Below are 71725 nucleotides of genomic sequence, written 5' to 3'. Positions count from 1 at the left end.
ATGTTCTCCTGTCAGCAGGAATAATTCACATTCTCATAAAAATTGCTGGACTGCTTACCACACAACAAAACAATGCTGTTACAGGTCCCAGCACCCCAGCAATGCCTGGAATGAGGCATTCTTCACCATCCCTTTCTGGGGGCTATAATGCCCATATTGCACTGAGTGGATCATCATTTATTTTAAATCTTTGTTCACCATCTTGCAATCTATGACTCCCAAGGAGTCTCACAACCCTACCTCTGCAAAACAATAATAGAATCATAGAAATGGAAGGGGCCATACAGGCCATCTAGTTCAACCCCATGCTCAATGCAGGATCAGCCAACAGCACTCCTGACAAATGCTTGTCCAGCCTCTTCTTCAAGACTGCCAGTGAAGGGGAGCTCACCACCTCCCTAGATTCCACTGTCAAACAACTCTTACTGTAAAAAACAATTTCCTAACATCCATCTGGTACCTTTCCACCCTCAATTTAAACCCATCAGTGCAAGTCCTATCCTCTGCTGCCAACAGGAACAGCTCCCTGCCCTCCTCTAAGTGACAGCCCTTCAAATAGTTAAAGAGAGCAATCATGTCCCCCGTCAACCTCCTCCAGACTAAACATTCCCAAATTCTGCAGTCTTTCCTCATAGGGCTTGGTCTCCAGGCCCCTGATCACCCTTGTCACTCTCCTCTGCACCCGCTCCATTCTGTCCACATCCTTTTTGAAGTGAGGCCTCCAGAACTGCACCCAATACTCCAGGTGTGGCCTGACTAATGGAGTGTACAGTGGAACTATGACATCTTGCAACTTGGATGTTATGCTTCTGTTGATGCACCCAAAGATCACATTAGCTTCCTTTTTTTTGTCGCTGTATCACATTTATTAAAATATTGAAAAGTACCCAGCCCAGAACTGAACTCTGTGACACCCCACTGGACACTTCTCTCCATTCAGATGAAATGCCATTGACAACTACTGTTTGAGTATGATTCTCCAACCAGTTCCCTATCTACCTAACTATCCTGGGGTCCAGTCCACAGTCCTCTAGTTTACCCATCAGAACATCATGGGGAACCCTGTCAAAAGCCTTACTGAAATCCAAGTAAACAACATCAACCGTATTCTCTCGATCCAGTAAGCTCATTGCTTGATGAAAGAAAGAAACAAGGTTGGTCTGGCAGGACCTGTTGGGGACAAATCATGGATCACCAAGTTGTCCTTCAGATGCTCGCAGATTGATCTCTTTAATATCTGCTCCAGTATCTTCCTTGGGACAGAGGGCAAACTGACTGGCCTGTAGTTTCCTGGGTCGTCCCTCCCCCCTTTTTTGAAAATTGGGATAACATTCACCCCCCAGTCTTGTGGTACATCTCCCGTCCTCCAAGGGGCCTGGAAGATGGTGGACAAAGGCTCTGCAAGTTCTCTAAAAAGATTTGAGCACTCTTGGGTGCATACTGTCTGGCCCAGGGATTTGTACACTTCCAATTCAGCCCTGCCAAACTTGACTTATATTTCACAGAACAAGAAACAAAATCCATTTAATATGTTTAAGTGGGGTCAACCAAAATGACACAAAATATAATAACAAGCTTCTGAGATAATTAGAACTCTTCATCAGGCCAGAAGTTACAAAAATTAAAAAATGAAGGACAAAACCCAGATTTTCCAGGTCCAGATTTTAAAACCTTGTCATGCCTGCCTTTAGCATTCTAGATGCTGACAGACTCACAGACAGTAATTTAATTGCTGTAGGTGTTAGATTAAAGACTTGAATTCTCCGAAGAAAAAACAAAAAATGAGGGTTATCTCATTTGAAAAAACAGAGTCCAGCAAGGCCCAAATGTCCAAATGTCATTCAAAATTCAAGCAAGGAGCAATACATCCTTTTTTTCTTTGCCGTCAAGTCACAGCGGACTTATGGCAACCCCTTAGGGTTTTCAAGGCAAGAGAGTGTTGGGAGGTGGTTTGCCATTGTCTACCTCCATGTCATGACCCTGGTATTCCTTAGAGGTCTCCCATCTAGGGCTGAGAGTGTGTGACTGGCCCAAACTAAAACAAGCCTTTACTTTTCTCTTCAACCATGAATCATAATGAGCCTTTACTTAAAAACCTCTGCTGAACCTGTATTAGAACAGAACCCTAAAAACAACTCCAGTTATACATACCCTACTCTTCTATTTAGTGGGGACCCAAAGTGGCCTGACATCATTCTCCTCTGCTCCGCTTTATCCTCAAAACAACTCTAAGGTTAGGTTGTGTGTGACTGGCCCAAGGTCACCTGGCAAGTTTTCATGGCACAGTAGGGATTCGAACCTGATTCTCCTAGATTGTAGTCTGACACTGTAACCACTTCACCATGCTGGCTTTGATTTTAAAATCAATACCTTATTTCTATTAGGTTGGATCCTATGAAGCATGAGTGGAAGAAACTCATCTTTCCCAACTCCCCCGTAATCTCCTGAGCCCTCCCAAAAAGCTGATCCTCAAAGTCATCATGAAATCCATATGGACAAAGAGCCCATGGTAAAGCGGGGTGGGGGGGAATCAGCAAATATGCTGATGGAAAGACCACTGGCAGAAGACAATGTTAGAGGTGATTTTGTCCAGATTCCCTCCTCAGTGCAACTTCCTCAGGCTATGCAACATTTTTTTGTTCAAGCAGGTCCCATGATGTCCAACATCAGGTTTTTTCAAGGGGTGGCTGGAGGAAAAGATCAGCTCATTTATGCTGTGCTTGCATTTCGTATAATCCAACTCATTGAATTTCTCACTTCTAGGCACAGAATGTCTGGCAAGAAAAATATGGCATTCTAATTATTCTCCCTCTTACCATCTACATTTCATGAACATATACCCTATGCTTTTGAATTATATACACTGTCAGTATTTAAAGCAGAAGTGTCTAACAAATGAAGAACGGTAAAATATCTTTTCACTAAAATAGTCCTTTCTATTTATTAAGATGTGTTACAAGCACAAGAGCTAAGAGGCTTTTGTAGCTTTCCTAGGCAGTAATCTCTAGGATAGAGCCTACTGCAATAAAAGAAAAATGACATCCTCTTAGCTTATCAAACAGCTCTCCAGTGACTGAATTAACTGATAATATTCAGATGCCATGTCAACACTTTGTGTGTGTGTGTGTGTGTGTGTGTGTGGGTAGATCACCTGATTAGCACAAGGTTATGTGCTTCAGTTCTCCTTCTCATAAAAATACAATAAAATTATTTTTGTTGGCATTTTTGCTTACATTATTTTGTCAAATAGATAATAGATTTAGGCCTGCAGTTATTTGTTCAGAGATTCACTTTTCATTTACAATCAGCTTTTTGTTTCATGTAAAGGTAACTGTATGAAGCATTCACCTGTTCTTTTTTTTTCTTTTTTCTTTTAAAGAGGGAAGCAAGAAAACATTTTGAATAACCTTACCCCTTAATTCTATAGCAGGGGTGGGGAACCTTTTTCTTGCCAAGGGCTATTTGCGTATTTATAACATCATTCGGGGGCCATACCAGGCATAGCTCTCCCGGCGAAGGGGGGGGTAGAAGTTAGGGTTGCCAGGTCTCCAGCCACCACCTGGAGGTTGGCAACCCTAGCAGAGGCTATGCAGAGTCGGGAGGGAAGGAAGGAAAAAAGGAAGGAAAGAAGGAAAGAAAGAGAAGGAAAGAGAAGGAAAGAGAAGGAAGGAAGGAAGGAAGGAAGGAAGGAAGGAAGGAAGGAAGGAAGGAAGGAAGGAAGGAAGGAAGGAAGGAAGGAAAGGGAGGCTTCCCCTCCCCAAGAGACACACACCCCTCATGGGGATCTCTCTCTCTCTCTCTCTCTCTCACTCACTCGCTCTCCAGGCCACCCAGCAGCCCAGGATCACGCACACGCACTCACCCACGTGATAGGGGGAAGCATCCCCTCCCCCACATGGGGATCTCACACACACACACACACACACACAAATGCAAGCATGCCGGCCGGGAAGAACAGAGCAAAGGGAGGGCTGGGTGGGGACCCTCCGGTGGTGGCACGACTAGCGCACAGGCCAGGGGGAATGGAGCACGGGGAGGGTTGGGCAGGGACCCTCTGGCAGCGGCGTGGCAAGCGTGGGGGGCAGGAAGAACAGAGCACAGGGAGGGCTAGGAGGGGACCCTCCAGCGGTGGCGCGACTAGCATGGGGCCAGGGGGAATGGAGCATGGGGAGGGTTGGGCGGGGACCCTCTGGTGGCGGCGCAGCAAGCACACGGGGCGGGGAAGAATGGAGACGGGAGCTTTGGCCGCGTAGCTTCGGCTGCCCCAGCAGCTTCAGGCCATGGTATGGGGTTGTGGCTGGGGGAGCACCCGGCTGCTCGGCTCACAAACAAGCTAGGAGGGGGAGGAAGGTTCAAAGACAGCATGTGGCTGGAGAGCTGTTGGCCTCGTGGGAGCGCAAGGTGAGGGCCACGTAGGGGCCCACCGGGCCAGCGGAAGGTGGGTGGCATACCACCCACTCACCTGGAAAAAGCTTGTAGGTTGCAGCGAAGGGGAGGGGTGCTGAGAGAGCCGGCCAGACGCACGTGTTCTCTCTCACGAGGAACAGAAAGCAAGGAACAGGAAGCCGGGAGACTTAGGGGAAATGCCCCCACAATCATCCAATCAGCCTTCAGTTTTTTGTGCATGTGCTCCCACTTCCCAGTGAAGCCTGAAATGCTGAGAGGAGGGCCTGGCTAGCAATAGCTAGCTCCGTGGAGCTCCTGGCCTCGGCAGGTGGGCTGTGGAGCTCTCAGCCTCGGCAGGCAGGCCGGGGGCCGGACAAAATTATCTCGGCCCGCGGGCCGGAGGTTCCCCACCCCTGTTCTATAGTAACAAAAGACTAGGAAGAAAAATTAGTATATCCTAAAAGGATTCCTCAATCTCTTCTGCTTAACTCACTCTGCCTTCTCTGGTATGGCACTACTTATTAGTGTGGTGGTTATGAGTGTGACCTCTGACCCAGGAAACCTCAGCTCAGATCTTGTTTTTATGATGAACATTCTAGGTGGCCACATGCAAACCACTCGCCACAGCCTCCTCACATATAAGAGGACAATAGTACTGATGTACTTTGCAGAGTTGATAAAAGGATTACTGACAAGGGCTTTGAAAATTTTAAACCTTTACAGAAAGGTATTAATTAAGACCACGTTTGATCCATTGTGCATTTCAGCTGCACAAAGAAACGTAAAAGTTCAATCGACTTCAAGTTACTGCTTTAGACAAAGGACAAAGGCTAGCATTAGTAATTTTCTTGATCTCATGATATGGGTGAGAGGAAATTTCAGGCCCTTTCCCTCAATATTCAGCTTTCACTGGCATACAAGCAGGTCTCCCTATACATATAAAGGGAAGGCTTGCGGGAGATTTTCTACATAGCTGCTAAGCAAGAACTTTTCCATGTTATCCTCACAACAACTCTGTAGTGTGTGACTGGCCCAAGGTCACCCAGCAAGCTTCCATGGCAGAGTCAGGATTCAACACTGGGTATCCCTGATACTAGTCTGACCCTCTAACCACAACACCACATTGACTCTCTAATTTGTTTTTAAAACAAATTAATGTATGAGAGCGGAGGTCATTATTTTACCTGATAGAGGAGCAATTTCAGACATAACCAAAGTAGTTAAGTTACTTATTGTTTGAAACACCTGGTTATGTATATCAAGCACATGACAGGTTGAAATGCCGGGGCCGGGTACTTTACACAGTGAAAAGGTTGAATTTGACAAGTAAAGCACATCCACAAAACTCCCATTCACTCCATGAAAAGGGTCTTCTAGTAGGACCCTGACTACCTCCCCTTTACAATGTGTACACCACAGCAGTCTGCTAGTCTACATAGACCAAAAGCCTGGCAACTCTAGAGTTGCCTCAGACCCGCACACAGCACTCAAGGTTACACATCACCTGCAGAGCAGCATCCCTCATCATAGACTGTTCTTTCCTCCATATAAGTTACCCTGGTAGCTTCTGTGTATGAATTCTCCTTGTCTTCTCCCTGCCATACCCAAGCTATGCAAACCTCCTCACCCCACAAAAGATCAAACATACCAGATATCACTGGTCTAAATAGCTATACTTTGTGCAACAGATTTCCATGGCAGGAAAACAAAACCCAGGACAAATCTACACAGCTATGCCACTGAATGTAAGAAGCCTCATGCCCATCCATTTCTTGGCCCTCTCAGACACAAAAGGGCTGAAAGATGCCTGCCTGGCACACGTTTGAGACTTCTTTGCCCCTCCCTGCGGAAGTTCTGATTCTCGACTGAGAACTCAGGGATCTTTTCAACCTCATGCCCCCGCTTATTGGTTGCAAGCGCAACTGACAGAACCAGTGCCTTTATGAGGTCGGGTTTTGGTTGCTAGGATATCTCGAGCTGCTGATACACAAGGGCCCAGGCCTGACATTAGTGCAAGGGCCCATCTTGGGTGTGAGCAGCGCAAAGACCCCGATACCGCCTGGTGTGACCGTCCCAAAACAACAGCTGGGCAATCTTCGAAAAGAGGCTGAGTCTCCTCAGCCTCCGGTAATTGAGGGAAAAAATGGGGTGGGGGAGGCAGAATTCTTCACCCGCTGCACTGATCCCTGGCAGCAAAAGAGGCTGTTGGATGGGAAATCGTGCGCAAGGATTAGGGATAAATTGTCATGAAGGGAGAAGATGTCAGATGACAACAGTTATCGTGTGGATTGAGCTGATAGAGAACAGTGGGAGTGGGGTGGACCAGTAGTCAGAATGTGCGTGCATGGGAGTTGAGTCAATGGTGTTTACTAAATGTGCCATGTAACTTCTGTAAGCAGCTCATTTCATGCAGATCCCCCAGCCTCACAAAGATCTTTTAATTTCCTTGTGTTCTTTTTTATTTCTCCAAGGCCCATTTTTCTGTACAGGTGGTGCCAGGTTTTTTTTTTTATCAACAGCAAATCTGTAGATAAAAGTTATAATATAATGTCCCTTACAGAAATCAAGGAACTACTGTCTTTTGCGCCTTGTGCTTAAGTAGAAGGACACGTGTTTTTTTAAAAACCCACCTACAAGCACTTTTCCTTGTTCCCAGTCCTGGAATCCAAGTAAGGCCATGACCTTTCCCTCCAGCAGCTGGGAAGCCCTAGACTCATTTAAGGTGAGCCTAGTTTTCCATCCTTAAGGAAACCTTGGGTTACAACTCGGGTTGTGCCTTGTGACACAAAAACTGAGATACTTCACACCACATCTAGTAATTATAGTAGAAACTACAGTAAGCAGTCATCTTCACAACGGATGCACTTTATTACTCTGAATGTTTTGTAAAAAAATTTGTAAATCTAAAAGTACCTCATATAGAAACCTAGCACCTCACATCACCCAAGACTAGCTAGTCTCAAAGATTCTTCTGCCCAATTCCTCTCATTGTCTTTTCACTCTAGAAGCTTACCTTGTAGTCTTTAGGGCAGCATTAGCTGTCTGGATGAACATCATCTCCTAACAATTTGTTCATACCAATTAATCTTTGTTTAATATAATTTAAATGGGTAAAAAGGGTGGTAAGGGGAGGCTCTACTGATCTTAAGTTTGAAAGGTAGAAGAAACATTCAAGTATTAATAAATGATTGTGAGGTTATTTACTCTGATGCTAAATCTACAGATAAAAATAAAAATCTCACGTGTATTAAAAGAAACATAAAAATCTTTCATTTCATCATATGCTAAAAGGTAGATAGAACTTGTTATAGTTACCTGTCAGTATTAAGTGAACATGAAAATAAATCCAAAACATGGGATTCAAATGTACATTAATTCTAGAGTGATAGCCATTGCTTTAGTGACTGTTCAGTAATGTAGCTCAAACTGCACATTACATACAGACATGTTCAAAATATAGAATGTCCTTTGAAAGCTGCAGGGGGTGTGATTTGGAGCAGAAAAGCAAACCAGTATGGAAAAGTTTAACATACACAAAAATATATCCAAGCATACTCTCTTAGCTTCTCAAGGTTAAAAAAAAGTTGCTGAGCTGTAGTTACATATATCTGTGCCTAATGTATACTTTATACCCTGAGCCAAGGGTTGATCTTTACTACTTCTGCATTCAACCAATTTAAGAATATAATCTTGCAAACATTCTTTGAGTCATTCATTCAGTGTCTAATTTTTACAGCAGCAACAAAAGTGGAAGGAAATCATTGACTAAACAAGCACTTTGAATCCTCCATATATAGAACAAACTCTTTTTTACAAATGAGTACCTTTTTAAGATTTATGTCTGAGCTTCTACTGTATGAACCATGCAATCCTAACATAGTTATACCCTTCTAAACCCATTGATTTCAAATGACTTAGAAAGGTATAACTGTGTAGGATTATACAATAAGCCTTTGAAAGTCAAGCAGTTGACCAGAGGAAAGTATTTTTTTTCCCTTTTCTTAATGTCTATAATTATCAAGATACAAGAACTGTATCAAAAATATTTTCAAAAATATTTCTTGAAAATATCATTTAATTCTTTATTCTGGTTATTTCTAGCACAAAAATAGATCAACTAACTGGGAAATAAAGAGCATAACAATTGCAGTTGCAGACTGAATTTGCACCTAACAACATTATAGGGTCCTGTGACTAAAACATATTGACCACACAAATAATAGTACAGATCCTTAAAACCTTCTCACAGCAAGCTTTCCCCAACCACTGGTATACAACAAAGCTTTTTAGACCAGATTCCTAGGGACTCTGGGGGATTACACAGAGCTCATTGTCCCCCTTCTCCAGTGAATGGCAGACAAACTGCTGGAAGATATTATCAGCCTCCCTCTGCAATGCCCATTTGCAGAGAATATGTTTTAGGACAGTGGTTCTCAGCCAGTGGTACACATGCCACATGCCAGTGGGAGGCAGACGTAGCCTAGGTAGGACACAGAGTTTTTGTAACAATTACTAACATTTCACTCTCCTTCAATCCCCATGTTCACCTGCACCTATGATGTGACCGACCTGTCATGGACTATTCACCTGTCGCCATTTGGCATACTGGTTGTAATAACAGGATGTCTGCAAACATATAAACGCCCTTCTCCCCCCCCCCTAAAAAAAGTGGGCTTTTTAAAGATTTAAACTGCAGGTGTTTATGCTGAACATGCAATGCTGTAATATCGAACTGACTACTAGAAGGTGCAAAACACATGTGGAAAAGAAAAAAGCCCCAAAGCAATAGGGACACTCAAGTGATGAAAATGAGAATGCAAAAGAGCCCATGGTGGGGTCCAGGTTCTTTGACAGAGTGATAGGTAGGTCATAAGATATGAAAGAGTAAGAACCACCATTTTAGGATCCATCCTGCATGCACGAGGTGACTGCTACCAGCAGGCCTGGCAAGCACACTGCATGATAATGTAGTCTAGAAACCTGTGCAATTTGTAGAAATTGTGTAGCAGTCAAACTGAGGTGAGAAGAATTCCATAACAGTAGAAGTTTGAAAAACATTAATGTACAAAGCGTTACCTCTGTTGATCCACAAAAAATTCCAAAAATAAAAGGTGAGTAACTATTTTGCATCAACCAAACTATCATAAAAGATTATGCAAGCCATTTTAAGAGGTAACAAAACACAAAGAAATATGGAAATAGTTACTAAAGTGTAACAGCTATTAGCAAAAGATCTGCGTGATTTTGTTCCACTGCACTGCCAGTCTTGATTTCTCAGCATTTTTAAGGCATCATCTTGGCAGCACTGTTAAGTTGCTACAGAAGTTTACTGGTTAACAGAAATTTCACCAACAGGCTAATTGTTTTGGTTCAGTAGGTAATTGTGATTTCCTTCCCCAGTCTTTCCAGATAAGGTTACAAAATTGCTTTTTTTCTGACAGGCACAGTAATTATGCCGCAAACAGACAAACAAATATGCATCCCTCCAGAGCTTCCAGATTTGCTGAAGCAGTTTACAAAAGCTGCTATTCGGACTCAGCCTCCAGATCTGATACAATGGTCTTCCGAGTAAGTTCAGTATTACCTCTAAAACATTTTTGCTTAAATCTGTTATACTTAAAAGGTTACTCAGGCACAGTTTTGCTTCAAGAATTCCAAGTGTGTAGCCTCTTGCAATGTGATTTTTGTCTCTGCAAGGCAGTTTTCAGACAACAGTGGCCCTTTTATTTTCCCTTATTCATTTGTATATTGTATTAATGCAGCTTTCATGAAGCAGTAGGGCCTAGTTCTAGCTCATGATATATGTTGGCACAAAGAGCCATGAGTGCAGTGAACTTAGGGTTGCCAGGTCCCTCTTCGCAACCAGCAGGAGGTTTTTAGGGCGGAGCCTGAGGAGGGCAGGGTTTGGGGAGGGACTTCAATGCCATAGAGTCCAATTGCCAAAGCGGTCATTTTCTCCAGGGGAACTGATCTCTATCGGCTGGAGATCAGTTGTAATAGCAGGAGATTTTCAGCCACCACCTGGAGGTTGGCAACTCTAAGTGAACTTCTGGAAGAAAAATCCCTCAAGAGACCCTAATAGTAAGATAAAGGTCAAACCCGGAAAATTTGCTTTCCCCTAAAAATGACACACTGAGTTTTCACTTCCCAGCATGAAGCATTTACAAATGCCTTATGCTAATAATAAATGAAATGGGGAGAGGGGGAGAGAGAATGCCAAAAAAGTAAAGAATATGAACTAATTCTTTATATCATTTATTCTTCACCACTACCAACAAGCCTGAATAAAGGCCCACATTTCAAATACAGTAATGAAACATGAACAACAGCAATTTGGTTCCTATTCCAGTTGAACAACTACCCACAACTGTCAATGGATAATAAAACCTGTCCAGCTCCTTTTTCTCTCAAAAGTCCATGAAAATCGTGAGCATGCATTACCTCAAGGTTCAGAGTTAACCATCCAACACTCAGATAGAGTTTGCTCTCTCTGCTGCCGGGGACTTGTTGACTATATACACAGTGACTGGACCAAGTTTGTGCCATCCTAAGCAGAGTTACACCCTTCTACATCCATTGTGGCTTAGAAGGATGTAACTCTGCTTAAGATGGTACTGTGAGACTTGAACAAACACATGAAGTGAGAGTGGGAAAATGTGTCTGGTTCTGTAATCCACTACAATACAACACAATACTATTTGAATGACCTGTGACAAGCATACATATGTTAGAATCATAGCAGCAAACTTGCATAGCCATGCCAGACGAACAAGTACCACTGGGTTTAAATCCAACAATACCATTCAACAAGAGAAATATATATGCATTTTTGTGCAAATTGCAGCATTGGAAATGATTCTCAGATCAAAGCTAGAATATACTGGACTGCTAATGTTAGATTAGTTATTTGAAAGGGGTTGGGGTTGTTTGCTTGTACCATGCAAACCAACGGAAAGCAAAATAACTTCAAGAAAGCAAGACTATTTGAGCAAAAAAAAAAGTAAGGCCTTTTCGTTTATAGATTTTAAAAATATCTTCTGTTATTCTTATCGTTGTTATTTGTTACTTTTATCTTTTATAGTTTGTTTTTCAAGATGCGGTTTTAATTAGGATTTTCCTGTCGTTCACATTTCTCCAAGGAGGTCAAGATTGTATGCATGGGATTGCCCCATTCTGCTATGCATTTTTATGAGTTTTATGATGATCCACTTCAGAACATTGATTTGCGGTCTATACATTTTGCAAATAAAATAAATTCTGTTTGAATTTTTAAGCAAAAATCCTTGTAATCTTTACAGTTAAGAGCTGTTGATAAAACACAAGAACCTGTTTTGTCTTTCTGTCCAGCTACTTTGGTGCCATGGCCCGTGGAGAGCTTCCTCCAGTAAGAGAGCGAACAGAAAGGGTCCCTTTATCAAACTGGGCAGAGCTTACTCCAGAGCTCTTGAAGGTCTTACACCAGAGAGTAAGAAACATCTCCTTTCCATTTTGGGGCAAGTACATGAGGCTGAGTGTTTGTATGCATATTTATCCATTATTTCATACCAGTAATGAAACTACAGTAGCTACATTCTTGACATGATTCATACTATTGCTTTATTCACTTAGTGAATGAATACAGAAAGGATACAATTATAGATGTGAAGACATGATGGGAGAAATGGAAAAATGTGGGGGGTTCCCCATTATTTCTGAGTATTCTAAAAAAAATGTCCAGCAGAAAAATTGGAAAATTTGGGGGAGCACTGGGGGGGGGGAGACTCCTAATAAATGTGGGTTTTAAAAAATGAGTACAGTGATTTTTAAAACAAGGTTTTACTCATACAAAATGTATAGCATTCAATTTTTTTCAACTGAATAATTAGGACATTTGGGGGAGCACTGAAAGAACTATCTTTTTTCTCTTAGAATGAGAGAAATATGCTAAAATAGCATTGGGCACAGCAGTTTGCAGCTCTTTATTTTTCATATAGGGTATCTTTGCAATTTTGCTTGTTGAAAACTAACAGAGCAATCCTAAGGACTGCCTGCGCTGCTGTGGCCGGCTATGGACTAACTATGGTGCCACTAAAGGATCTGGTTAGGCGGTGGCCAGCAAGAAAAAGAGGCCATAACCGGGTTTTTGAGGCCACAGTGTCCCCAGCAACTGTGAAGCAGCGTCCCAAGCAGATGTGTTGTGTTGCAATGGCTGGGCCGTGGTGGAGAGGGCAGGCACAATCAAGCAGGGGCCAGCTACCACAGGGGGCCCTGTCACTATGCTTGTCATTCCAGTTCCAGAGCAATCTATCTGTGCCCAGAGAAAGCCATTCTAAATCATCTAAGTTCCTTAGAGCTGCCCTGCAATTGCCAATTGCAGGCACCCTCCCCTGGCAGTTGTCCCAGAGCACTCCTCAAGCACCCCTGTGCACAAGGGGCCACGATGCTGGGAGGCCCCCGGCACTTCCCACCCCTACTCAACTGCAACACTGCTGGGCTCAGGTGTGGGAGGCGGCGTCACTGGGGCGGCTCCTGAGCACAAGCAAGGGGAACAGGGAAGCAGGCTTGGGAACCAGGCCCCTGCTTACCTGTCAGTGCGCAGCTGCACCTTTGGCTCGAGGCTTGTACAGGTATGCAGATCTGCTTAGTTATATCTCAGTAATATGATCGCTTTTCTGACCTACAGATTTATTAAAATGTTTGCTGGTTATGAAACTCTGAAGACAGAGGTTGGAGTTCATAAGAACAACCAGACCTGTAAAAAGGAAGAAAAATACACAATTGCTAATGGGTACCCTTATTCATTATTTCCTTCTAGGTGGGTGGAAGGTTGATAGTCCACGTAGACGAGCTGGCCCAGATGTGGAAAGTGCTCAACCTCCCTACAGATTTGTTTGAGAGCGTTATGAATGTTGGGCGTTTTACTGAAGAAATTGAATGGCTCAAGTTTTTAGCTCTGGCCTGTAGTTCTCTTGGAGTTGTAAGTTTATTTTTTTATTTCACGTATGTTTCCATTCCTTAAATAACTGACCTTAAATTTATGTGTCGTTTTAATTCTGAAGAGGGACAACTTATATTTGTATCTAGAACTGATTCCAAACACAGTCCATAAACCATATATTCTGGCATGTCAGGTATTTAAAAGCACCCCTCCCCATCTTTCTGCAGTGCCGAGCATGAAACAACCATAGAAGGTTTGCTGAGCTCCTGTGGAAAGGTACTCACTTCCGAAGAGAAAAAAGACTTGGTTTACTACTTGTGCTTTCTTTGGTTTCACCCCACTTCGGTTTACAAAACCAACCCAGCAACTACATCTGCTGGTAAAGGGACAAACATAACAGTCCTTCAGAGTTATCCTCAGTGTCCAGGTTATTCCCCCCAGCATTCACAAACAAATCTTCCAACCTCATTTTTCCACTACTTAATTTTTCTTCCCTAAGCCATTTTCCAAACAAATCTCATAGCTCTCCCAAGACAGCTGTTTCTTTCTTGAGGGTGAGATCACTTCTTTACCTAGGAGGCGAGTGGCTACGCTCTCATGCTGCTGTTGCAGCCCCAAACTGGCTTCTTCTTCCCTAGGGGCCACATTTACCCCCTTGGATTCCCTAAACCTTAGGGGGTTGCTATGTTTGGCAGGGGGTCTGCAGGGAGTCAAACTGTGTACAGCTGCCCTCAGATTCAAGAGCAAAGTGAACGCTTATGCACACTATTTTGTATTTGAACTGTACAGTTCCACCAACTACAGAAAGCAGTGCTTCATTAATTAAGCTTACAAAACGGATAGTTTTATACTCCTTTTACAGTAATGGGGACATTTCAGAATGATACTAAAATTATATTAGTATTCTAATATTTAGTAGAACATTTCCAAAGCAAAACTTACAGCAACATATCATATTATTTCAACGTTTATTGCACAGACCTAACAATGTTTTCTCTAAAACCAGTTCCATCTAAGCGTCCATGAAATCGCAGCCTTTGTGAAATGCCAGTCTATTAGTACAAACTCAGTCAATATACTGCTGTAAATAGCCACTAATAATGACGTATTTCCTACTTATCAGGAACATTCCAGGTATTCCCCCACCCCACCAAAAAAACAACAACCCTAGGGTTATCTGGTGCCCATTGGTTTTAAGAATGTACCCTGTTTCAATTATTATTTCTTCCTTGATTTCCCCAAGAACATTTAATATTTTAGCTATACTCTGGGATCAGGAGGGGGGGAAATTCAGATTTGGAGACAGAGCTTCCAGGAAGTGGCTCTCCTTTTGGTGTCCACTCGTGCCTCTGCTAAGATCGTCAGTTCTAACCTGGACCCAAGGGTTCTGAAAAGCTCACTAAGCTGAACTTCGTAGCAGATACTTTCTTCACACAGTCAACGTGCTACACATATTCACTTTCTGATCTTCATACCTAGACATTACTATAGATGAGTTGAGAATTATTAGGAACAAGGTGAGACGGCAGGAAGTTGGAAGCAGTTATCATGACACAGAACCTATTGACCCTAGCGGGATTGCTAAATTTACACCTGAGAATAGCAAATTCTGTTTAGGGGCAGCTTTGCTTTGGGCTTCAGACCTCTTGCTTGACCCTGTTTCCTCCATGGGCCTCTTTTCACCCTTCTCTCTGTCTGCTATGGGAAACTGAAGTTATTTTCAGGTGGGCAAGAGGGTGAGGCAGAAGATACAGCAACCACAGCCTTGTTCAATGCATCTAAAGGAATAAAGGAATCTTTGAGCAGGGATCTGACACCTGTAGTCCAGAGAGTTGTGTCAGGGTTTGGATTGTCTTACCTCATCCCAATAGTCAATAAAGGCAAAAAACCTCTCAAAAATTATAAAAGTACTGTATAGAACGATAATTTGAGGAGAGAATTTGACTTATCCAGAGCAACATTAAACACAGATCTTTTTAATAATTCAATAATACTAGATATCAAATGAAGGAATTAATATATCTAATTCTCAACATGGCCCCATCTGTAGATACTTAAATCTGGAGACTGGGGGCATGAATGGACAAGCCAGATCTTTCTACAAACTTAAGAAAAGAACCAAATCTGAAAGAAATGCACTGGCAGTTAACCTGCCCCCCCCCCAAAGTAAAAGAAGCTGCACCTGTAGCTTTATGAAATGAATACCATCTTAGTGGCTGTTGCTCGGCAATTACAAAAGTATTGCCAGCCTTCAAGTCTTGGTTTCTGACAGTAAAAGGCATGGAGAGGGGGCAGGGCCCTTTTCAGGGCTGTTTTGACTTTTGAGGAAGGACTAGTTGGGGCCAGACCCACCAGCAACCACGGGGTTGTTACCACCCAACTAGCATGGCTCACCCAAGCCCAGCTGCTTGCTACTGTTCAGAAGCAATTACTCTTCAAAAGCCAGTGTAGTGTAGCAATCAGAGTTTCACACTATCATCTGGGAGACCCAGGTTTGAATATCCATTCTGCCATGATTCTCACTGGGTGGCCTTGGGCCAGTTACAAACTTTCAACTTAACCTACCTCACAGGGTTGATGTGTGGGTCCCCATTATAGAGTAAGGCAGGGTATAAACGAAGTTAATAAATAATAAATATAGCTAAACATTGGGGGCGTATAAAAGCTTGTTTGGTTGGTGAGTGGGAAGATAATAAGGAAGTGGGGGAAAGCAAGGATATGGGGGCTGACAGGAGAAGGAAAAAGAAAATAGTGTGGAGAGCAGGATACAAGGGAAGATGAAGTGCCCCTAGCAAGTCCTTCTGGGATCCCTACCACGCAACTGGGCCAAGCATCCAGCACCACACAACCTGGGGAGAGGGTGCCAGGGGAGGGAAGGAGGGAAAGTGAAAGATGGGGGGAGGGAAGGTAAAGGTAGGTTGGCTAGTGGGTGGGAAGAAGGAAACAGGAAAGGGGGAAAGATTTGGGGGGCTTTCAGGGAAGGGAAAAACTAAATAGTGGAGGTGGGGGAAATAAAATGCCTCCTGAAAGTCTAAACTACATGTATCAGAATTAGCGGTTTCTGTTATCAGCAAGCTTTTTCATTAAGTGAAACCACTACATCTACTGTACACTTGGTCCAGCATAGGAACTAGGATGTCCTTTTTTTGCCATCAAGTCATGGGCAGACTTGTGGTGACTCCATAGGGTTTTCAAGGCAAGAGACATTCAGAGGTGGTTTGCCATTGCCAGGCTCTACGAAGCAATAAGTGTCCTTTGGTGGTCTCCCATCCAAATACTAACCAAGGCTGATCCTGCTTAGCTTCCAAGATCTGACAAGATCAGGCTAGCCCGGGCTATCCTGGTCAGAGTGGTATTATGTTCCATAGCATGAAAGAGGCTACAGGACTGCTATACAGGGTCTATGCTTAGGACAGCTGCGACTTATGGAAGTATTAGTCATACAAGACCCTGACAATGTTATAATTTCTTTTCAAAAGTCTATTACATTTGTGTTAACATAGACAGAACTATCAAAGCAAGTTACCTTAATCTATTATATTTTCTGCCTCTCTAACACACTCCTCAGACTATTTTACTAGAGGCAGCTTTTGAGAACGTGGAATGTTTGTGTTTGTGAATCCATCTGTTCCTGCAGTTTATTCCTCATCTGAAGTCATAATCTTGTATTTGTAACATTACAGTTATCTGCTGTGGAGATAATTCTGATTTCACAGAAGATTTTGACTTCAGGTGAGCAAAAAATAAAAAGCAGATGGAGGTAATAGACTTTGATTTGTGGGGGAAGGGAATATTCCCTTTCATGTACATATGCCCAATCATATATAACTTCCAAATTGGATGTTAGAATTTGTACAATACACTTTGTAATTTCTTGATCCCTATATATTTACTGGAGCAACAAAATTCTATATGTTTTCTCCTTAACTTTTGTCTCCTCACTGAGTCTCCCCTGATTCTACCACAGTATCTGAATTCTTGGGAGTAGAGGAATTACCTCCACCACAATACTTTTTCACATTTACAATACTTGCCTAATGTATTCTTAATACAGTATTTACACATTTGCTGATCAAACTTTTATGGAATTTTAAAATGTTTTATATTGCTTACACAGGCTAAGAACAAATCACTTCTATCGAGCAAAAGGAAACATGGAGGGAGTTGTAATTTCTTGGAATGAACCAACTAACTTGTCCCAGGTGTGCCTCCGGGTCCGATGACCAGATGTGGTCTGGTAGTTTCGTGCTTCTAAGGAACACATAGGCTGGATTTGAACAGGAACTCTAGCACAGAAGAAAGGGGGCTTAGACCTTCCCCCAAGTAGTTTTCCCAACTTGAACTGGCCCTGGGAAGCTGCTGTTTGTCCCACTGGGGAAACTTAACTTGTAACTCATCAGTAAATGTTAAGTTTCCCCAACAGGGCAAATAGTTGTTTCCTACTGCCATTCCACATCGGAAAATTGACATGTAGGGGCTAAGCCCCCTCTGATGCATCAGGGTCCTGAATCAAATCAGTCATACATGCACCTGGGAAGCACAAAACTCCCATCCTATGTCTGTTGACTCTATGTGGAGACATACATATTTTTTGTAAAACCTGGGGTTTTTTTGCCACAATGCAGCACATATGTAGGTGTGTTTGCACCCACTTAAAGCAATAGATTTAATTAACTGCATTAGGCTCCATTCTCAGCCTAGTTATTAAAGGTAATTATAATTAAACTGCATATCTGCTTTGCCATTTCAATTCAGTACTGATGCTCATAATGGAATATTTACCCTACACTGTGGGAAGTAAATTTTATGAAGATCCAGTTTCAATCCCTAGCTCAGCCAGAAAACAATGATCTCAAAACCTTGCAAGTAGCTTAACCAGATCTATACTAGTATTACTTTTAAATCAGGATTTTAGCTGTTTGTAGTTCTAGAAATATGGGGTTGGATCCAAAGATCTTTTCCACAAGTGGAAGGATTCTTCTGCTCTTGCAAGAGGAGTGGGGTAGGATTTTTGCCAGTTCCCCCTTTGCGATGCAAAACCCACACTGTACCTCACAATGTTCTTAAGAGCCCCACAACTTCCAGGAACCATTTTTGGGGGAGCACATCAAGCTACAAGGAAGAAGTGGCAGAAAAGGCCATCCTACAAACTTGTTCCTGCAGTCCTTTGGATCCAACCCATGATAACGAGTTGCTCTTTTTTTTTAAAGGCCAAACTTGATACTCTTTTTTTTAATAGACTATTGCAAAAACTCTGAAGATAATTTGCGAGGTTCTGTCCAATGAAAATGATAGTGGACCTGCGCGCATTCCTTTCAGTACTTTCCAGTTTCTCTACACTTATATTGCTGAAGTTGATGGGGAGATTTCAGCATCTCATGTCAGCCGAATGTTGAATTACATTGAACAGGAGATGTAAGTAATTCTAATGTATCTACTTAATATAGTTAAAGTTACAGGGTATATTTGCACAATAGCAGCCAACCTTCTAGGAAAGTTAGTAAAAGCTACTCTGTGTCTTGAGGCAGTAAAGGAGATAGATATAGCCAAGTCCCGCAAGCAAACCCATTTATGAGATTGTGCATGCAAAATTCACAAATTAATCAGAATTATCAGACTTCCAATGCTTACGTAATTTACCATGCATCTAAACATTTGATGCCATCTCTTAGATTTTTTATTCTGTTGCTTAGAAATGTAAAAAAAATTTCCACACTGATTACAGTATTTTTATTTTTCTCCCCAGAACATATAAATCCCATGGGTACAATGTAGCCAAAATTAAGTGATCCCATTTACATACTTTTATATCCTATTTAGTTAAATGGGAATGAACGGAGGTACATGCTCACTTAGCTAAGGTACACCTTTTTAATTTATCACGCTTCCCCCCCCCCCCAATCTTAGGAAGATGTTCTCTCAGCTTTGGTGCGCTCTCACCAAATTTTCTTTCTCATGTCACAACATGGAGTTACTTGCAGGGACTGCTGTTAGCAATAATTGTTTAGTTCAGGGATTCCCAACTTGGAGCCCACCAACACCTTTTTTCTGGTGCCCACTAAGTGCATTAGGAAGTGGGGCCAGGGCCAGGTAGGGCTTTTGCCTGGCAAGGCTTCTGATTGGCTGTGCAGGTTTTTTAAAATGCTGCTTTGGCAGCAGCTGCCACCACAGCACAAGGATCTGCACTGTGCTACTGACGGCAATAATGTTGTGGCGGGCTCCTCCTTTTGCAGCAGCCACTTTTGTGGCAGCCAATTTGTTGCTGCGCCCACCATGCCATGTCAGAATTCCAAATGTGCCCATAGGCTCAAAAAGGTTGCGGGGAAATTGGTCTATGCAGCTAAATGGAAAATGTCTGAGATACCAGACAAGAATGACTGGATAAATAAAATGTTTGAACTAGCAGAAATGGCTAAACTTACTGCTTTAGTAAATCAAAAAGACAATGAAGATTATGTGAGAGAATGGGAGGCAAGGATAGCATATTGTGTAAACGAATTAAATATGGGAAATGTTAAAGGCTATGATTTAATCTAATTCAACTGATCAATGTTGAAAGGATGAAGTATTCAATAATTAAAGTCTATAGGATGACTATATGTAGTTTATAGAAATGATATAATGAATTATAATGAATTAGAAAACAAACACAGAGGGGATTATATAGATATTAATTTGATAGAGGAGGGGAGAGGGGAAGTCAGAAAAGTCAATACTGATTAGGCTGATTAGTTTGAAATGGTTTTATTTTATGTAACTTTGAAGATGACAATATTGAAATTGAATGTGACTTAATAAGAAAATATTTTTTTAAAAAAAAAAGTTGCGGGAAAGTGTCATGTTTGAAGCAAGCCTCTGTTCAGGATATATGTAACTGCTGCCACCTTGTGGCCCTGACCTTTAGTACAGCGCTAACTCATCTGTGAGATTATGAAAGCTAATAAAAAATTGTCAAATATAACTCAATTATGTGGTGTCATGGTTAAGAGTGGCGAACTCTAACCTGGAGAACCGGTCATACCAGGGGTAATGATGTAGGAAGATAAATGATGCTCGCTCCTCCACATTAAGCTAGTTGGGTGACCTTGGGCTAGTCACAGTTCTCTCTGAACATTCTCAGTCCCACCCACCTCACAAGGTGCCTGTTGTGGGGAGAGGAAGGGAAGGCGAATGGAAGGTGCTTTGAGACTCCTTAAGGTAGAGAAAAAAATGGTAAAGGTAAAGGTCCCCTGTGCAAGCACCGGGTCATTTCTGACCCATGGGGTGACGTCACATCCCAACGTTTACTAATGTATAAAAACCAACTGTTCAGGACTATACAACTATAACTTGATTTTCAAAGTGGTTGGAACCATGAATATTTGGAAAGGTAGAAGATGTTGTTACAGTTAGGTATGACAGATGTTCAAAATGTTTAGAACTAGTTTTGATGACTGAGCAAATACATATTTTTGTGTCTTCTATGCAGCATTGGACCAGATGGCTTGATCAAAGTGACGGATTTTACCCAGAATCCTCGGGTCAGGCTGGAGTAAGATCTCAGTACATCACAGACTACTTTGTTAGCAGAACAAGCCAAAACAAAGGACAGAATAACAGTTACAAATAGGCCAGCCTCTCAGTCTCTTTTTTCCCTTACGTCTGTTAATAAACAGTTTGGCAAAGCAACCAGTAAGAAAAATGAAAACATAGATTGAGAGGGTGCCAGTACAGTATTGTACTGTCTGCTGTTAACTACCCAGTGTGATGGTTTATACACATTCACACAAATAAATATCAGACTAGCGAATAGTATACAATACTATTATATTAAATATATTTGAGGTCCACCCTTCTCCCCTCTTTTTGCATTTCCAACTATCTAGTGCTGCATGCGAAATTGGTGGGAACTTCACAAACGTTCATCTGTAGTAGAGTACATTAAGACTGTTTCTATGGTTTTTCCAGCAAAACAACGTTTGGAACAGCCTTTAGGTTTGCTTTCCATTACCATTAGCAGCAGCCCCCGGAGAGAGAGTCCCCTTCCCAAAACCCCTCCCACTCAGGACTGGGGTGGGGAGAAAGGCTAGCAGCAGTACAATATGGCAATGTGGCAGGAAAAGATTATGGTGTTTGCCACATGGGGACAAGCTTGTCAGGCTTCCCAGCTGCAGATACTGTGCAACAGGGCTTCCACATAGCAGCTGTCCCTGCATTTTCCGACCCCCAGTCTCCCAGCAGCAGCCATTCCTCCCTCACACATGCACTACCAGGGCTTTTCCAGTTTTTAAATCGGCAATTGGCTATTATTATAACAATATGTGAATCAGATTATCTGAATTCCCAGCTCTCATTAGTTAAAAAAGGAGGTCTCTAGCCCTTCTTGTTACAGAGATATAAGTGGAAAGACATGTTTACAGTGAAAAGGGCTAGAGATTTTTTTTAATGAAAGCTGGGAATTCAGAGAACCTGATAAACACTCTGTTGTAATTATGTTCAATTGCTAATTAAAAAACTGATGGGAGGGAAATGGCTGCCATGTGGGTGGGACTGGGAAAATCTGAACTTTCCCATCCACAAGCTTTGTTGCAATCTTTCCCTTAACTTCACAACAAAGCAGGGTTGGGAAAGATAGTTGAAAAGCCAGGGGAAACCCAAGAGGTGCATGAATGTACCAAGGTGATGTGGGGAAGTGGGGGCAGGAACAGTATTGAACTAGGTTAAGGTAGTCCCCTGTGCAAGCACCAGGTCATTCCTGACCCATCATGGGGTGATGCCACATCCTGACATTTACTAGACAGACTATTTTACGGGGTGGTTTGCCATTGCCTTCCCCATTCATCTACACTTTACCCCCAGCAAGCTGGGTACTCATTTTACCGACCTCGGAAGGATGGAAGTCTGAGTCAACCTTGAGCCAGCTACCTGAAACAGACTTCCATCGCGATTGAACTCAGGTTGTGAGCAGAGCTTGGACTGCAGTACTGCAGCTTACCACCCTGCACCACAGAGCTTTTATTAAACTAGGTTACATGGGGTATATAACCAATGTGGAAAAGGTCTAACTTTCTCGTCCTAGAAAACCAACAATGCAATTTTAAGTATATTTACATCCTTCTAAAACAGACTTCAATCGACTTAGAAGGGTGTAACACTTCTTAGGATTGCACTGCATACTGCTCTTCTTCCATTAATGCTATCATAGTAGTACAAACTAGTTTCCTTCTTATCTGGACTCCATACCACCTTTGCTACTTAATTATCAGTTTCCGTACTGTGTGTCTATTGAAGTGGTCAGAGAAAGCACATGGTGCATCTTCAAAAGAATAGTACTTCCTTGGTCCAGGTGATACAGTACTTGTTTAAATACTTGCCCAACATCAAGAACTTCCTGTACATGGGACAATTTTCCCAATGGCGTGGTATATACTCCCCAATTTCCCAGATAGTGATCAGTTCCACCAGCCCCAGTTCATTTCCTTTGAAATACACACACACACACACACACACACACACACACACAGGATCAGCTACTCCACCTCGGATCCCACAGAGAGCTCCTGTACCCAAGGTGATTCACCTTCCCAGTCAACTCACCGCTCTTTCTATATGTCTTCCATCTGTCTTCATCTCTGTCCCAAACTGCTGTTTCTGCACACACATTCATGCCTGTTTCCATTCCACAGGGCCCAATACTGGTTTGATAAGGACAAAGTATTGTCCAGGAGAACATAATGCTAAGAGCAGCTGAGTGATCGTTAAAGCAAAAAGAGAGAGAGGCGAAATCAACCTGCCTAGAGCATATGAAACCCTGGAGGTGGAGATTTGGGGGATGAGACCAATTTGAAGCATGTGTGCAATTATTTCTTTTAGCAGGCAGCTATGAAAACTCACACAGCATTAGTCTTTGTTAGTCACTCTAATGAACCCTGAAGTAACAATTTGGGGCATTTGTTTCCTTGCCCAGGGCCACCATGATTTGAAGACCTTTTCTATGGTACAGGAAAATATGCATTGTGATTTTGTGGGAAAAAACCTCAGTATTTCCTGTAACATACAAGTGAACTGTAAATGCAGTAAACCTACATACAGATTTCTGGGGATTTTGATTACACCGGTATTGCCTGATATGACTCCACACGGGCCTTCATCTATCTAGTGCATTTTTATCCTGCCCTTCCTTCAAGTTGCTCAGAGGATCATACGTGATTCTCCTTTCCTCATTTATTTTCACTACACGCATGTTATTTCCCCAATTTACATATTTTGTGTGAAACATGAGTGGAAAGCAGTATTCCGGTCACACAGCTTAGGCTGTGCATTTTTCCACACATGCTAGGTCACACACAATGAGATGGGGGCCACAAAACTTGAAAAGATTCCACATTCCAGTGCCTACTGTAGGCCATAAATTGTTTTGTGGAAAAGCAGTTCCCACTTTCAAGGTATCATACCCATTATTACTGGAAAGTCAGCATCTATAAGGCCTGCAAAATCAACTGGTTGATAAGGCACTTAATCCAAAAGAAAAAACACAAGTATATATTGAAACCCTCCTTCAAACTAATCGTGACAATGTCCCTAGGTGGCACCAATCAGTTACTCAACCAAGGCCATAAACTAACAAGTTGGTTCTATCCAGACTAACCTTTTAGTCTGCCATTTCTAGGATTCCTTTCCTCATTTTCTATAGACAATCCAGATGACATCATGGTCAGCCCACTGCATTTCTATATTTTCTGTGATGGTGTTCCATGTTTTTTCCTGAGTCTGACAATTTTTTTTACTTAAAACACGATTGCATCAGTAGGGTTGCCAGCTCTGGGTTGGAAAATACCTGAAGATTTTGGGGGTGGAGCCTGGAGAGGGTGGGATTTGGGCAGATAAGAGACCTCAGCAGGGTATAATGCCATATAGAGTCCACCCTCCAAAGCAGCCATTTTCTCCAGGGGAACTGATTTTGATCATCATGAAATCAATTGTAATAGTGGGAGATCTCCAGTTGCCACCTGGAGGTTGACGTATGTAGCTGTGGGGGGTGGGGAGGAGTAACATGACATTACTTTGCACGTGGATCCCAAAACCTAAGTTTAGTAGTGGGTCCCACTTCAGCAAGTTTGAGAACCACTATGTTGAGACAAAAGGCAGCTGTTGAACATTAAAAAAAAAGATTTATTTTGCACAAGAACCCTATAATACCTTTAAAAGCCAACTAATTCAATGTGGCATAAGCTCCCATGGCCAGAAGTACAGCCTTGGCTATAAAAACTCATGTTACAATGAAACCGTTAGCTTGTACCATTTATGCACGGAAGGTTTTGCTGCTCTCTAGATGCACATTTTCCCCATCCAAACTCTCAGACCTCAAAAATAAGCTCCCTTGCCGAGTTCTGAGAATTTGGATGGGGGAAATGTGCATCTAGAGAGCAGCAAATCCAAGGCACATGAGCACATGAAGCTGCCTTATACTGAATCAGACCCTTGGTCCATCAAAGTCAGTATTGTCTACTCAGACTGGCAGTGGCTCTCCAGGAGTGTCAGGCAGGGGTCTTTCACATCACCTACTTGCCTAGGTGGAATAGAATAGGTTGCCTTTCACTGGAATAGAATAGAAATTGTATTACAGTCAATGACCAGCACAGTGGCTCTCCAGGAGTGTCAGGCAGGGGTCTTTCACATCACCTACTTGCCTAGGTGGAATAGAATAGGTTGCCTTTCACTGGAATAGAATAGAAATTGTATTACAGTCAATGACCAGCACAAGTAAAACAGGCACGTTACCAATTTAGTCGTCTAAAACAACATCTAAATAAAACATGCTGGTTCATTCTTTAGTATAACGAATGAACCACTTGGTAAGAAAGGAGAGCACATATAACTGTTTGCCTTCATTTTCAAGACTGCTGGTTAGCACAGCCCCTCCTCCGTCGCATGTCAACTGCAGCGGCACAGAATCTAGCCACTGAATACGTTATATCTGAGCTGACATCTTGTAGCAGGGATGACTGGAGATGCCGGGGATTGAACCTGGGACCTTCTGCATGCCAAACAGAGGCTCCGCCACTGAGCCCCAGCAAAACCTCCCGCGCATAAATGGCCTGGGTTTCGTTGTAAGAGGCAAATGTAAGAAACTGCTTCGATTTCTGGAATAGCGAGGACAGCGGCAAGAAACGCATCCAGTAAATGTCAAGAAGAAGTTGGCTCCTTTCATCATATATGGTGGCTTTGTGAAAAAGCCAAGAATTTTTGGGACATGATCTACAATGAATTGAGACTGATTATACAACAGAATATCCCTAAAACGCCGGAAATGATGTTATTAAGTATTATACCGGAAACAATATTAACTCAGAGATCTTTTTTGATATATGCCACTACAGCTGCAAGATTGGTTTATGCAGCAAAATGGAAACTTTCAGAGATACCGGATAAGATGGACTAGATAAATAAAATGTTGGAACTAGCAGACATGGCTAAACTTACGCCATTAGTAAATCAAAAGGAGAATACAGCATTTGTGGGAGAATGGGAGGCATGGACAATATATTGTCAAAATGAGTTTAAATTGGCAAGTACTGAAGGTTATGTTTTGTTCTAATTCGTTTGATTAAGGTAGAAATATTACTAAGATTAATGATTTTATGAATTGCAATCGGATTTATATACGAAGTATTGTATTGAGTTAGAAATTAAATGCAGAGGTGATAATAAAGTAATCTAAAAGATAAGAGGAGAGGGGAAGTCAACGTAAATATATGAATTAACAAGTTATATAGAGAAATATTGTTTATATCATACAATTATGATATATATCATAACGTAAATATATGAATTAACTAGTTTCATAGAATATTGTTTATATCATATAATTATGATATATGATATTATAACGTAAATATATGAATTAACTAGTTATATAGAATAGAGAAATATTGTTTATATCATATAATTATGATATATGATATCATAACGTAAATATATGAATTAACTAGTTATATAGAATAGAGAAATATTGTTTATATCATATAATTATGATATATGATATCATAACGTAAATATATGAATTAATTAGTTATATAGAATAGAGAAATATTGTTTATATCATATAATTATCTTAATGAATGATGGAAACGACTGTAATAGGAAAGAAGCGCATCCCGCCTCCGCCGTAGGACCTCCGCGGCGGCAACAACACCCACCTGCGGCCGCCCGCCGGGGATGAATCACTCGCAAGCCCCACCTCCGCCGTCGCCATTGGCTGACCTCCGGGGCGCTTTCCACCAATAGGCGCCTCCTCTAGGCCCGTTTCCTTCCCGTCGCTCCGTTCCCGCTTGGGTTGGCGCCGGCGGTTCAAAACAGACAGACGGGTCTGGTGGGCGGGGCTTGCGTGAGACCCCGCCCTGAGAGCGGCCGTTGGGGAGCTTCGCTCGCGATCCAGAGAGACGTTGGGCGCTGATGGCGAAGACGCTGACCCTGAGGCGCCACAAGGTAACACGCGCGCCGAGAGACTGCGGGAGTCTGGGGGATGGAGCGAGGCTTTCTTTTAAAAACGGAAGATAATTCACAGTGGGTCGCCGTGTTAGTCTGTCTGCAGCAGTAGAAAAGGGCCAGATCCCAGGAGCACCTGAAAGACGAACAAGAATGTTTTCTGGCAGGGTGTGAGCTTTCGGGAGCCACAGCTCGCTTCTTCAAATACCAGTAGTAGAAAAGGGCAAGAGTCTGGTAGCACCTGAAAGCCTAACAAGAATATTTTCTGGTAGGGTGTGAGCTTTCGGGAGCCACAGCTCACTTCTTCAGAGAAAAGGGCCAGAGTCCAGTAGTGCCCTAAAGACTAACAAGAATGTTTTCTGGCAGGGTGTGAGCTTTCGGGAGCCACAGCTCACTTCTTCAGAGAAAAGGGCCAGAGTCCAGTAGCGCCCTAAAGACTAACAAGAATATTTTCTGGCAGGGTGTGAGCTTTCGGGAGCCACAGCTCACTTCTTCAGAGAAAAGGGCCAGAGTCCAGTAGTGCCCTAAAGACTAACAAGAATATTTTCTGGCAGGGTGTGAGCTTTCGGGAGCCACAGCTCACTTCTTCAGAGAAAAGGGCCAGAGTCCAGTAGCGCCCTAAAGACTAACAAGAATATTTTCTGGCAGGGTGTGAGCTTTCGGGAGCCACAGCTCGCTTCTTCAGAGAAAAGGGCCAGAGTCCAGTAGCGCCCTAAAGACTAACAAGAATATTTTCTGGCAGGGTGTGAGCTTTCGGGAGCCACAGCTCACTTCTTCAGAGAAAAGAGCCAAGAGTCCAGTAGCGCCTTAAAGACTAACAAGAATATTTTCTGGTAGGGTATGAGCTTTCGGGAGCCACAGCTCAAGCTGTGGCTCACGAAAGCTCATTACCCTACCAGAAAATAGTCTTTAAGGTGCTACTGGACTCTTGCCCTTTTTAAAAACGGAAGTAAGTAGAAAATTATGTAGCGAAATAGATCAACTTTGTAGGTCACTCTTTGGTAGGGGTTTCACCTCTAGTTTGGGAAATTCGTGGAGATCTGGGGGGACGGGAAGCGCTGGAGGGGATGTGATTCCGTAGAATCTACCCTGCGAAGTTGCTGTTTCCCCCAGGGGACTTGATCCCTAGAGTGGAGATCAGTTGTAATTCTGGGATGATTGCTTGAAGTCTGGTAACCCTGCCAAAAAATCATCACAAAGGCTTGGTCGTGTTCCTCACTCCTTGCCATTTAACTGCAAACGAAGAGAACTTTTGTAATCGAATCGAAATTTTGTTTATACTTGTCAACACAGGAAGTTAACAGAAAATGAAAGTTTAAAGCAGAGGGGGAGGGAGCTAACGAGAAACAATTTTGGGAAAATTTCCAATTTTGGGAAAGTAGGGAATCTAGTTTTCTGTTGACCCCTTTTCATCACAAACACACACTTACGTATACCTCACTTTCCTCCCCAGTGAGGACCCCAAAGCAGCTTAAATTGCTCCCCATTATTATTATATATATCGTTATATCTTTCCTTCATTGTAACCTCACAAAAGCCCTGAGTGTTAGACTGTGTGCAATTGGCTCAGAGTTATCCAGCAAGCTTCAGTGGAAGAGTGGGGATTCTGGGAGATCAATATAACCTCTCTTGGTCTGAAGTAACCATATAGTCATTTGCTACTGATATTTATTTAGTGTCATTAATATGCATAGAGCTCTGCTACTCCAGTGATGCCTGTTCTCTGTGCCTGGAGGCACAGACAGTCATTTTCAGAAGTTGAAAGTGGTATGACAGAGATGGCATTACCCTGCTGAACATCATCTCTTTTGACTCACCATCACCTTTCATCTAGCAGGCTATATAGATTTTTGAGATATTACACAGACCTGGTTACCAGAGATGAAAGAGGGATGGGACTTTTTTACCATGTTGAAAGTGTCTCTTCTGCTATGTTAAAAGTCTGAAATAGCGGGGTGGATCCAACCATCCTTTTTTTCAGGTGATTATTCCTCTGAATTGTGTGAGAGTGTCCATGTATGTTTTACTGATTTGTGAACAAGGTAGTGGGGGGGATAAAACAATGATTAAATCTAATAAGCCAAATAAAAAACTCAGGTTCTGAATTTACCTGGTTACTTTTGGCTGCACAGGTTAAATAAGCCATAGTTCTTATTTGCCTCCTCTCACATAGCAGAAAGGGCAATATAATCACTAGTCTGATATGGAACTAACAGATAGTGGAGGTGACACTAAAGAGAGCGATGGTGAAACTGAGTTGCCCCAGTGGCCTGCCTGGGTGAGGGTGATATTCTGTGGCAATGTACGAGTGGACAACCTTGGCCACAGTGTATCATGCACAAGTCTTTGGGTGTACTAAAACTAGCACGTGACCAGTTTTCAGTGTATTTGGTTTTTTTTCCCTTAAATGTATACAATGCAAGGGAAGCACATGATATATTTTTATCAGTCATATTCCAATAAAAGTGACTTCCATATAAAGCTCTGAATTGGTTAGAACGTTTAAGCCACACTTTATTTTTCTCTAATCAAATGTTTCAGTTCAAGTGTCTGTTGCTTTGAGGGACATAAAATTAACACGGGATACTTTTAAAATTCTGTTTGTTAAATAAACCCAAATAAATGTGTTAAATCTCACCGTGCTCTATTTTGGTTACTGGAAATTTTCTTCATATTTTTCTGGAAAACCCACATTTTTAGCAAACATAGCTGCATACATGAATAGAGGATGGGAGAACATGAGTACAAAAGACTGTGAAATGCAGTCTGTGATATAGTGCTTTCAGGTCATGGCATTTTGTTTCCTGTGTGTGATATGGGTGCACATTTTCAATCTGATGAGGTGTGTTCTCATCTGTGAAAGCTTATGCAGTAATGTTTCTCTTAATCTTTAAGATGCAACAAGACTTTCCTAGTTTGCCCAGTAATTACAGTTTTGCTCATGGAAAGCATGGGCCCTTATTTGCAAGTCCCTCAGCGCACAGGCATAGAATTGCAGCCTCAGCCTTCAAGGAAGTGATCTTGCTCTTCACCCTTGTGTAGTAGGTATAACAGGGAAATCTGTCTATTTAAGCCAGGGAATAATCCAGTTGCAAACCAATGGGCTGGATTCTCTGCCCCCAGCAGCTGCCTATGAAGCCTTTTAAAGGCAATGCTGAGGTTTGGGACCATGTGAATGAAAAGGCATGTGTATGGGAGGCTGCACTGAGGAGGAGAATTAGGTAAAATGGCCCATCCTGCCTTTTCTGTCAGCATTGTTTCTGAGCCTCCATTGAGGAAAGAGGCGAAGAGGAGCAGTTTCACTCCCTGTACCTCCTTCCAGTGCATCCATCCATGTTGTATGGCTGTTATCCATGCAGGTTTCCTAACACTTGGCATCATCTTTTCGAGGCTCACAGAGGGCTAGGGGAGGGAGGGATTCTGCTTCTGCTAGCTTCTTATACTGGTACTGCACAGAATCCAGACTAGTATGTTTTAATTGTTGTAGCCAGTTCGTTGGCAAGCTTTGTTCAAGAAATAGATGGATTTCAAACTAGTGAACTTGACCTGAGTCAACAATTGAAAGCTTTTTTTTTTTTAAAGAAAAGTTTAAATAATTGGTTTAAATCAATTCACCGTGGATCAGGGGCTGCTAATGCCTAGCTCAAGATCTGAAGGCATTTTATATTGTTCCAGAGGAGTGTGGTCATGCTTTGTGCTGTTGAAATAGGCTGATGTTTGGGGCCAGTCTTACCTGGGCCTTTTAAAATAATGATTAAAAATACATGTCGACATGCCCTAGATTTTTCATGTACAAGACAGTGTATTTTCAAAATAAATCTGTCTGATTCTTGGTAAGAGAGTTGTTTGCTGTATTATAGTTATGCTGTAAAACTGACACAAATTTGTGCAATCAACAGGTTCTGTCTTCTGGAAGGCTGACAGGAACAACTAAAATAACATGCAATAAAAAACAGTAAGAATTTCTTCATGGTTACTTTTATGTCAGTGCAAGCTGTGAGCAGCTTATTGTTAATATTGCCCTGATGACATGTTGCAATGTTACTGGGCTTAACTTCCAAATTCTCCAAATTTTTCACCAGTAATAATGGGGATGCCCCAGGAAGGTGAACATTTCAATACAAGCTAATGAGCAAGAGTCGTGGCAACATCTTCCAGTTAGATCAAGTTTTGTTTCGAGTATCAAAATAAGTTTGGGAAAATAAGTTTGTTTGCATGAAGCACAGTCCGCTCCTTTTCAAAGGTAATCCTCTGTCCTTCAAAGGGATTGTTCTGGTGTAACTGGAGTTTTGGAGTTTCTGCCACTGTGTATTAAGGCATGCAAATAAGTTTTGCTGTGTATGTATAACAAACAAAGAGTTAAAATGCCATTTCTGTGTTTCAGGGTAGCTCTAAGAAAAACAACCCATTCTGATGTAGAATCTGGCTACTCTCTCTATTCCACAGAATCTGAGGATCAGGTAATAAGATTCAACAAAATGCTGTTGCATTGAACTGACCTTTAAAATACAATTTTTAAAAAAAATTATGATTAAATGAATATTGTTCATGAAGGATATTAGATGTTTGTATCTTACTGTGATGACAGCTTGGAGGAGGTGGATAAGTGCTGTATTACTTCTACTTTATTTCTTATGTTTTAGTTTCTGCACCATTTATTTAAGTTTAGTTCTGCATTAATCTCCAGAGACTTGGTTTATAACACTGGATTGGATCCTGCCACCTCATTCTGCTGTGTGCGGATACTCTTCCTCCAGTGCAAGAACCCTCTTCCAAGGAGGAGGGATCCATACTTAACTGAGCAGAATGGGAGGATCTAACCCAATATATTTAAATAGATAAAATGGCAAGATTAAAATGAGAACAATACAAATGGATGCAAGCACTTATTATTGAATTTTTGTTCTGCTTTTCCTTTAGAATGTCCAGAGTGACATGGCTCCTAACAAGAGCGTGTTTATAGCGCATGAGTTTGGCAACATGTTTGCATTTCACATTTGCACTTTGTATTTTCAGACATACACTTAAAAACAGTGTGTGAACTAGCATGCTGCCTAGTCTGTGAACCAGCTGATTGAGATCAAATAATTAAAGCCCAACAGTGACTAAACTCTAGTGAGGAATGAGACATTAGCAGCTCAGCAGGGATAGAAAGCAGAGGCATCATACATCTTCTGCATACCAAGTAATGCTACACCCCTGCGTGGTGGTCAGATGTTTAGTTAGACAGGAGGAGGCACAAAATGCCAGGAGAAGGGTCTGGAGATAATGAACAGCCTCTGTTACCACTTTCAGAATCCTTCCCACCCAATAGGACTGCAACCCACTTGAATGGCTCTACGTGCACCACAGGTCCTGCAGCTGTGTTATTATGACCTCATGGGAATAGGTCCCAATTTGTCCTATCAATCTCCATGCAAAGATTGTTGACCATCACATAGTGACGAATAATATGCAGCCCTGAAAAACAACATCGCAAGTAACAATGGCATGGCTTCAGTGGAGTCTGTCTGTGGGTTTTTTTCCCCATGTCCTAATGATGACTGAGCCCCGTAGCACACAGTGGTAAGTTGCAGTACTGCAGTCCAAGCTCTGCTCACGACCTGAGTTCGATCCTGACGGAAGTTGGTTTCAGGTAGCCGGCTCCAGGTTGCCTCAGCCTTCCATCCTTCTGAGGTCGGTAAAATGAGTACCCAGCCTGCTGGGGGTAAAGGGAAGATGACTGGGGAAGGCACTGGCAAACCACTCCAAAAACAAAGTCTGCCTAGTAAACGTCGGGATGTGACGTCACCCCATGGTTCAGGAATGACCTGGTGCTTGCACAGGGAACCTTTACCTTTAATGATGACTGAAAGCAATTTCAGAAATTCTAATTACTGGCATACAAACCACGTGTATGTTCTACACTTGTAGGTGTACACTATAAATTCCCTAGAATTTGAGATGCTAAAGCTCTCTGCTTTGGTTTTGTGTCTCGCCTGGGTGGATTCTCTTCTAAATCTGAACATGCAAAGAAATCTGCAACAGAGATGAAACCAGGGATGGTTTGACCAAGACCTGCAGTAGTTCTGAGGCTAGAGTTTCTGCTTTGCCCAAATTCCCCACCCAACCTCCATCTGGACAGTGTAACTACCAAACATTCTGCTTGCTGGCACTTCTAAAATATGTGCAACGGATCTGTGCCCTAACTTTCCTTTAGTTTCCTCCTATCAAAATGATTGAAGTTCTGTGAAAGTTTGAATTCTGTTTGTGCATTCAGAAGTCCTTTGCTGGCATAATAGTAAAGCAGAGAAAAACTGTTCTTATTGTCATGAGGATCTAATAGAGTTCAACTCTATTTTCTGGTAAAGAAAACTGTCCATCTTATTTGTATCTTTTACCCAACTAGGTTGCAACTATTCATAATGGCCTTGATCGCTGTGCAGCATTGCTCAAGGACATCTTACAAAATGAGTCTGAACGTAAGCATTCTTTTGATTACTTGAGTTTTCATTTTGGGGACAGTTTATTTTGTTGGTAAGTGGCATTTGTTTCAAATGATTCTAGGAATGGAAACGGGGCATCAAAAGCCAGGGAAAGCAAGCGGTGTCAAAGCGACTTCCAGACCCTTACTCAGTAAAGTCAATGGTTCAAAGAAAAACGGTCCAAAGAAAACTACTCTTTCTACGTATGTGCATAAAGAAATTGGTAAGTGGTTGGCTTTTGCTTGTACAACTATTGTAACATTAACTCTGTATTTGTTATCATGAAATATCTAGTATCAACTACATAAAATTCCCAACAAAGTTAGAACGTAAGAAAGGCCCTGCTGGATCAGACCAAGGCCCATCAAGTCCAGCAGTCTGTTCACACAGTGGCCAACCAGGTGCTCCCAGGAAGCCACAAACAAGACGACTTCAGCAGCACCATACTACAATTCTCTACCTTTAATTCTAAAGCTCTGGTTTTGTTTACAAAAACCTTACTTAACTGCCAGTGCTTACCAGATGCCACATAAATTAGCAGATTGGATTTCCATCGAGGATATGTGTTCATCTATTGATGGTGAATATTGCGCCCCACTTGGAAAGGAGTGTGGTCGTGTGTCAATTTGCCATTTGAAACTATTGACAAGGTTGCCCCTCGTTGACCTCTTCCACCCATGAGATGAAACCCAGCTCCCTGGTTTACCCTGGAACTGGATGATCTGGAAATGGTTGGGAGACATCTAGAATGGTGCTGGCGGAGAACTCATACTGAATCTGACAGACTGTGCTATAGAGCTCATTGTGAGACCTATGAAGCGACGGTGGCAAAGAAAGGTTACTTCTCTATTATAGCATCAGCAGTTCACATTCATCCCAGTTCAAGGTCACTCAGCATTTTGCAGCAGAAGTGTGTATCAAAGCACTTCAGGGATAGCACTGCAAGAGCAAGATTCCACAAGGCTAGCATGCACCTGGTTTAATTAGAGTCAAACCATCTTCCTTTTGTTTTTCATAGTGCCTGTATCAAATAGGAAACCAGCCTCAGTTAGCAAAACTGACGATGAAAAAGACAGAACCCCTGTAGGCACTGAACAACCCCATGTCCAGACAATTCCAGTACCTTTCACTCAACATTCTCCTGTAATCCACCAGAAGTTGTGTGAGCATGTACAAACTCAAATGTCTCTGCTAAATATCCAACCTCCACAAAAGTCCATTGTTATTCCAGAAGTACCACTTCACACCATTCCTGAAAATGGTAAGTGAGAATGTCTTGCTTCAATTGGATTGTTATTCATTCTTTCGTTGCTTACTAAAGTTGACCTTAGTATTAACATTTGCTCTTTGCTATTAATTGGTGACAGGATGTCAGCCTGTTGCAGCATTCAACTGCCGTTTACCTACTTCCACGCCAGCTCTGTCCCCACAGCATACACCTAATCCATCAGTTGTGCAGTCTGTAAGTAACCTATGTCAGCCTTAAGTAAGCAGTTAAATTAGAACTGCCACATTTTATTCTTACATGTTGTTGATAGTGAAAATTTGACTTGCTTAAATTCTTCCTAACCACAGCTTTAAATGTGTGTTTTGGATATCTGTGCTCCAGTGCAGTTTAAGGGGCACTGAGTGTAGGTATAGATTGGTAGTCACAATTAAGCTTTCCATTTTATTTGGGGTTCTATAAGAGGGAGCATGAATTTAATTTTAGTTCCTTTATGATATGGTAACAAACTAAACAAGCTCTACCTCTCTGTACTAATGCAGTTTCTAAAAACCTTGTCATACCAGGGGTAATGATATAGGAAGATAAATGATGCTAGCTCTTGTTTAAGCTCACTAGGTGGTACTGAGCTCAAATCCAAGACAGATTGGAGTGAAACCTTTTGGTTCACCAGCTTTGTTCTCCCACCTACCAATCACAGTCATTGTACACCCATTTATTTTTATTCATCTTCTCCTGGGTTAGTGATGCAGGGTTTCCAGTATGCTGTTACGTCTTCATTAGTATGGAATTAGCTTTTCACCAGTGCTCCTAGATTTTCTCTTATTCCTGTGGGTGCGCACAATTACAAAACAATTTTGCCAGCCTGGAAAAGAAAGGAAGTTCTGGTTTATGAGAAGCATCAAGTTCACGTGCATGCGCATATTGCCCTTTGCTACTTTTGTCTGGTTTTTTAATCACTGGAAAATTGAAGGCAATCACTTATTGCATTTTTTTGTGCCATAAGAAATGCACAGAAGCAGCAAGAGGTGCAGAGCACAGTTACTATTATAACACCCAAAGCAGGGGTTAACAGAGTTTTTGTGGAAAATGCATTCCTCTTCCAAGTGGTCTACTTTTTTTTGCCAATTCAGGTACATTCGCTCAGCTATTGAATACCATCAAAATTTAGCTAGTAATATGGATGAGCTCTTGTGTTGGACGGCTATCAAAATGGCATGAGTCAAAGACAATAATTAATCATTTAGAGACAGAATGTACCAACTGCTGTACTAATGTAAAGTGTGTTAAAGTGAAAATCATTGGGCTGGATCCTAGGAACCACTTGCAGCAATTGACAAGGAATTGCCAGTTTCTCCCTTGTCATTACAACTACCACCACCCTGTGGTATTTTGACTATGAGGCTCACCTATCCCCCAGTAATAGCTTTTCAGTGATCAAGGGGGGATGCTAAGGTCTGTGAGTATAGTGGCAGGTCATTGGATCTGACCCATTGATTGCTTTCACTGTAACCTACTCACAAGTAAATCTGTTGAGGGTTTTTGTATTTGCTTGATACAGGGTGTTTCCACGGACAACTGCAGCCAGTGTGCACTGCAAATGGGATTTTCACCAGCAGGTTTTGGCGCTTCCACTTCTGATGCCCAAGTTCAGCCTGCTCCTACATGTTCTGCTCTGCCCCATGTACTTCAGACTGCTCCAAACAACCCCACAAGATCCACAGTCCTTGCAGTGCCTGGTAGCAGAGAGGCTGTGTCAGACCAAGGAATCCAAGACCGACAGCTACAAGAGGCAGACTTAATAAGATGCATTCAGGCACACCTGGCTCTGTTGCAGGCACGGGAAAAAGAAAACGAGTGTGGGAAGGCTAATGAAAAGTGCCAGGCTGTTGACCCGATACAAGCCCAATCCTCAAATTCCCAAGAAGAAACTGTTGAGGGACATCGTGAGGATACTCTGAGTGAAGAGGAGGACATGGATGGAGTTGACTTGGCACCGGTGAAAGATACGAGTTGTCAGACTAGCTTTGACCCAGCAGCTTTAAAGCCTCAACAAAAAACCTTGCAAGAAACAGCCCAAAAAATGAAAACGGTGAAATATTTTTTGAGAGAGCTGAAGGCCCTGCTCACAGACCACGGTAAACTTGGAGTTCTGTGGGGCAGTGGAAAAAGCTGTGCACACTTTTGTGCAGTGGTAATTCTATAGTGTTGACTAAATTGGGGACAAATGTGGCGACATAGCTTGTCTTCTTTTCTGCCAAAGCTACATATTTCAGTGTTTGCCTGAAATCTCAAAATTACTGTCTCTGTGAATAACAGTAGAGTGGGCATAATACATTGGGATCATCTACACAATCCTTGTGGGCATAAGATAGGCCCAGTATTCACATTCTAAGTGTGTTTGTTTTTCAATTTTATTTTTAAAAATACAGAATAAAACTTTAAAAATAGCAATATGAAATTAACTTTCCCTTTTCTGTGTTTTCTAACTGTTCCTGTTCTGAAATTTCTTGATATTGCAAGATTCACAATTTGGTGCTTTCCTGTTCTACCTCTAAAATAGGATCAGCATAAGAGGGAGAATAAGAAAGCAGCAAATTGTTTATCGTGCAATATCAAGAAATTTCTGAAGACACATGAATAGTTTCAAGATTATGTCCCAAATCAAGCCATAGTTCTGGAGAAATCTGTAGTATGTAATGGGATTGAATCAAAGACCTCTTTAAAGCCGTTGAGGATGGCAAGCAGGTGATGAACCAGTACTAAGTATACTCCAAGAAGTCCATGGCAAATGTATTGAATTTTCTACTTGAGGGTTGGTTTTATTTGATCGACTACTTGATGGTATGCCAATAAAGGTATTGAAATTTGAAATTTCTACTTGCCCCAAGTAAATTAAATGATTAAATGAATGACAAGATTAGTCCTTGTAATGTAGATATTGATCACATCTTATTACATGAAGAAAACCTCATGGCTAAACATATTTTATTGCTCCAGTACTCTTGTGAAGTTTGTAAGTACTGTCTACCCTGGGCTACGTAAAAGCAAGTAGGCTTAGGTGCAATTATATCCATTTCATTTCCACAAACTTTGGTTTTAAGTAAATGAGCATAGGTGCCAGATTTACATTTTGGCATGCTGGGGCTCAGCTAATGAGGTTATTGATAGTTTGTTGCTAGGGTTACTAACAGGCCTGGAGAAAAATGTCCTGTCCTTCAATAGAGGCTTAATGTGTGAAATAAGCAGATGAAATTTCTTCATAGCACTGAGGTAAATAACTCCTGGTAAAGAACATCCCATTAAGCCTCTATTAAAGCAGCAGGACATTTTTCTTCAGCCCTGTTGGCAGCCCTGTCTTTAACAGCATTTAAGTTTTATGCATTTGAGAATTTTCATAAGATTCTAAATTTGTATTCTCTCATTTTAAGTCTCATGCTGGAACTGCAAGGGTTGTAAATGAAATCTGTTCCTTGTCTTCAAATCCTAAATGTTAAAACAATGGTTTTAAAACCTTTTGTATTGTGGAATATGGAGGAAGTCGCTATAGTTCTTTCTTGTTCCTTAGAACACTTGACTGCACCCTTGTTGTCCTTTCTAGAAAGATTGCTTTAGGCTTGGTTTAGTTACACATGTGGCAGACTCCTGTGGGAGACCCCTGAGGAGGTAGAATGAACGGTAATATCGCATAATGTAAGTGGTGAGCGGCAGCATTTTTAAATGCTTTCCTACACTTCAAAAGAGCTTCCTGCAAATGGAAACTAACACAGTAGAGAGTCTGTTGGACCAGAACCTTTTCCTTTGCTGGGCTAGCTTTTACTTACAATGAGTTTGTTTTATATAGGGGAAACATTCAGAAATGGCATTCCTCGCCTATACTATGAAGTGGTACTGGCCATTCTACCACCGCCTTCTGTTGCATGAACAGGCCCCTTTTTAATCTGCTACAATAACACTCTCGCTGTACTTTGTCAGTTACATGTAATTATATCTTTTTCTTTTGTGTAGACGATTCAGAAATCTTGAGGCTGCTAGGTGAAGTGGAAGACTGTATATCTCTCTTGCCTGCAGCTGTTGACAGTTCAAATGTGCAAGCTGAAATAGCACTTGCTCTTCAGCCTCTCAGAAGTGAAAATGCCCAGTTGCGCAGGTCAGTACCGTGAATGGAAAAGAGCAGCTCCTTTGAGGATAGGGGTTCAGTTTTTAACAGTTCTAAAAGGGTGATCATCCAATTGAAGCAAAGAAACTTGCATCAGGTGGTAAAATTTATAATCCTGTGTTTTTCAGGACTAAATATGTAACAACTGTAAATGAAATCATTTACTTTTGCCTTGCCAGCCTGCAAAGTGGAAACTCAATGTATTTTGTCTTAGTTTTTTGTATTTTTTTTTAAACTTTGTTTTATGAAATGTGGATCTAAAATAAATCCAGTGACCATTTCACTCTAACCAAAAGAGAGTTCAGTACGCTGAGAGTTGTTAGCACAATTTTACCTAGTTATGAACTCACTGGCCAGATGGCATTTTGCCTGCCATATGGACCAAGTCTATGGAGGTTAATTATTAAGAGTATACCAAGATAATATGATCAGTGTTCATTCATAGGTATGGCATAACCAAGTAAAATCATTGTTGTTCGAATGACACAGAGCTGATTCTTTCTGTTGACTTTGATCAGATCAGTATTGATAGCATCCATCTGACCAGAAGTTGTTTACAGCAAGTGGGTGATGTGGCACTTTCAAGTTCAAATTTATTAATATGGTCGACTGACCAATCACATGGCAACACATCAAAATTTCCAGACTCAATAATTTTGCACCGCAGAAGCACAGGCTGCCCATTCATATAAAGGTGTAAGATCAATAAAAACAACCCCTGGTTAAAATTCTCATCTTAAAATTGTAAAATATTCTAACAATCATTCTCTAATAAAGCTCTGCATATTTTAATAGCAACAGCGCAGAACTTGGCAGTTTGGAGCATGAGCTGAGGGTCTTCTCCTAATAGAGCTTCTTTGCCAAAAGCTCAACCAACTCTTCAGGGAATTTACCAAGTAGGGGGGAAATAAGCTTTGATCTAACTTCGTGGTAGAATCGGCAACATATCAGTGCATGTTCGATGGTTTCAATGTCCCCTGTTCCACACAGATATAACCTCTCTGATCTAGGGATCTTATATTTCCCTTCTAAAACAGCTGATGGTAGGGCCTGGCATCTGGCAAGGCCTTCCTATAATTAATAGGCTCAAGATGATAAAAATGAGCCACAGGTGAGACTAAGTATCTAGATTTATCAGGTACTAGGGAAAATGGTGATTTTCCAAGGTCTGTCTGGCGTTCAATGTCTTTCACCCTTTGCTTCAAGAAACTTGATGCTCGGTCTACGCCCATGGCTAACAGGGTAGGTGAAGAAAGACCCAGGCAGGCCATTTTATTAAGGACAGTCTTTGGCCATGTTGACTGGAACTTATCCTGTAGAAGCAGGGGTAGTAGTCCTTGAGGGATAAGATTTAATTTGAGCCAAAGAATAATGGAAGCAGTACAAACCCTTGCCTCCACCCTCACCAGTCCTGCCTCCAGTCTTGCAGTAGTGTTTGATATGCAACGAGGAAAATGGAGGGCTGCTCTCAAGAATTTAGATTGAACCCTCTCCAGTGGGACAAAAGGGTGATGTGGCACTTTGTATTTCAGTCAGGATTGTTTACATGAGGTTGGAACATAATCATTGCTATGCATGCACAAGAGCATAAAGAGTTGTCCTGGGATGGTCGAAGAGAAAACAAAAAAAATCAGAGTCAAAAGTGAGGAGGAGGAAAGTTTTTCAGCTTTTTTCTTAATTACCATTAATTCTGGATATGCATTTAAGAATTATTTTCTTCTTTTCTGAATTCATATGTAGGCGACTAAGGATTTTGAACCAGCAGCTCAAAGAACAAAAGAGAGCAGGAAAAGAATGCAGTCTGGATAGCAACATTGAGTGTAAGTGTGAAGCGAGACTCAAATATATTTATTTTTTAAATGTTTTGATCCCACCTTCTCTAATTGGATCCAAACATTTAAAAGGACATTTGAGGAGTCAATGTTTTGAGCTAGTTACTGAGCTTCAACAGTGGAAACGGTGCCTTTTCTGTCTTTAAAGACTTTAAAGCTTATTTTGAATACACAAAGTAACTTATCGTGTTCATACAATCACAATGATGCCATGAGGTACATTATTGTTAATCATGTTAAGTGGTTGGAAGACCCAATTCTTGTAGGTGATGAATTGCCCTACACTTACCTGGGAAAGTCTACAGTGGAATGTGAAATTTGAACCACAGTTTCAATCTCCATAAGTGTGGGCTGTGCTGGTATGAATTGTACTCTGTGCTACCAGTTCTACAATTATATCCATGAATGTAGCTTCTTCTCCCTGTGCAGGACACTCTTAATTTGGGTGCTTTGTAAAGGTGCTAGGCATTCTTCATTACAGATTTTGTAAAGGTTCAATTGCCTAACTTGTATCCTATATTGTCCTATATCCTATAACTTGTATGCCTATATTGTCATCATGCCTTATGTATGATATCTGTGGTGCATTTTGGTGCCTGGAGCATAGAAATTGGAATGGCTAGCTTCCTCTGTGAGGCTGTGCTTGGGGTCGCTGTCTGCCTTCCACCGTCCTTACATGTAGAATCAAGACTGAATAGTCTTTGATGCCCAAATTTGGGCACTTGAACAAATTACGATTTGTTCAGACACAAATAAAGATTCTAAACCGCTGTTTAATCTTGTATTTATGCTCATGGGAATTTTAAGCCAATACATGTTTATTAATGCACCCAAACCAAGGATTTCCAGATTCATGTTACAAATGTGATTTGTTTCTGAGGCTTCAGTGCAGCCTTGCCCCGTCATGCTGAAAGTAAAGAATTGGCTGCTGCTTTTTACCACAGCTGTTCCCATCTCCTAATACTTAACGTCACATGAAGTAACACCAGTGTAGCATATAACATGCAAATAAGTCCTTATGATGGAATTTAAGTTTTAGCTTCTCTGTGGAGATTTATTGCAAAATTTCTCTCACCCTTTGAACTCCCTAAAACAAATAAGACCATCTCCACAATTGCAGCTGTTTGCTAATCAAGCCCTGAGGTATGCAAGCCATAGCTACTAAGTATTTTATTTGTCCAAATCAGCATCTTGGATTGGATGTAGAAGGAATTGGGTAGGCTCTGTAACGAATGTAGAATAGCTGCTCTATGCCCCTTAAGGAGGCGTGATTGCTAAACAGGTCAAGTATACCTTATCTGGACTGATCCAAAAACCAGGCCTTTTGAACCAGCGTGCAGGTATTACTCACAGGTCCTCAGCAATGCCATTGATGATTCAATGAACACAAAATTATTAAAAATATTGATTAAAGTTACATTCAGGCTATGTGTATATAGTATATATAAAACATACATGAATTCTGTATTTAGACTTGGGTACCATCCCCAAAGTATTTCATTATATAAATGCAAAAATTCCAAAATATTCCAAAATATTGAAAGATACAAAATATTGATAAAGAATATTCAACCTGTATTATGTGACCTGGCTAAAATGAAGAGGAAAAGAGTTGGTTTTTATAGCCTGTTTTTCTCTACCTTGAAGAAGTCCAAAAGCAGCTTACAATCACCTTCCCTTACTCTCCTCACAACAGACACCTTGTGAGGTAGGTGGGGCTGAGAAAGTGTCAGGACCTTGGCCTGTTCTAGCTTCCCAGGGAATTCTACAGTGTTTGTGCTTTCAGTTTAGCCAGGCCAAACACCTGGGGTGTGTTGAGTCTTCAGCCTTGAGAATCCTTATCTTCGGGTTGCCTGGCAACGCCGGGCTGGTATCCCAGAAGAAGTGTTTTAAGTCAAGTAACTTCCCTTGAAAAGTATTGCCTGCTTTGCTATAAGTTGTCATGTCTTCAGTCTATGCCTGCTAATCTTTGGATAAAGCGTTTTTACTTCAGACCACACCTGTCTGAGTGAGTCCTTTGCAAAGACCTAGAGGTGGTCACCTGATCTTGACAGAAAATTCAGAGAGAACTGTGACTAGCCCAAGGTCACCCTGCAGGCTTTACGTGTAGGAATGGGGAATCAAACCCAGTTCCCCAGATTAAGAGTCCACTGCTCCTAACCACTACACCACGCTGGTGGCCTTAAGTGGCAATGCTGTGTTGATTGTGTTGCAATAATCAGTACTAGATTTTAGCAAGGGTATTGTACCATTTCTTTCTGTACCATGGAGCTGAACTGGTCTTTTAAACTAAGATTTTGTTGGTTTGTTTGTTCCAAAGTCATCTCCCTTCGGTCCTTGAACAGGACACTTCAGAATCAATTGAACGAATCTGTGAAAAGCATTGAGTCACTGCAAAATAAAAATGAAGAACTAATTAAAATCCTAGAAAGCCAAAGACAAGAAGAAAAAATATTGACCAGAATAATCCATGAGCGAGAACAAGAACTGCTTGAAAAGAAACAGCAGTATGATATTGAATCAACAAAGCTCAAAATGGGTACGTGCCCTGTGGCTGCAGCCTTTGTTTGAAGGTGCCTGTTAACGTAAAGGTTAAATGAGTTACGTTTTGCCAATCTATGTTTTAGAAGCAGACGAGATGCTGGCCAACATGAAGAGTTTCCAATATAAGGCAGAAGCAGCCGAGAAAGAGACCCAGATCTTGGGTATTACGTTGCGTCAGCGAGATGCAGAAGTGAACAGACTGCGTGAACTGACAAGGTAATGTTTCCCTTGCTCTAGCAGCAAGGAACATGTCGCTACAGTAGAAACCAATTTCTGCCCTGTTTTACTGTTTGGGGTAGGTGAGAGCAGTTTGCTCTTCAAATTTGGTTTCTGTAAGTAGTCAAAATGTTTTTGAAAAACTTGTAATTCAAATAATCTTGGCACTTGGTTGAAATAAGTACACTACTAGCACTTGAAACTTCATTCTGCCCTCAGCGGGTTATAAGATGGAACAAAGCAAACCCCAAGATGATGACCGTCATCCGCAGAAAGCTTTCTAATAATTCCTTTATAGGCACAGCAGGATACAAGATGTCAGAAAAGGATGAACTTCTTTATTGATTTGTACAATTTGTGGCTTGGGTCCCATGGACAAGTTTTGTGAGTGCTGGATAGTCACAATGCACCTCCTCTCCTTCTAGAACTTATCTTTGTGCAAGGACCCATTGAAAAACATTACTCTTGCCCAAATGGAAGTTTTAGTCTCTGATGCGGCATACACGTCTATCTAGGGCTCATGGAACTTGTTTATAGGATCTGAGCCATTGGTTTTGGAATATCCCTCTTCATTACAAGAACCCATTTTATTTAATACAAGAAGATGACACTTTAAATATAAGAAGCTGCATTAAAAAAGAGACAGTGGGAATACACAAGTGAAGATACTAGACACGTGCATCTCTGTGTTGTACTGTTGAACCAGACCTCTGGTTCAAATCTCTCCTTATTTCACTTTAAGTGCCTACAAAACACTGCCTATGAAATACTGTCATTGCTGTGTATAAACGTTTCTCCTGTGACTAGTGCTTAGCCAACAGAGGGTGGTAGAGATTCATATACTGAATTGAAAACTTTTCTGGAAAGCAGACATGAGCATTTGCAGTTGACTGGTTCTATGAATATCATTGAACTTGAGTTGCTCAGCTGATCAAGTCAGAGCTTTATCACATGTGGAAGAAGGTTTCTGTATAAGTAACCAAGAAGGGGGACCTATGTGCATTAGTGGGTGCAGCCTGCCCAGTTCTGCCTCTTATCTAACAGCTGTGCCTGCACCCCTTCAAAACTGTTAGCTATGGCCATCCTGTATTTGGCACAGGGACTGGATTCAGTTCAGCCCTGCTGCCTCTTCCCTGCCAAACAGCTGAACAGTGCCTGTTTGAGAGGATTCCACTAACTGTTTTGATGCAGTCCCTTGAGTGTCCTGGAGAAGAGGTGAAAAGCTTTTAATAATTTTTAAAACAATTCTAACCTAAGACACTTAAAAATTCCAGTCATATTGACAGGTGGTGCAAGGGTCCCTACGTTTATAAGGATACCTGGGGGAAGTTAACTTCTCTTTGCAAAGACCCACAGCACTGCTCTGTAGGATTCCCCCACCCCCCGAGAAGGCCATCCCTTTTGGGGGAGGCAGCTTTTGCCGATATTGTCCTCACATGCTGCACTTTAGTGTTTCCACTCAAACTGAATGGCAGCTTTTCACTTTAACTGTGAGAAAGCAGGGGTGACTGTTCAGGGGCATTGTTGTGGGGGAATAACCTTGTCCGTACCTCAGTTATTTTAAGGAATAGATGTTAATCCCTTCCTTAACAGTGTTGCCAATTGTAGTCAGCTTGCTTTGCCCCACAGAACCAGTGGGAACCATTGCCAGCCAAGTCCACCAGTATATTTACATAGTCCCATGCTAGGTGCAATTTCTACGGTTGCAGCCTTCTCTCTTGTGTACATATACATGTATCCCATACAAGGTATAAGTGAATATGTATTTATGCAAGAAAGAATTGTGCAACCATGTAGGCAAGGCCAGTAACATGGGTCTTTCATACCCTATTAGCATCCGCCTTACCAGTGACCCAGTCCTCTTTAGAGCAGCTGTCTTTAGACTTAAGGAGAGAGCTTAGTCATGCTGAAGTGTGATAAAGTGTTGGGAACAGGAAATTGATGGGTTTTCCCAATGGCTTCCCTGATAGCTTTATAAAAAGCTATGTTACTTCCAGAAAGTGGTTATTTGGTAAGCAATTTTATAGATATGTCTCTCATAATGACTTAAAACATTTTTAAAAAAATCATTTTTAGCCCTATTCCATTTCCTTTCCAGGTCAGCATATGTATGACTTAGTAGCATTGTTTACTGTGTGATGGTAAACAAACAGATGACTCAAAATTGTTTGTCCTCTATAAGAGCTTCAACCTAGCAATGTATGGATTCTGCCACGCTTGTATTAATAACAATACACTGTGTAATTTTACTTAACAGGGCTCTGCAGGGCAGTATGTCCAAACTTCTGTCAGACCTCACGATGGACACTAAACCAAAGCCAGGAAAGAGCCTGTCAAAAGCTCTCCTGGAAATTCATGAAAAACAGCTGCAGCCTGACATGTATCCTCTTAGTGCTTCCATAATAAGCTACCTCAAAAATGTAGAGACTAATCCTGTACAGGTAAACACAGAGCCCCTCTCAAAGGGGGAGATGAATGAGGCAGATCAGAAGAATGACCGGGCAGCTGAACACTCTCCTCAGAAGTCTCCTGTGGCACAAGCAGTACTGGCTCCAACAAACACGTTCACCTTTCTAAAGCCTGACTCTGAAGCAGCCAGTGACTTGAGCACTTTAGTAGGAGGAGACAAGCCAGATGAAACTATTTACATTCCCTTGACTAGCAGTCCATCAAGGAGATCGGCAGCTGGAAGATGCAGCAGGTCTGTGCAAGATCCCAAAAACATTGACCCTGACTTTGGATTGGCTGATTCTAAACAGCCAAGCAGGTTTGGGATGTTGGGTGAGGCAAAAGGTTTCGATAAATTCAGTGGTATCTGCACTCTAAAAAAGACTGTGGAAAATAAATCTGAAAGTATGGAGAGAACAGCCGAGCTGGAAGGCAGGAGGCCTCAAATGCAGCCAAAAGAAATAACAAATGGAGCTGCTAAAGAGATTTTGGACAATCCAGACAGACTTCAGCCTGATAAATTCTTTTATACTCCCATTTCACATTGCAAAGGAAATGTGCAGAAAAAAGGCACTGGAATTTCTGCTCCGGACTCAAGTTTTTCAACCTTTGATTGCTTGTCAAAAAAATCAGAATGGACTATATCGTCCTTTTCAACGTTCACTTCTCAGGATGAAGAGGACTTTAAAAATGGTCTTGCAGCCTTGGATGCTAACATAGCAAGACTTCAAGAGACATTGCAGAACAATTTGACCAAATGAGTCCTTTTCTTGCTATCAAAGGGATTTTAAAAAGTCTTTGCACTGTATATTTTATTAGTTGTCTTCTGAAGTGATACAAAATTCAGTTTTCTTATTGATAAAGGGCCACTTAACTTGTGGAAAAATGATCAAAATCAAGAGTAAACCTGATTTTGTATTTTGTAATTTAACCATTGTTTTTTTAAATAGACTTAATTTTGTGTAGTTTCACATTAAAGCTTTTGAAGATATGATAACATCTTGGGGTTTGTTTTGTGTAGAATATATCTGCTTTTCAAACCAGCATACTTTCATGCTGCCTGGAACACCTTCCCCAAGTAAGGGTACCATTTATTAAGCTGGGGAACTTGCAGTGTTGAGCTGTGAGGAAAGTCTCCATATGAAATTAAGAGATAAACAGGGGTACTAGAACTCTGCATATGTACATGACTAACAATCTGAATGCTTGTTAAATTTAAAGTAGTGAACTATTCAGAATTGTAATTCAATCATCAGGAAGTAAGATGATACAGTATATTTAATAGACCTTTTATTAGTAAGCCCCTTTCCTCCAGTCAGACAGTACTGACATTGAGGGATGATGGTCTGAGTCAGACGATTTTGGGAAAAGGTTTTACATACAGGTTGAAGAGCACTGGGGATAAAATGGACCCTTGGGATACCCTACCTAGCAACTCTTAACTATACAGTTCTGCTTCTCCTATGGAAATTCTTTGCCTACTGCCACGAAGGCAACAAACAATGGAGGGTTGCCCCTTTTGTCCCAAATATTGATTGCAGTCAATCCAACAAAATATAATAGTAGCATTTGATTGTCTCATCATAGAGTTTTCAAGGTAAAGGTTGGTCAGAAGTAGTTTACCAGTGCCGCCTTCTGCGCAGTACTAACCAGGGTTAGCCGTAGTGGCACTGTCGTTGTCTACGAAATCTCTCCGCCAGTGTCACCTTCCACTACTGCTGCTGCCCAGTAGCTAACCTTCAGGGATTCCTCTGCCCCCATCCCCATTGGAACTGCCTGTTCTCTTCTGCGGATGTGGCCATTGATCCCTTAAGGAGATGGATGCATCTTCGTCTGGTGTCTCAGCTGTGACCATTCCGTCTTGAGTGACTCTGCTAGGAGTTTAGTCTCTTGATAGAGTCTAGACCCCTTACGGTATTGCTCTCAGCTTCCCTGACACACACAAACCCCTCACCATGTTAAGGTGTGCATCCAGAAGGGGTCGCCATGAGTCAGAAGCGACTTGATGGCACTTAACACACACACAGCATTTGATGCGGCCAACCAACAGGTCTAATTAGCAATAACAATGGATAGCCCTTATCCAAATGTAGCGAGAGATCAGCCAGTAATGCTGTCTGAGACCTACAGCCTGACCTGGAGCCATACTGACATGGGTAAAGTATGGTAGACTGGGGAGACCTAGATTCAAATTCCTACTCGGCCACAAAGGTCACTGGGTGTCCTTAGTCCAGTCTAACCCATCTCTCAAGGTCATCATTAGGATAAAACGGAGGGCAGAATCATGTATACTGTGCCGAGCTCTTTGGAGGAAGGCAAAGATTAAAATATGGCAGGCTGAATTCTCTGGTTCTCACCTTTTATGATAATTCATTGAGGTGATGTAAATGCTTTATTTGTCACTACACTGTAAGCCAGACAAATGATGAACAGTATAAATCCCAGCCATAAAATTCTTATCAGCTTCTGAAGTTTATTGAATACTTTCATAGTTTTCTTTCAGCATTCTCAGCAACATGTAGCAAAGTACGATCCCAGTGAGCTGACCAGAGAGAGAGAGAAACAGAACACACAAGTTGTTAGTTTTGGCTGCGTATCACATTTTGTCTATATATATAGATAGCATTATGATATCCTGATAGCCTAATCGCATTTAAGTCAGTCATAACTTTCTGTTGAAAGTTGGGATTGAAACTGGTGCCTGCAGTGAAGCCTCCAACTGTGCAAGACAGGACCCATTATTTCTGAAATTCATCATTTAAATACAAACACATCTGGCCAGTTCCAGGCCTTCAAAATCCAGAAATGAGATCTCATGTTTGTCTACCTCATTAAAGCACAGTATGCTTTATATGTGGCTTTTGGCACATTACTGTAGTAGAAGGAAAGTGGCTACATCTGTACCTCTTCCCATTTCAACAGGCAGGACTTCAGTAAACTCTGCTATACAACACAGGTACGACATAAGAAGCAGCCACAACCAATATTTCCCCATGAAGGGCACAAAATCAAGTAAGCAAGGTGGTCCACCACAAGAACTTTTACCAAGACTGTAGACTGCACAGAAATGCCCTAGAATACCTGCCATTTGTATCTGGTGGCTCTGAGGTCAGTTTGAGACATATGAACATCAGAAGTTAGAGAATTAGCATGAAATTCATGCTATCTTTGCCTGACTATTTTCAGGTACTTATCACCCTCTTACGGTTGTGAGGTCACAATGATGCACTAATTCTAGAAGTCACAACTCAATATATTCCCCAGCCAACCTCTTATTTTAGTTTCCCAGTCGTTTGATAGATTTCTTTACATGTTTTTTTTTTCTTTAGAGTTCTTCTCTCATTAACATTTTGCCTTATTTCTTGGTCTCCTGTTATGTCCTGAAGCCACCTACCTTTACTTCAGGTTCCTCTTTCACAAAGGAACTATTCACAGATTATCTCCCCTTTTGGATGCAACCTCCTGGCCTTCCAGAATCTGTCTCAATTCTCAAATGGTTTAAATTGGAGTCTGGACAGCAAAACTGTTTGAGCAACTGAATATTCCGCACAGTACGCTAGCTCAACTAATTGAGTGTCACCATCATAATCACAGTACAATTTAGTCCAGAAGAGCTACCAAGTCTATTTTAATAAACGTTCAGTTCTTCCAATCAAGGTTATTTCATCAGTTTTCTGCTGGGCCGTAGCCACCTTGCCCATACATGAAAGCCTGGATTAAGTCCCAAAATGCATGGACAAGTGGGGACTGTATTGATTTTGCTCTGTAAAAGTCAGCTCACTCAGAGATAACACGGGGAAGTTAATGCATGTGTGCATACAGAAGCACATAGACAAGGCCTGTAGCAAGGAACAGAGCCCAGCATAGCTTAATAGGGGAGGGAGAAGGTCTCCACAAAGCTTAAGTTTATATTTAGCGGACAAGACAAACATCTCTTCTTACCTGTGTAAGTCCAATGAAAAGCCCAATCCCTCCAAATATCATAATGTGTTCTTCGACCCAACTTTTCAGTTTAAGAACACATCCCTGCAAGACAAGAGAGGTTGCAAAGAATATTCCACCAAAAAGGAATGGGGTACATGAGACATGCATTGTTGGGGAGGGGCTGTGGCTCAGTGGTAGATATTTGCTTGGTATGCAGAAGGTCCCAGGGGTTCAATCCCTGGCATCTCCAGTTAAAGGGACTAGGCAGGTAGGTGATGTGAAAGAACTCTGCCTGAGACCCTGGAGAGCCACTGCCGGTCTGAGTAGACAATACTGACTTTGATGGACCAAGGGTCTGATTCACTAAAAGGCAGCTTCATGTGTTCATTGTAGATGTTTCTTCAGACTGAGATGGGGAGGGGGGGAAAGTCTCCTGTGTTTTTAACAAGGGAAAACTCAAAACCATACAATGTTTTGCTTTTTAGTCAGTTTGAACAATTTTTGTAGCTCTAAGTGACCATTCCTGTGTTTTTAATAGCTGTATAACAAGGGAAAACCGAAAACCATACAATGTTTTGCTTTTTAGTCAGTTTGACCAATTTTTGTAGCATTAAGTGACCATCCCAAGCAAGAGTTATTTGCTACATTTAAATATTCCAATTTAAATTATGACAGCATGCAACACTGAAGTCAAGATGGGAGAAGCTAGCATTTCACCATCCTAAGATATAGTTTGCAGCCACTAGACCAAGGCTAGACACTGCTTCATACTAGTCCAAGACATTTGGGAGAACACTGCTGGACTTCTCATCCGACCGCTCTTAGCCTCACCATATTCCTGAGCTGCTCTGTTTCCGACTAACTGCCAACTTAGTAAAGCTGGGTTAGGTCAGTAGCCCAGCATCAGAATTTCCAATGCCATCATTAAATCTAAAGAGTACTCTAACAAATGCTACCTTGATGCAATTAGGAAGAGTTACCAGGCAATCAGCTTGAGTGTCCTTTAAAAGAGGAGGAGGCAAGATGTGCATACTGCAAGTACCTGCTGGTTAATGTTGGCCCCCTGTTTACTTAGATCTGTGACACAGCTTTTCATGTCTAGTTTACAGCAGCTTGCTGGGACAGTTGGAGAGAGAGATCCAAATGTGGTGTTCAGCCAGTCCGTATAGTTCTCAGCACCACAACATTGGAACTACAGTACAAAGGTTAAAAAAAGAGAAGGGCAAAAAAGTTTCAAGCAAGAAGTTTGATAGAGAAGGCTGTTCTTAATGAAAAGCAGAAGAAACTTCATTTTCTAATCACATTTTGTTCAGCTGCCCAAGGTTGGTGAGCTGAAAGAGATAAGACAGAACCATCGTTGTGACTACCCAAGAAATGTGTGCATACCTTTGGCCCAATCTCATATTTTGTCAGACAGGTTTTGCAAGTTTTTGCAGAGCTAAAAAACTTCCATTCCAGAGAAGATATTGGGCTGTGGGGGAAGGGGTTGGGTTGGGACTAGTGATGATGATTCTATAAAATCACCTCTTGAGGGGCAGGAACTTTAGCATTGATATTTAGGCTGGAAACAAGAATAGTTTTATTCTCCTTCCCCAGGGCCAATTGCTGATAACAAAGCAATTCTAAGCTACTTTCCCATCAGAAATCCCCCCTCCCTGCAGGGAAAGCAGGAAGTCCACAGACTGAAGGGGAACTTTCACATGGTGATGTGCTTATTCTGTATACAACTTGTGGCATTCCTGGGGCTTTCCTCTTTAAACTGGAAAGAAACAGGTTTTTGTTATTTTCCAGGTTAAAGGGGGAAATGTGGAGTGGCTGTCTGGATGCTCCACCTGTGAAGATATAGAGACAGGGAGAAAAGAGAACTGAACTCCACCTTCAGAATGGCAAAGTGCAGCTCTTGCTGAACTGCACTGTAGTGTTACAGCATGGGGGAGAGATACTTTCAGGGCTGCAAGAGACATTATTGTACCTGCACTTTTGTGCAATCGTGATGGGGAAAGGGGAGTGGGTGGCAGCAGTGTGTGGATCAGGGTGAGAGTGCTGGCAGTCTCATCCATTCCTGTACTGCTCACTGCTTCAGGGGCACATTTTTGTGCCTTTGGCAGCAGCCACAGTTAAATGTATTACAGTAATGCCAATAATTTGTCAAAGGACCAAACTAGACATGTGGGTTTTTAAAGAGCTGGGCCCAGGTTCCCTACAACATCTGTGGGGAATGGCACAGAATACTCCACATGGAGTAGCAAAAACAGGGAAATAATCCCTCCCCCAGTGTTGTTTCAGCAGGGATAGTTGACTGGAGGGAAAGCAGGAGACCTTCCTCTCCCCATTGCCCCAGCAATGGTTAGAGCCCAAACAGGCTCTCCTTTATTTTGTAATTGTCATTCTCAAGTTGGGTCCAGGGAATCCAGACCCACCTCTTTAAAAACCTGCACCATCTAGTTTGTCTTCAGTCATTCTGCTGTTTTTAAATGGCATTCTTCTTAACAATTCTCCCTTTTCATAAAAATGTTGGCTTTACAACCGCTCTTAATACTTCCTAGAGAAAAAGTAGCTTACCTGTCTCTGTAGACTATCCACTGCTTTAGTGACTGGCAGGTCAAGATTATACTTGTCCAAGGTCTCCAAGAAGCTCCTCAATAAAGTCTGATGCAACTGCATTAACAAACACATTTTGCTTAATACATGGTGGTATACAAGAAGATTCCCCACATACTGCTTTCTGAAGTCAGAAGAAAATTAATGTGCAAAATGAAGGAAGAGAACGATTTCTGGGGGCAAAAGGATCCCCAAACCTACAATTGATCTTAATTTATTCCATAATTGGTTTGGAAGGCTTGTTTTAGCTCTCCACTTAGCCATGGGCCTTGAATAGATCATTCCCTCAGACAAGTCTATCTTTCCGAGTTATTGTAAGGGTTGTATTTTATATAGAAAAAAATTAAAAAAAATCTGAAGAGAAGGGGATAAAATATATCCTATTTTCTAAACAGCTGGGAAACTCAAATATCTTGGACGAGATGTTATATGCAACTCTTAAGATATGTTAGGGTGTCTTCTCCACTAATAAGACAAGCAATTTAAATGCTTCTCAGACCCCCTTTTTAGGGTTGCCTGGAGAAAAGTGTCCCATTCCTTGAACAGAGGCCTAATGCGTAGATACGGGCAGTTGAAGCTTTTAATGGTATGAAGATAAGTAGTGACCCATCAAGCCTCTATTAAATGGACAGGACAGTTGTCAACTCTACACTTTTTGCACATCAGCTAGAAACAGGGATACACACCTTAAAGTGAAGGAAACAGTTCTTGCATTAAATCTGGATAAAAAGTAGGTACCAGCTGCAATAGTCAAACATCATACAAAAGAGCATGTACATCTCTACTCCATAGCCCTGATTTGGCTGCAAAACCTCTTAATACATGGTTGGCGGCTGTGTTCCTTGCAGGGCTTCTGGTTTTACTCATTTCTTTTCTGAAGTCTGGCTGTTTAATTGATTGAAGAATGCAGCCAAAGTATATATTTCCATACTGTCTCCTCCTAGATTTTATTCTACATTTATGAGTGAACAGCAGGTGGTTTCTGGCTTAAAATTTCTGCAATTCATTAGGTTGTTGTTTTAGAAGAAGGTTTAATCCAAGCAGGGAACATTGTTTCAAGAGAACGGATTAGTAGATCAAGGGTTCAACATCTTGAAAGATACCACCACACAACTGTCTGTTGCAGAAAGGCCATCTGGCTGGGGCAGAGATGCACCCTGAGATACAGGGTGAAGCACCGCACTGGGTTGAACTCTGCCATGCTTTTTTTTTTTAAAGAATTTTTATTAAACACAATGCACAGCAAATAAAGTAATATTAAAAGCAATGCAGAACAGATACAAAAACACAGAACCTGGGCTGTGGGGAAATGTGCAAACTTCTAATTAACTCTGTTAAGAGGAATTCTCTAAATTCATTAATAAAAATAACAACTCACAATGTATTACAATAAATGTAAGATTAAAACATACAATTTTGAACCAATTGTCCAATTTAGATTAACAAGATGGCATCCTAACTTCATAACTGCTTTTTAAAAATAATAAGAATATCCTCGATGGTGAGGATGGTCTAGGCGGGTGATGAACCCTACCATGATTGAGCAGAATGAGCACAAACAGGTCTTCCTCACCTTCCCCCAACATCCTCCTCTGCGCCCCAAAAAGCCTCCACTGAGGATCAGGTGACCCTCCAGAACAAAATGCCATATTGTCCAGCAGGAATGCTGCACTGAAGAAGAGTTAGGCAAAACTGTGCACTGTTGCACTAGACGAAGAAGCTTGGCTCAGAGGCTTGCTAATGCAAAAGGGGGCAATTTTGTTCAATGCCCCTTCCTTACTGTAGCCCCCGTGCCACATGGTATATTGCTTGTGAATGTTTCCCAACGGCCTGCAGAGACTGTTGAGGGGTACCAGGGTAGTGCTTGCATATGGAAGAATCCAACCCTGAGACAGTTACCTTCAATGTTAACATATGCAACTACAAGTTACCATACAAGTTACCATACTACAATAATTTACAGGAGGCTTCTCATCTGCTTGCATTTCCTCAGAATCCATAGCTTTGTTTTGGGGGTGAGTGAGAAGAATTACTCCTTTCTGGGGAAAGCACAATGAGCATTGGGCCTAGATTTCAAGAAATCAAGCAGGAGCTCATCCCACTTATATTGGCTGCCCACACCTCCTGGAAGACATTTAATCTCAAGATCAGACTGTTTCTATCGAGACCTTAGAGCTGGAGAAGCAAATTGATATTATTTTGGAGCACACACATATGCACTTACCTTCTTTCTGTAGGAGTAGGCAGAAGCAACAACTATGGTTTCAACAAGCAAGACTGCCAGCAGCATACCTATGAACTAATAATGAGAAGTCAGGTGTAACTTTAAATGGTCATCCACTACAAATGACTCAAGACTGCATCCTGATAAGTGTTGGAAGTACACAGAAAATGTTGGCACCCTCACTTTCTGAGACTCAGCCATCCCTGGCTCCCTTCCTCATCTAATTTTAATCCATCTAAGAAGCCAAGCTTACTTTCAAAAGACCCACAAAGCCAAATTCAACATTTATCCATTACTTTTGGCACCTATATGCTTGTAAAGGATGAAGTAATGATTAGGAATAGTCAAAAAGTCAAGTGGCCCATATATGGTTAAAAAACCTATTTTGGTTGGAGGGCATTTAAATGGCCCTTTCTAGAACATCTTTTAGATTGGGATAAAAATGCAGCACTAATCAAGCAGTACCTATAGTCCTGAAATCAACTGGCAAATTAAATACTTGTTCTGATGGCTCAAGAAGTTGGGATACCAACTCTGAGTTGGGACATTCCTAGAGGTTTGGGGGAGGAGGGAGCTCAGCAGGGATGTGATGCCATGGAGTCTACCCTCCAAATCTGCCATGCTCTCCAGAGGAACTTGTCTCTGTAGTCTGGAGCTCAGCTGTAATTCTGAGAGATATTCATGTCCCATCTGGAGGCTGACAACCCTATAGGAGACTAGTATTTACAGTAGAAAGCAGATCTCAAAACAATGCTAATCCTGCAACCCTACAGGAGACTAGTGTTTATGGTAAAAAGCAGATCTCTAAACAATTCTAATCCTCCAACTTTTCATCACAAAGGGTACTATAAGAGGTTAATGTGATTCCCTGGGAAGATTTTTGTCCTGTTGTAGAGACCAGATACTTGACTGGTTTTTAGTTTAATAAAGACTGTTTCCATAGTTGCTCAGTAATGGGAGGGAGAGTACAAGAAGATAGGTGTTCAAGATAAATTTCTCTCATTTAATACTGACTGATATGTCTCTTAATAAAATAAACATAAATATATGATTAGTTTGTTATACCAAGTTACTGCAACAACTGTTGTCTCTGGGAACCTTATTACAAGCAATGGGGGGGGGGGTGACAAGATAGTCCTGGAAGGACCAGCTTTCCCAGCACAGGCATGTCACTTCTTGATATGCCAGTTCACACAATCTCTTGAGGGTAAGAACCAGGCAATCATTGGCTGAATTTCTGGCAGCTCCAGTAGCAAGTGTTGGGAAAGCTTCCTCTGCCTGAGGTTTTGAAGAGCCATTGCCAACCCAAGTAGACGATATTCACCTACATGGACTAGTGGTCTGACTCGGCATAAAGCAGTTTCATATATTTCATAGACAAATCTAGTTTCACCCTGGAATTTTAAGGCTAAACTTGTGTGCTATTCATGGCAGTTTTCAGCTCTTTTAAAAAAATAGCTTCAGATGCTCTTGGGTAAATTTCTGGATCAACTGAGTACTATGTACGCACATTGACTTACCATCAGGCTTAACCCCTCCTGTACATCTAGGTATAGATATATACAGTTTTGCTTTAAGAAGACTCTGATGTACTTTTCCCCAAATTAATCATTTTATGTCCAGTCATAAAGAGAGAAGGTATGAAAAATCCAGTCAGAGCCAAGAGATGTTTTTGAATAAATCTGAAGTTTTTTAAAAAAAATATGTTATATGAAGACATATTCACTTACCAGTTTGATCATCCTTGGGTTGTGCTTTTGTAGGGCAACTGCCCCAAAAGTAGATACAAGGATGATCATTGTGCCAACAGTCATGATGATCACAGGAACTCCTGAAGCACTTTCATTCACCACCACAAAAGTATCATGAATTTTCACTTGAACTGAAACACCTACGCACATTAGCACAACTCCAGAAATCTAGAACAGTTAAGAGCTGACAGTCACTAACAGAAGCTCTGAAATATTATTATTGGTAAAAGCAGAAACACACTTAGTCCAACATTTTCAAATTAAAAAAAACACTTAAAGAAGAAAGCCAAGTACATCATAGTGGGATACAGTGTCTTCAAACACACCTCCTCCAAAAGGCCCTTGTCAATCCCGGTTCAGTGCTAGGCTTGCCAACAGGCCTGAAAAGAAGTGTCCTGTCCCTAAAAGCCCATCAAATCAGCTGAAGTCTCCCTTTCCGCCAATGAATACGGTTTTTAAAGAAGGGAAAGTTGTACCTGGACAACCAAACCTGCCAAGAGTTTTTTTTGTTTTTTTGTTTTTAGTTTGGCAGAAAGACCAAAGAAATTAGTGCAGGAGCTCTCAACTTTTTTGAGCCCATGGGCAGATTTGGAATTCTGACACAGCATGGTGGGTGCAGCAACAAAATGGCTGCTGCAGGAGGCGGAGCCAGCCACAAAGTGATTGACATAGTTCAGCTTCAGTAACATAGTGTAGATCCCTGTGCTGTAGTGGCAGCTGCAACATTTTAAAAAATCTGCACAGCCAATCAAATCTCCAATAGTCAATCAGAAGCCTTGCTGGGCAAAAGCCCCACCTGGCCCCGCCCACTTCCTAAGAACACTTGGTGGGCACCATGGCACCCATGGGCACCACGTTGCGGACCCCTTAATTAGTACATTGAGAATTTACGATCTACTTCTCTTTCACCTTCAATGTTGACAATAGGGTTGCCAACCTCCAGGTACTAGCTGGAGATCTCCTGGTATTACAACTGATCTCCAGCCGATAGAGATCAGTTCCCCTGGAGAAAATGGCCGCTTTGGCAACTGGACTCTGTGGCATTGATGTCCCTCCCCTCCCCAAACCCTGCCCTCCTCAGGCTCCGCCCCAAAAACCTCCCACCGATAGCGAAGAGGGACCTGGCAACCCTAGTTGACAGCAAGATTGTAGTCCTGTAGAAGGCATGGAAGATAGCACACAAGATACTTCTATAAAGCCACTAATATCACTCAAGTTTACTATGGACAAGAGGCATAAATGGTAAGAAGAAAATCTTAATTTCCAGACGTTAAAAGCCCTTTTCAGTTATTATGTTTTAACACAGGGTATGACAAGAAAGTGCTCAGTTCTGGCACATACATGTTGAACCTGAAAACGTGCGCACTGCCCCTTTCAGATAAAATGGCAACAGCATGTATCAGGAGGATGCAGTCTCCTTATATCCATGGTAAAATATAATGCTGGAAAGTATTTAATATTAGACATAACAGATTAAGAATCATCTAGCATACTACAGAAGTAGAAGAGATCTTCAGTTGTAGATTTCCAACCTTCCCCACCCCCCAACAAGATTCCTCCATTTTAGCATCTTCATAACAGGCATTTACTAGTTTAATTTTTTCCCAATTTGGAAATACAGTGAAACATTCAACTCACACATGTTTTACTAATCGTAGTAGAATTAAAGTACAGAAAATAAGGTGTGCTTCTACCCAGAAGTATCAGCATATATGGTCTGGGATCAAGCTGGCTACAAACAGCAGCAGTACCGCTTCATCCAGAATTACTTCAGTCTAATCAACAGCTTGCCCTGACCTGGATGGCCCAGGCTAGTCTGATCTCATCAGATCTCAGAAGCTAAGCAGGGTCAGCCCTGGTTAGTATTTGGATGGGAGACCACCAAGGAATACCAGGGTTGCTGTGCAGAGGGAAGGCACTGGTAAACCACCTCTGTTAGTCTCTTGCCATGAAAACCCCAAAAAGGGGTTGCCATAAGTCAGCTGCAACTTGACGGCACTTTACACACACACACACACACAACCAACAGCTTCACTTGAAGTAACTCTGAATAGGATTATACAGTATGTACACACAGCATGAAACAGATGCATCCACAAGCAGTTAACTATCTAGTACATTTTAATTCCATCGTCCCTCCAAGGAACCCAGGATACCATATGCAATTCTCCCTTCCTATTTGGTCTTCATGAGATACAGTATTTACTCTAATGCAAGACTAGGTTTTTTCCCCAGGCATGTCATCAATAAAGGTCATCTTAAATTCACATATAAGTTACAGTAATGTCCAAATCTAAAAGTTTTTTTTTTTTGTATAACATTTTCCAGAAGGGTCATCTTACATTCAGGGCCATCTTCCTTTTGAGTAAATGAGACTGAGTGACCCAAGGTTGAGTCTCTCGGGTCCTATACCACCTCTTCTAAAAGGACATTTTTTAAAGAGGACTAATGGTAACTCAAAACTAAAGAGCAAGAAACTTTTTTGGGGAAGAAAACAAGTTATTCACAGCTTGCCCAGACCTCACCTATAAGTATTTATCAGGAACAAAATCCAACAGTTTAAGTAAAGATACTTAAAAAGGTAAGGGTAAAGGTCCCCTGTGCAAAGCACCGGGTCATTCTTGACCCATGGGGTGACGTCACATCCCGACATTTCCTAGGCAGACTTTGTTTGCGGGGTGGTTTGCCAGGGCCTTCCCCAGTCATCTTCCCTTTACCCCCAGCAAGCTGGGTACTCATTTGACCGACCTCGGAAGGATGGAAGGCTGAGTCAACCTTGAGCCGGCTACCTGAAACCGACTTCAGTTGGGATCCAACTCAGGTCGTGAGCAGAGCTTTTGACTGCAGTACTGCAGCTTAACACTCTGTGCCACGGGATACTTAGCACTGTCTTAACGGATACTTAGCACTGTCTTAAAGATAATTACAGCTAGAATGTTAAAGAGTTCTATGCATTCAAGGAAATGTAAGCTTGGGTTGCTTAGGCAGGAGCCCTGTACGTTGCACCGCTAACAGATTTGGAAACTGATCAGACCATCAAAAACAGCTTGCAATGTAGTATCAATATCAGATATTGTTCAAAGTATTTAGAGAGAACGAGACAGAGTTTTTAATGTACCCATTTTGGAGGAGCAGACAGGATCCCAGTTTGTTTGGCAGAGAAGTAAATTTCTCAGTGTAGTTATGGACTTCTACGACAAAGAAGTGAGAATAGATAGTAGAACTCTACCTCTGCTGAAATGTATTAGACAAAGTCAGGATATTTTATCAAAGCTATATAAACTAGTTAACAACAAGACCCATTCTGTTAATAGTATACATCTTGGATGCTTACTTGAGAATCCCTATTAGAAGAGCACTAAAGTAGTCTTACAGAATTTTGCAAGGGAGAGCATTGTTCTTGAAGTGTGCTACACATACAAAACCATGCTCAGTTAAATAACAAGCATTATGAACATACAGAAAGACTAGCTATAGTGTTATTACCGGTAATTTATAAACAAGAATAAATAAAACTTCTCAAAAGTAACAAAATTAGCATTTTCAAAGTAAAACAGAAGCTACTGAAAGCAGCTCTGCCTCATTAAACCCAAAGCAAACTCGAAATGAATGGAAAAAACCTTACCCAAGAAAGTAAAATAATCAGCCATAAGCCAATTTTAATGAACCTTTCTTTATTACTACTCTCTGTCTTCTTCATCTTGTCCTGTGCTTCCTACGACCATCAATGAGACTGGATATAGTGACTCTAATTATAGCTTCTAATTATCACACTTGTTACCAATTTCAAGCAAATGCTCCTTTTTATGGCAAAGATAAAGAGGAACAGATTAAAGTTCAAATCTTGTTATTCACTTATAGCCTTTCTGGAATAGAGAACCACCCCATATTAATCTATCACTTTGTTACCAAAACAATTCATTTTTAAATAGGCCCCAATATATTGGACTGCCAGTGACCAGATAGAGATAGACTGCTGCTTTTGCTGTTTTATAATTGATTGCTAGCTTATATTAATTGTGAGTAAGCAAAGTTAGGTCAAACTCCTTGCAATAGTATAGATAATTGCATATTATAGAGCATGACTAGGAAATTTTCTGAGCCTCTTTAGGCTTTCTGTTATAGATGAGAGATAAGTACATAGGGCCCAATGTAGTTACTTCTTTTTTTAATGTGCAGGGGTGTCATGTGAGCCCCTGAGTTTTACTATTGAAACTAATTCAGTCTTTAAATTCTACAAACGTCACCTTTTGAAAAAACGCAAAAATGTCTAGGTGTCATGGTGCAAAACTTAGAAGCGAGGGTGTCTGAAATCTGAATCCACATGCTATAGTTGTAGTTAGGTCAACCCATAACCAGACAGATTATCTTGACCTATAAGTGACCCCACTGTGGCTGAACTGTAGTTAATTCCAGTAAAAATGGCTATCCAACTTGATTCAAAACTTGCAGTGAATGATCTGATGTGGGGTGGTGGATCTGATGCCTCTTTGACTCTTCCTGCACTTTGCTTGTGCATTTGTAAATGAGGTGAAAAGTACCAAATACATCCATAAGTCACCAGTGTGCTCTTCTTTAAAGGACACCAGCCCAGGAATGCACTACCCCTGGACCTTCCTGTCACTGGAAGAAGTGAGGAGGAAGTAATGCTATTTTAGTGATAGGTATACTCGAACTGCTTTCAGGAACAGCAAAACCAGGTTAGACCCAAGATCGACCAGAGTGGTTCTCTGCTTCGCGATCTACTTAAAAAGAGGTGCAACGTGTGTCCATTTAGCTGTTCTGTTTCCCCAGCCAACAGCTGGTGTTGGAGCCGCATCAAAGCTGACTGGAACGGCCACATGAGCACCTGCATGGAATCATAAGACTGTCTTGCCAGTGTGAATTAACATCAACAGACTCGGTGGGATTTTTTTCCTCCAAGGATGGATTAACTCCCAGTATTTTACCAGTGACCTAACACATGGCTTGGCCTTTACGTAGATGAACAAAGCAATAATAGCCATCAGACCCTGGCAGGTCTGTTTGGCAGGAGCAAAGCTGTCGGGATTTTTAAAAAATAGATGTATTGAAGCTTTAAGCATTCCAGTCTGCGCAAAAGCGTTGAAGTGCAGAGCTTTGTGGCTGGCAAGCACCAGAAAGTTGGACAATCCTTGTCGCAACAGCTTGGGGCCCTCTACCAGGTCTCGGGCTCCACAGTGGACTCAGGTTGCCAGCTGCCTGGAGAAAATATATTCTGCCCCTTTAATGGAGACTTACTGGGATGTTATTTAACAAATGATATGTACCTCCACGTCACGCCCTGAACAGTTTCAGCTGCCCATTCCCACACGTTAAGCCTTCATTAAAGGGACAGGGATTTTTTCTCCAGGCCTGTTAATAGAGTTGCCAACTCTAGGTTAGAAAATTCCTGAAGGTTGGAGGAGGGGGGAGTGTAGCCTGGAAAGGGCAGGGTTTTGTTAGACAAGGGACCTGAACAGTGTATAATGCAACAAAGTTCACCCTCCAAAGTGGCCATTTACAGCAAAGGAATTGATCTTTGTAGTCTGGAGATCATTTGTATCAGAGATCTCCAGCCCCCACCTGGAGGTTGGCAACCCTTTAAGGTGACTCCAGCCCTGTCATGTTGGAACAGCATGTGAATTTATGTAGATTTTGTACATAGTTGAATGAAATATTGTCACATACTCATGCAGCGGAGAAGGGCAGAGTGACTGAGTTGTGGGATATGGCACAATGGCACAGGAAATAATCAGTGGCTCAGTGGTAGAGCACCTGCTTGGCATGCAGAAGGTCCCAGGTTCAACCCCCGGCATCTCCAGTTAAAGGGATTAGGCAAGGAGGTGATGTGAAAGACCCCTGCCTGAGACCCTGGGGAGCCGCTGCCTGTCTGAGTAGACAATACTGACTTTGCTAGACCAAGGGTCTGTTTCAGTATAAGTCGGTGTTCATGTGTACTATCTCCGAGTCTCCACAGGAAGAGGGCTCAAAATGCCTATTTGTAGCAATGTGTGACTTAGGGATAGGATTACCAGCTCCAGGTCAGGAAATACCTGGAGATTTTGGGGGTGGAGCCTAGGGAAGATGAGGTTTGAGGAGGGGAGGGACTTCAATGGAGCATAATGCCATAGAGTTTACCTTCCAAAGCGGCCATTTTCTACAGGTGAGCTGATCTCTGCAGCCTGGAGATCAGTTGTAACAGCAGGAGATTTCCAGCCACCACCTGGAGGTTGGCAACCCTACTGAACAAGTCTAAGCAGGTATACTTGGAAGTAATTCTTTTTTTATTCCGTGGGGCTCAATCTGGGGAAAGTGTTCTTAGGATTGCAGTATTGGTTCTCAGTATTTCTATGAACACCAGCTTTGTTGGTTTTATTTTTACTGTATTCGTTGTAGAAAGAGATTTTTGTGCCTGGAATAATATTCTTGGAACCTGACCACAGATGCCGTCTTTATTTCCAGTTAAGCATATTACATGCAAATCCAGGAATGTCACCATTCCATTGTTCACATTTCCAACTCCAGCTGCTTAGATAATTGGCTTCATTTAAGATTAAAGTGTTTCCACAATAAATAAAAGATTGTGCATGTGGTGCTATTGCAAAGTCTTTCTACTGCCAGTCAAGCGAGAGAAAGAGGCACTCTGGATTTCCAGACTGTCTTAATATAGTTTGGAATTTGTGGTGCAAAAATTGCTAGGTGTGTTCATTTCAATATCTAGTCCAGTAAGATATATCACAAGGAGCCAATGTAGGTCTGGAAATACAAGTCAGATTTGCGCATTTATGGCAGAACCAGTGAAAGTTAAGTTCATCGCAGTCACTTTATTTCAGTGGGAGTAAGTATGAAAAGGATAACACACACAATACGCACAAAATGCAATACAATATGGGACGACGCATATATGCCATACAACATACATGTATTCCATAGAGTTATTCGTGTCCTGCATTGTAACTTCATGGTGTTGTACAACACGATGCTTTATCTGGGCTTTTTTATGAGCATAAAGAGAGCTCGACCCGATCAGGTTGGCCGCTGGGCCAGGCCAGCCTGCATCGGTGGCAGACACCAGAAGTGGCTCTTGGGCTTACGGTTGCCAGGTCCCTTTTCACCACTGGTGGGAGGTTTTGAGGGCAGAGCCTGAGGCGGGCAGGGTTTGGGGAGGGGAGGGGAGGGACTTCAATACCGTAGAGTCCAATTGCTAAAGTGACCATTTTCTCCAGGTGGACTGATCTCTATCAGCTGGAGATCTGTTGTAATAGCAGGAAATCTCCAGCTACTACCTGGAGGTTCCAACAAAAATAAGCATCTCTGTACTGTTACCATAGGTTAGGAAATTAGTACAAGAATATGCTGAAATATCTGCAAAAACAGTTTGTATTGGAAAACCAAACAAACAACAATAGCAAGGTGCTATATACAGAAGTGACAATTCACATCAGTGAAGTGCTATGTACATAAATTGCCATAAGCATATACAGCTGCTACACTTTGTATCCCTTGAGGAACCTGTTACAGCCTTTTGTAAGAAGTTGTGCATCTGGTCTGCTTTAAAATTCTTGAGACTACTGTACTACAGATTTTTATAAAACTTGAATATGGCAAGACCATGTATCCATATGAGGAACTTGATAATTTTCATTGAAGTGAATACATACATTTATGGTGAAATATGTGGGACTGAAGAAGACTCTGAAACCATCGTATCCCAGCATTCCACCTTGTTCTTCAGTAACACCTTGTTCTTCAGATATTCTTCAGTATCTGAAGAAGTGAGCTGTGGCTCACGAAAGCTCATACCCTACCAGAAAATATTTTTGTTAGTCTTTAAGGTGCTACGTACTGGACTCTTGCCCTTTTCTACTACTGCAGACAGATTAACACGGCTATCCACTGTGAATTAAAGACAGATGGATTCACATTCTAGCTGTATCTGAAGAAGTGAGCTGTGGCTCCCGAAAGCTCACACCCTGCCAGAAAATATTTGTGTTAGTCTTTAGGGTGCTACTGGACTCTTGCCCTTTTCTACTACTGCAGACAGACTAACACGGCGACCCACTGTGAATTATCTAATAGCAAAGTTGGCCGAATCTTTGGATACTTAAATCCAGTGACTGAAGCTGTGAACAGGTAAGACAAACCTGAAAAGGGCCTCAAGTTTAAAGAAAAGTCTGAAATCTAAAAAAAAATAAAAATTTGAATTGGGGAGTTTAAAAAAACCAGAAAATGATAAAAGGAGCACCTGTATCATTGAGCAACGGATTCCCTCAGTGGTTGTTGCTTGAATCCAAGCTTCAGTTTCTTTGAGTAAAAGGCAGGGGGAGGGGGCAGACCCCTTTCCAGGCCTATTTTGGCCTTTGAGGGAGGGCTCACTGGGGCCAAGCCTGGCAAGGGTTGCCAGCTCCAGGTTGGGAAATTCCTGGAAATTTTGTGGTTGAGTCTGAAGAGGGCAGGGTTTGAGGCGGGAAGAGGCCTCAGCCGACATAATGCCGTAGAGTCCACCCTTCAAAGCAGTCATTTACTCCAGGGGACAGATCTCTGTCATCTGGAGCTCAGCTGTAATTCCGGGGGATCTGCAGGCCCCACCTGGAGGTTGGCAATCCTAGGCCTGGCAGCAACCTCTGGGGGACTTGATACCACCAACTTGCATAACTCAACTGGCAGACACGATGAAAGCCAGTGTGGTGTAGCAGTTAGAGTTTCACAGCAGGGTCTGGGAGACCCAGATTCAAGTCCTCATCTTGCGGTGGAAGCTCGCTGGTTGATTTTGGACCAATCACATACTTTCAGCCTAACCTACCTCACAGGGTTGTTGTGAGGATAAAAAGGAGGAGAGAATATTGTAAGCTGCTTTGGTCCCCACTGTGGAAAAAGACCATAGTTTTCTGAGGTAGAGTGGTGGGGAGGAGACAGAAAGCTTGAGACAGAAGGGCAGATAAAGATAGGTTGGCTGTAGGGTGGGAAGGAGATAGGGGTGCCAACTCCAGGTTGGGAAATTCCTGGAGATTTGGAGGGTGGGGTGTGAGGAGGGGATGGACCTCAGGAGGATATAATGCCATCGACTCCACCCTCCAAAGCAGCCATTTCCTCCAGGGGAACTCTTGTTGCCAACCTCCAGGTGAGGGCTGGAGATCACCCAGAATTACAACTGATCTCCAGATGACAGAGATCAGTTCCCCTGGAGAAAATGGCTGCTTAGGAGGGTGGACTCTATGGCTGAGTTTGCTTCGCTCCCCAAACCTCACCCTCCCAAGGTTTAACTGCACATCTTGGATCAAAATTATTTGTACTACAGAAAGAAAATTATTCAAATATATTCAATTATGTAATGTTGGGGAATATTGCTTTTTTGAGGGGATCTTCACCTTGCTTGTTTAAAGATGCCCCCTTCACTGATGCTAGGTTGCTGTTTTAAAATTAAGAGAAAGAAAGTTGGTGAAGTCTGTCAAAACAAAGCACAGACTGGGCCTGATTTCAGACATTATGAACCAAACCAGAATTTATTTGTGACATGTCTCTAATTTGCTCATTCCTTTCCTCCTCCATTCTCCTGTCACTTGTGGAACTGAGTTTGAAGACTGGTTTGAAAGGTGTTTGAGCTAGAATTTGGACACTTTAACACATTGGAGTTTGTTTCTTGTCCACAAGCTAGGATTGAAAACCATTATTTAATCCATGGAGAGAAACAACATTAAAAACACTACCAATCACACTGACCCTCTTCATAACTATGCAAAAAAAATCCAAAATCTTTGGTCTATTTTTTTTAAGGAAGCAGAGAATATCATGGAAAAGACTTATCTTGATCACAGATTTAAAACACATGTTCCTTTTACAGGAGGCCCGCTCGGTTACATACACAACTCAAGATGTACAATCTAATTTTTCTATTTTGGTCAATTCAGTTTGTTTTTTAGCTAAGCACAGGGTGATGGAAGGAACCCATCACACAGAAGATTATGGATCTTTCTTAGATGTGCCGCAATTTGTGATATATCGTACGGACTCGGATTGGTTTGTTCCTTTTGACAAAATGTTTTTACTCGATACTTTTCATTTTTGCTGCTTTATATCGTTAGTTGCCTTTCTCCTCTGAAGAGGGTCAACATTATTAATTATGATTGGAAATGAAGGACTGGGGAATGGCTCTTTGCACCAGGCACACCAATATTCCAGAGGCAGCAGAGCTAATAAAATGGACAGGTCATATTCCTCCGTATCCTTCCCGTAGTCTGTTCTTCTGCTGTCTCTGTTTATCCAGAATGCTAATACCAGGAGAAGTCCTTCTGGCTGCTTCCATCTCTTCCTGTCCATCTGCTTGCTTGCTCTCTCGCTCTCTCCCTTCCTTCTCTATGAGAGCAACACGCGCTCTCAGAATCTCTCTCTATCCAGGCTAACAGAGATAGCTATAAAATGTTTTCCTGGCACAGCATGGATTCCTTTATCAATAAATCCCCTTAACAATAAATTATACCCATTTCTTTTCTAAAGCAACAAGCCTCATGTTGACTTCATTCTAAATCAGCATCCCCCTTCTGCTAGTACTAGGGTTGCCAACTTCCAAGTGGTGGCTGGAGATCTCCTGGGATTTCAACTGGTCTCCAGGCAATAGAGATCACTTGGAGAAAATGGCTGTTTTGGAAGGTGGATTCTCTGGCATGATACCCCATGGAAGCCCCTCCCCAAACTCTTCCCTCCTCAGGCTCCACCCCCAAAGTCTCCACATATTTCTCAACCCAGAGCTGGCAACCCTAGCTAGTGCACAGCCAATCCTGCTAAAAAAATGTTATTATTATTATTCCTTCCTCAGGGAACCTCAGTGTAAAGGTTAAGAACTTAGAGGGAGTGATAAAGGGGAAATGGGATTTTGGGAAGGGCTGAGGTATCAAAGGATGAATGTGACCATAATTTTTGCCTGTTTTTAGTTTACAAATATCAAAATGGCCCTGTAAACTATTGCCTTTTGAGGCTATCTGAAGATATTAGCAATGATGGGATTCATAGATCATGTGATTATTCATTGGTGCCCCTTCAAATGTTACTTTCCCATATATTCTTGTTATAAAAAAGAAGTACCGTAATTGATTTATATTTTTGCAACCTTACTGCCTTTTATTGGATCAGGTTTATTGATCTGGTGTGTGACTAAGTGCCCACAATAGGAGGCTGGCAGTTATTATTAGCTGATAATTAATTTATAATTGTGAATTTGATTCAGCAATGAAATTACCACCATGATTATCATCAGTCTAAATAGACATCTTGATGTGGGTCTTGTTGAGACTACGTATCATTTTCTGATAAACTTATATTAACTTTTAGAATTCAGTTGGAACAGTTTTAATTTGTTTTTTTAGCATCAGTGATTAGAGGAGGAAAACAAATGTTTAATTTGCAGTCTTCTCAGAGGCTACCCTAGAATAGCTTTCCCAAGTAGGACAAATATTGAAAAAACAAGTTTCCCAAGTAAGCCTTCAGCTAGGAATCAGCCTGAGTGGAAGAAGAATTGCAATTTATAGGTAAATGGGCAATTGGATAAAAGGCACTTGGGGAAACCAGATCATAGTCATGTAAACTATGAAATCAAAAAGCAGGAACTTTTACACCAGATAAAGTTAATTGCTTGGTTTGTGGATCATCCTTCAGAAATTGAGGGTAGAGTAAAAAACAGCTGCCCAATTTTTTTTCCCCTGAAGAAAGTGGCCACATGGGCCTGCTGGAGCAAATATGGCTTCAAAAGGTGGTAAAAGGTGAAGGTAATCCCCTGTGCAAGCACCGGGTCATTCCTAACCCATGAGGTGACGTCACATCCCGATGTTTCCTAGGCAGACTTTGTTTATGGGGTGGTTTGCCAGTGCCTTCCCCAGTCATCTTCCCTTTACCCCCACAGCAAGCTGGGTACTCATTTTACTGACCTCGGAAGGATGGAAGGCTGAGTCAACCTGCAGCCGGCTACCTGAAACCAGGTTGGGATCGAGCTCAGGTCGTGAGCAGATCTTTTGACTGCAGTACTGCAGCTTACCACTCTGTGCCACGGGGCTCCTAAAGTGACCTACCAAGATAGAAACAAATTGCCCAAGACTACCCTTAGTTTGTTCTTGCTAACAAGTAAAAAGTAAGGGGAAGGTAATCCTCTCCTAAATATTTAAATCACAATACAGGCTTTGCCTCCTGCCCTTCTCAGAATAAATGATTGTCGGTGGTCAGGGAAATGAATGAAAGTGCTCAAATAATTTTTTGGTTGGCAGGAGAACTAATGGCTATAGGTCTCAACCTGTTCCTGCTGGTGACAGCAGGAAAGATTCTCTTTCCTTTCCCATTCTCATTCTCCCTGTTTCAAGGCCATTGCTAGATTTTACTGTAGCTTGTTTTAGGCAGTTCTGTTTCCAATCTCCTGATAATCATCTCTGAACAGCAGTATTTACAGTTCAGTTTCAATCTCCTGTTTCCCTAAACACATCTTCTCGGTAACTTTATCTTGTTTTTTTGTTTCCTACAGAAGCTGCTTCAAAAACTCTCTCAGGGGTTTGTAATCTGTAAATTTTGAAAGCTGTAAGTATAAATGTTAGACCAAGAATGTGTCCTAACGAGGCTTAAACCCATCCAGATCTTACTTCTTAGACATGAGCCTGTAGCAGCTGCCTGAAAGATGTTTACCATTTTAAAAACATCAAGTGGACAGTCAAGAACAACATCATATATTACTGTCCATAACTGATCCTCCTTCCTCATCCTGTGGCTTCCACATTTCTGTTAATGAAATATGAGAAGCTAGGGTATGCTTCTCATCCCTGCACGATATGTGGACCAAACTACAATCCAGACTAGGTTTTTATCCTCCACTATCCTTCTGTATTGTATGAACAGTTCAATAAAAATTGTATGCTGATCTAGGAATTATTTACTAATTATTTACTAATTACTAATTATTTACTAACTAAAGATTGTCAAAAATGGCAAAGCATTCTTCATTTCCAGTGTCTATTTTCAAGCCTAGCTCCTCCTGTGTTTCCAGGATAAAACAGCAACTGGTTACTCAACTAAAATCAGCACATATCTTGTTGAATTAATCACAGTTCTGCAGAACTGCTCAAAAATATACTGCTAGAAAATGCAGTAAGACACAACACTTTCACACATGCCGAATAATGCACTTTCAGTGCACTTTGAAGCTGGATTTTACTGTGTGAAACGGCAATATCCACTTGCAAATGATCATTAAAGTGCATTGAAAGTGGATTGAAAGTGCATTATTCAGCATGTGTGAAAGCGCTTGCTAAGTCTTTTTTGTTTCAGAGTTATTCTTCCACAGCCATGGCTATAATATGACTGTTGACTTGTTCACAGTGCAAGACACAATAATGTTCTTTATCTAGCAATGGATTTATATCTTGTATTTTGATAATCTAGATCCAAACGGGTTTAAAGGACAAATTATATCCATAAAACACTATATTACAATCAACATAACAAGAATTACTTTCGCAACAGCAGGAGTTCTAAAACATGTAGATGCCGGCAGAATTAAGAATGAACTGCCTGACAATAAAAACATCTTGCAGACTAAACTCAGTGTACTTATTCTGAAACTGGCCTTACTGAGTTACTTACATAAGAACTCACAAATAAACGTGCACGGATTGCAGCTGTAATATCAGTCCTGAATTGTAGAACAATTATGCTGATGAGAATGGGCTTCTACCCAAAGTGTCTCCAGGTAGTAGCACTTTCAGCAGAAACTCCCATCCATGGTATTGTGGGTGCAACACAATGGATGAAGCTCATTTTGAGAACATGCACCAGACAGGGTTGCATGGAGAAAAAACTTCCTTTTATATATATCAGGTGATATTATTTACCTTAATGCAGTGAAAAATATCACAGTCTGCTCATTTGCAGACATTAAACCTCTATTAAAGGGACAGGAAATTTTTCTCCAGGCTTTTTGGCAACCCTAGTACCACATCAAACTATAAACTGGATTCTATACCCTTGCACTCAAAATAATGAGAGAGCAACTTTGGTAGGATTACTGGCCCTTCTCTAAAGTTTCCCTTGACCCACAAATTAATTGTAACACTGGGCAAAGAACCTGTGCTTATACAAAACAAGCAGGACACCAATGGAATATTACTAGTGGTTTATCTCCCGTTTACACATCCAACTCTTTTTACTTCATGCTCATGTAAACATTGCTCTAACCTCAGTATGGAAGTGGGAATTCTCTCCTTTGATAAGGTATTGCATCTTGCAGGGGTTTAGAGAGCTCTGTGTCTACGTAAGTACAGCATGGAAGTCATAACCCTATCCTTTCTATATCAAACTCTAGCTTAAAAGCAGTCCTGGTTCAGCCTCTGTGTTAGAGAAGATTTATAGGGTCCTGAAGCCTTTCTGTCCAGACATACTCAAATATGGGTTCTTGATGGCCCCATCATTCAAATGCGTGGATGCCACAGTGAGGAATGCTGGTTATACTGACTGCCAATTCTTTATAAAGAATTGTTGCTACTATCCTGTTGGATATTTTACTTTACTTGTTAACATCTTGCTAGTTTTAATCAGATTCTAACCCACTGCTAAATTTGTTTTGATGCTTTATTTTGGCCTTGCTACAGCTGTACCTTTTTAAAATTCTTGCTGTATGTCTTTAATTCTGCTGAATGTTTTGATTTTGATGGTGGTTTGACTCATTTGTTACAACTTTTCTGCCCTTGTACTTAATTTGGCTTTAGTTTCCTGTTTTAGATACTACATCCTCCAGCCTAATTTGCTGTTATACTTTGTTTCCCTGTTGTTCTTAAACATTTTGCTTATAATTCTTTATCTTTCATTGACTGGTTGTTTATAATGGTTTTAATTAATTTAATATTTTCCTTTTTATATGGTGATATTGATGTTGAGTCCTGCTGTTCAACTGAAAACTGTTAGTATTAGTCTAAATTGTTTGGTGGTATTTCTTGATATATTTTTTTACTGTAACCTGCTTCAAATATAATGTATGGTAAGGGCGCAAATTAACACTTTAATGCACCATGCATTGTGGTATGCACATCTGGTGGTGGAAAAGGGGCTTCAGTGAGCCCAAAGGGATCCCTTTTGTCATGCATACAGCTCTGTGGAAAGGCAACAGTCTTTCTTTAATTTTTTTGGGTCTACACATAAAACATTTTTGGTACATATTTTAAACATTTAATATGAAGTAGTCCTGAGATTGCAGAACTTGTGTCATTGTATCAAGTCAAATCTTATTACTATTTTTCATTGTGATAGTCATCACAAGCAGATGGATCAGAAGGTGTTGTGACTGGTTTTATGTATGTGCTTTGACATATCTGAAGGCACCATAGCTTGACACATGTTGGCAGACACTAAAAACTGTGGTTAAACCAGAAAATACTGAATTATATTCTTGCCTGGTTTTATTAAAGCATTTCAAAACTAGGCCACTTTATCACAATAATACATTATGTATATATCTAATAACAATGTGTAGTCCCCAAATGCGGATACCTAAATCTGCGGATTAGGGCCACACTTGGGGTTCTGCCCAGGTTTGCAGAAAAA

The 71725-nt window shown here is 41.5% G+C and overlaps 3 protein-coding genes across 3 annotated transcripts; 2 read left to right on the top strand and 1 right to left on the bottom strand.

The window, feature by feature from the left end:
* The first annotated feature begins 9838 nt into the window (after positions 1–9838).
* On the top strand, positions 9839–20888 carry LOC130487979 (ropporin-1). The gene is made up of 5 exons (XM_056861551.1): positions 9839–9954; positions 11734–11851; positions 13181–13342; positions 18543–18718; positions 20772–20888. Exons 1-5 carry the CDS (start codon positions 9839–9841, stop codon positions 20836–20838), a joined length of 639 nt encoding a protein of 212 aa, XP_056717529.1. The 3' UTR covers positions 20839–20888.
* Positions 20889–26737: 5849 nt separating this feature from the next.
* CCDC14 (coiled-coil domain containing 14) lies at positions 26738–46419 on the top strand. Its single transcript, XM_056861154.1, has 13 exons — positions 26738–26770; positions 30670–30725; positions 31155–31230; positions 33159–33231; positions 33317–33457; positions 34253–34495; positions 34602–34696; positions 36021–36597; positions 38468–38609; positions 40359–40438; positions 42771–42989; positions 43078–43210; positions 45468–46419. Exons 1-13 carry the CDS (start codon positions 26738–26740, stop codon positions 46417–46419), a joined length of 2820 nt encoding a protein of 939 aa, XP_056717132.1.
* Positions 46420–48111: 1692 nt separating this feature from the next.
* Positions 48112–59858, bottom strand: LOC130487597 (tetraspanin-6-like). Its single transcript, XM_056861085.1, has 7 exons — positions 59784–59858; positions 56138–56326; positions 54408–54482; positions 52145–52240; positions 50625–50774; positions 49601–49684; positions 48112–48200 (listed from the first exon to the last, which is right to left on the bottom strand). The coding sequence occupies exons 1-7, from the start codon at positions 59856–59858 to the stop codon at positions 48132–48134; spliced, it is 738 nt and encodes a 245-aa protein (XP_056717063.1). The 3' UTR covers positions 48112–48131.
* Positions 59859–71725: the final 11867 nt, after the last annotated feature.

The sequence above is a fragment of the Euleptes europaea genome, chromosome 15, assembly GCF_029931775.1.
Source record: "Euleptes europaea isolate rEulEur1 chromosome 15, rEulEur1.hap1, whole genome shotgun sequence".
Classification (NCBI taxonomy): Eukaryota; Metazoa; Chordata; class Lepidosauria; order Squamata; family Sphaerodactylidae; genus Euleptes; species Euleptes europaea.
Note: the sequence above shows the minus strand (reverse complement) of the source record. Positions and strands in the feature narration are given on the sequence as shown.

What these genes read in the sequence shown, in the direction of transcription:
- LOC130487979 (XM_056861551.1), top strand. Translation starts at nt 9,839, where the DNA reads ATGCCGCAAACAGACAAACAAATATGCATCCCTCCAGAGCTTCCAGAT. An exon ending in CCTGTAGTTCTCTTGGAGTT is followed by an intron (nt 13,343 to 18,542) that starts GTAAGTTTATTT and finishes TTTTTTTAATAG; the next exon opens with ACTATTGCAAAAACTCTGAA. An exon ending in AATTACATTGAACAGGAGAT is followed by an intron (nt 18,719 to 20,771) that starts GTAAGTAATTCT and finishes TCTTCTATGCAG; the next exon opens with CATTGGACCAGATGGCTTGA.
- CCDC14 (XM_056861154.1), top strand. Translation starts at nt 26,738, where the DNA reads ATGGCGAAGACGCTGACCCTGAGGCGCCACAAG. An exon ending in GTATGTGCATAAAGAAATTG is followed by an intron (nt 33,458 to 34,252) that starts GTAAGTGGTTGG and finishes TGTTTTTCATAG; the next exon opens with TGCCTGTATCAAATAGGAAA. An exon ending in GAAAATGCCCAGTTGCGCAG is followed by an intron (nt 38,610 to 40,358) that starts GTCAGTACCGTG and finishes ATTCATATGTAG; the next exon opens with GCGACTAAGGATTTTGAACC.
- LOC130487597 (XM_056861085.1), bottom strand. Translation starts at nt 59,858, where the DNA reads ATGAAGAAGACAGAGAGTAGTAATAAAGAAAGGTTCATTAAAATTGGC. An exon ending in ACCCAAGGATGATCAAACTG is followed by an intron (nt 54,483 to 56,137) that starts GTAAGTGAATAT and finishes TCTCATTATTAG; the next exon opens with TTCATAGGTATGCTGCTGGC. An exon ending in CCTACTCCTACAGAAAGAAG is followed by an intron (nt 52,241 to 54,407) that starts GTAAGTGCATAT and finishes TTGTTAATGCAG; the next exon opens with TTGCATCAGACTTTATTGAG.